This window comes from Podarcis liolepis (assembly GCF_965112155.1).
Source record: "Podarcis liolepis genome assembly, chromosome: 1".
Lineage (NCBI taxonomy): Eukaryota > Metazoa > Chordata > Lepidosauria > Squamata > Lacertidae > Podarcis > Podarcis liolepis.
This window is the reverse complement of record NC_139554.1, coordinates 120,152,372-120,224,460: the sequence shown is the minus strand read 5'-3', so window position 1 is coordinate 120,224,460 and position 72,089 is coordinate 120,152,372. Positions and strand designations below refer to the sequence as shown.

Sequence of the window (72,089 nt, the reverse complement as noted above, 5' to 3'; positions counted from 1 at the left end):
CAGGGATCCTGGGCACTTACCCAGGGTTTGTGTTTCCTTTTTGGAAATGAGGCACAGCAGAGACTGTGGTGTCTTTATGATGTATGGTTTATTTACACATATACACAACCTAAGCCTATGGCGGAGGGGTTCACAACGTTAACATCCCAAAAGGGTCTTGTTTCTCCCATAGCCGCAGCCTTGGATTCAGACAGAAATCAAACATTGTGCTCTTCCTCTCCAGCTTTCAGCCTGTAGCTCTTCCTCTAGGTCCCATTACAACCAACTCTCAATTTGGGCTTTGTCCTATCTAAGAGAGGAAGGAAGAGCCCCACCCATTCACTATCTGGTATAGAGTCCCCTTCCTCATAATGTTGTTTGAGGATTTGCAGTGAAATTTTCCACACCACTGGCAGATTTTAATTCCTTTGGCCTCATTTTGTTGTTTCTCTGTTCACACCAGTAGGCAGATTAAGATGGGGTGCAGCCATAGTTCAGTGAATCCGCCCCACACTACTGTGTTTTTTGCTCTATAAGACTCACTTTTTCCCTCATAAAAGGTAAGGGGAAATGTGTGTGTGTCTTATGGAGCGAATGCAGGCTGCGCAGCTATCCCAGAAGCCAGAACAGCAAGAGGGATCGCTGCTTTCACTGCGCAGCAATCCCTCTTGTTGTTCTGGCTTCTGAGATTCAGAATATTTTTTTTCTTGTTTTCCTCTTCCAAAAACTAGGTGCGTCTTGTGGTCTGGTGCATCTTATAGAGCGAAAAATATGGTAGTTCTGTTTGCTGAGCATGCACATTGCTGAGCGTTCCATTTACTTCCCCCCGCGTCTTCTGCTTTTCTTCCATTAAATAAAAAAATAAAAATAGCTGCCCACCTAGACCGCCGTAGCCAATTTCCCTTCCTGCTTTCCAACTGAACTCCCTTCCTAATCACATTTGGCCTTGCAAATTGTACAAGGAAGACGTCCTCTAACTTTGCCCCCGTAACGTAGGGTTGCCATATTTCAAAAAGTGAAAATCCAGACACAAAAGTTGTTGAGCTCTTTTTGCAAATACTCAAAAAAATTGGAAGTTTTTGACCTATTTTTAAGGAAATTCGCCAAAAAATCAACACTTCCAACGGGTTGCCATACGTCTTGAGTTTTCCTGGACATTTTTCATGATTTCCAGAAATTCCACCCGGATGAATCCCAGATATGTCCAGGAAAACTTGGATGTATAGCAGCCCTACCAGTGGCAACTGGTAGAGGGATTTATGGAAGGGCTACCTACAGGAGAAGTGAGAAGGTAGAGACGCTTTGTAATAAAGAATCAGTATTTGCCAGACTTCATTTCAGCATGTAAGGCTATGCTGTCTTTTCCATATAGAGCTTACCTGCAAAATTGTTCTGTGCAACATTAATTTGCTGTAACATGCAAGTGACTCTTAACGTAAAAGCCACGACAGTGAAATATTGCTGTTGTTCTATGCTGAGTCTATACCTAGGCAATAGATTTTACAGTGGTACCTTGGTACTCAAACAACTTGGAACCAGAAGTGTATGGTCCGGTTTGCGAACTTTATTTGGAAGCTGAACATGCTCCATTCTGAGTGTTACGCTTATGATTTGAGTGTTACGCTGACAATTTGAGTGTTACACTTACGTCTGTCTGTTTTTGCTATTTATTTTGCGTTTTTGTTTTTGTGGCTCTTTTTGTTTTTGTGATTGTGTGGAACCCAGTTCAGCTACTGCTTGATTGATTGTGTGACTGAAGTACATTGTTTATTGCTTTCATTTTATGGACCAATGGTCTCGTTAGATAGTAAAGTTCATATTAAATTGCTGTTAAATTGTTTTTAAAAGCCTGGAACGGATTAATCCATTTTGCATTACTTTCTATGGGAAAGTATGCCTTGGTTTTGGAACGCTTCGGTTTTGGAACGGACTTCCGGAACGGATTAAGTTTGAGAACCAAGGTACCTCTGTATTTTCGTTTGGGTTGCGCCCATTGATTTATAAAAGTAGCATTGCTTCCTGGAAATATCAGACATTTTCCTGCATGCCATGTGCTGAGAAGGTAACAAACCCTGCTCTGTGCACTGCATATTATTACTAACTTCTGCCCTTAGAGAGTGCATCCATATTCTACTTTAACTAAAAGGGCATAGGGTGGAATTGCATCCTTTGTATTTCTACGGAGGATTTGCTCCACAGGCCTGCATAAGTCACCTGCCTCTGGGCTTTTGTTTTTGTCTGTGAAATGTGGATGGGAAAAGACTCATCACAATGTGGTCGACTGTACTGGAAGCCTAATCCATTATTGGCTTTAGCTACCGCTTGCATTGGAAAAACAAAAGGGAACCTCTCCTTAAATGGGGATGCAGATCAATTTACACATAGCCCGTTGATGCTAGAAATTATCATTAGGGACAGATGTTTATTTTGAACGCAGGAACGTATTGTAGGAGATCACAGTCAGTGTTACCTGTTAATTAATTACTTATCCTAGGCCAGGGATGCCCAAACTTTTTTCAAAGAGGACCAGATTTGATGAAGTGAACATATATGAGGGCCAACCAAAGTTATTGAGCTTTTTTTAGGATTGAAGTTGTTGAGCTTTGAAAATAAACTGCCATACAATTTTACCGCAAAGTTGTTAACCCAAAGTTGTTGAGGGTTGAAGTTTTACGCCAGGAAATAAACTGCCACAGGGGCCAGATTAAACTGACCAGCAAGACAGATTACGCCCCAGAAACAGACTTTAGACATGCCAATCCTAGGCCATGCTTCTGTACTTTTTAACCACAGCCTCGCATGGAGAAATGTAGCGGGTAAAGATTTTCCGGGCATGAAAATAAAATTTGGGGCATGGAATTAGAAGGCACCCTATGGAAATTGGTGACCGTGTTGAGTAATCAGCTTGCCTACAACGTCAGAGCATTTATTTAACAGATGATATATTTACAGGTAAGGGACAGTTTTATACCTGGAGATTCTAGAGTGGCCAGCTGCAAAGGAAAGCAGGCCTCCTGTACATGTAATCGTTATGTAACTAGAAGGTGGGATTTGTCAGTTTATTTGCAGCTTTTCATACTCCTACAATGGCTAAAATGTCGCTGACAATCTGTAAATCAGTGCCCAGTGCAGGCAGAGTGACCAGGGACAACAAAGAACACAATGTCTGTACTCTTCATAGCTATGGAAAAGGGGGGAATTTCATCAGATTATCAGCATTTTATGACAGGGTTACTGTTCCTCCCTCCATCAGTTCCTGCAGGTGTGCCTCATGCAGACATTAGCAAGGAGTGGGGAACCCGCCATCATCCAGTTTTTGTTGGACTACGACTCCCATCATCGCTGTCCATTGGCCACATAGTCCCAACAACGTCCAGTAGGAGGTCTCCATCCAAGCAGCAGAGGAAGAGTATTTATTTGTTGTATTATCTACCACATTTATGTTAAGCTTACCAGATTTTTTTTCAAAGAATCCAGGGACACTTTAAAAAAGAGAGAGAGAGAGAGAATATATTTTTTTAAAATTATTTTAAAAAATCAAGAAGTAATATCTTCTCTTCTGTGGTCTCCTCTGTCACATGGCCTTCCTCTGGACCCCGGCCTGCTTTCTTGGGGTGCTAGCCGCTATGGAGTATGCTGGGGTCGGGCCTGGGCTCAGCCATGTGTCCTTGCCCTCCTACCTCTCCTCCTGAGTGGCAGCAGCGGTGCTGCAAGGTCGGGGCTCTCCTCTTTTTTCTCCTTCCTCTTTCTCTCTCTTCCTTCTCCTTCTCCTCTCCTCCTTCTCCCTGCGTCGGCTACGGGGTTGTCCTGGCCCCTGAGAGCCGCTGGGCAGTTGGCCGGGAGCTCTTTCGCCTGGCTTGATTTGGGTCGCAGGGGGGTGTCAATGGTTCCCCCAGTTGACACGCCGGGCATCCCCGGTTCCCCCTTGGCAGTGGCAGCGGCAGCAGCAGTCTCAGCAGCCCGGAGCCAGCCTGGTAGCACAGTTAGCTCTGGCTGGCTTCAGGAGCTGCTCGCTGCTGTGGCACCCACAATTTTGCCTCACCAGAAGTCCCCATGTGATGTGTCTTGTGCCGTTGAACCAATCACGCAACATTCATTCCCTACTAATAAATCTACAACACTTAAAATATAAATCTGGGGACATTAAATGAAATCTGGGGACAGATTTTGTCCGGGGACAGATTTGTAAACCCGGGGACTGTCCCCAGGAAATGGGGACATCTGGTAACCATAATTTATGTGGCACTCCTTGTGGGATAGACCGTGCTTTTGCCTGCTATGCCTCAGCAATCTGGAAGAGTCGATCAAGAGCTGTCAGGACAATCTTATTCAAAACACACACACACAGATGGCAGGAGAACGTCCTGTGTGATTTATTTTATTTAGTAAATTTATATACCGCCCCTCCTCTGTAAATCTCAGGGCAGTTCACAACATAAAAACACAAAATATACAATAAAAACAGGAACAAAAGAAACCACAAACCAATAACACCCACAGCCTTCACACTTGCTTTCTGTAGCATGTATATGAGGCAATTATAAATGATTAGTACTAATTTTCCTATGAAATGTGTTTCTCAACAGTAAGGTGAATAAGGTTATTTTTTCCAAGGTGAAGTCTGTCTCCTAAGAGGCCATGGATTTGTTAATTCACTGTTTACCTAATGCAGACTAATACACAAAAGACAGGACATACTATTTGGCAGGCATATTATTGGACAGTAAAGCCATATTTACTGGCAACATGCAGGTTACCTGCAGATTAAAGGGCTCATTAATTAAAACTACAAATGGGATAAAAGGTTGTTGCTAAATAAATAAGGCAAAAGGTAAAGGACCCCTGAACAGTTAAGTCCAGTCAAAGGCGACTATGGGGTGCAGCGCTTATGTTACTTTTCAGGCTGAGGGAGCTGGCTTTTGTCCACAGACAGCTTTTCCGGACCATGTCGCCAGCATGACTAAACCGCTTCTGGCAGAAGGGGACACCGTGACGAGTGCCAAGCGCATGGAAACGCTGTTTACCTTCCCGCCACAATGGTACCTGTTTATCTACTTGCACTGGTGTGCTTTCGAACTGCTAGGTTGGCAGGAGCTGGGACAGAACAACAGGAGCTCACCCCATCACACAGATTCAAACTGCCCACCTTCGGATCGGCAAGCCCAAGAGGCTCAGTGGTTTAGACCACAGCGCCATCCATGTCCCTGCTAAGCAAATAAGTAGCTGGCTTGTTATGTGGCTTTTCAGTTAAAACCAATTTAGCCGGACAGGACTGAGAACATTTCTGATGGTAAAAGTAGAAAATTGCAAATATAAACCAGTAAGCTTTGAAAAGTTCCCTGTTGGGACTTAAGGCAGCTTACAAAGAAAACCAAGAACCGCTAAAAACATGGAAACATCAATCATTAAAATACAATACAGTGGTACCTCGGGCTACAGACGCTTCAGGTTACAGACACTTCAGGATACAGACGCTTAAGGATACAGACTCCGCTAACCCAGAAATAGTACCTCAGGTTAAGAACTTTGCTTCAGGATGAGAACAGAAATCGTGCAGCGGCGGTGTGGTACCTCAGGTTAAGAACAGTTTCAGGTTAAGAACGGACCTCTGGAACGAATTAAGTTCTTAACCTGAGGTACCACTGTAAACATAGATAAAATTAGAGCTATAAACATATATAATTTTTTTAAAAAAATATTCCAATAATTGCAAGAAACATAAGCCATGCTTAGAATAAGTTAATGCTGAAGGCAAGAGAACTTACTCTAAGCATGACCAAGTCTGGCTCCTCCAACTCACAACTTCTAAGTCTACACCTAGCACAAAGTAATGTTGTTAGACCTGGGCACTGCAGCAAATCTGTTCTGTTTTAAATCCTTACTTTTTAATACATACAAATTATGCAGGCACTTAGGATAATTATTGAATCTTTCTGTCCTCTGGCCAGTCCTGCTTTTCCTGCTCCCAAACACATGTCAGTCTCAATTAATCATTGTGGAAAATTACGCAGAACACATGCAGAGCTGAAATGTGAAAGGATACATCTCTCTCCATCCATGGCTCTCTAAAGCAATATAAAATAGCACTGGGTTTAATTTCTGCTTTCTGTGTCTTAAATTTCTCTCATCTGCACAAACTTTTTGAAATATGAAAGGACAGTCGCTAAAACGTGTTTTTCCCCAGTCTCAAAAAGAGAGGACTTTAAAAGCTGTGGGTCCTGCACCCACTTGCTTAAGAGCAAGCCCAATTGGGACTTATTCCTGAGGGGACATGCATTATACGTATCCCACCTCTATGCAAATCTGAAACTTTATGAGCAACTGGGATAATAATAATAATAATAATAAATTTTATTTATACCCCGCCCTACCCGGCCAAAGCCGGGCTCAGGGCGGCTAACACCAGTAAATTTACAATAAAAACATAATGGGGGGGACGACGACCTAAAACCCCAATTTAAAATACAGGTTAAAATGCAATTAAAATGCAGCCTCATTTTAAAAGTAGTGCATAGATCAAAACAGTAAGGGGAGGGAAAACATAAGGGTCAGACTGAGTCCAAACCAAAGGCCAGGCGGAACAGCTCTGTCTTGCAGGCCCTGCGGAAAGATGTCAAGTCCTGCAGGGCCCTAGTCTCTTGTGACAGAGTGTTCCACCAAGTCGGGGCCAGTACTGAAAAGGCCCTGGCCCTAGTTGAGACCAATCTAACCACCTTGTGACTTGGGACCTCCAAAATGTTGTCATTTGTGGACCTTAAGGTCCTCCGCGGGGCATACCAGGAGAGGCGGTCCTGTGGGTACAAGGGTCCTAGGCCATATAGAGCTTTAAATGTCAAAAGCAGCACCTTAAACCTGACCCTGTACTCCACCGGGAGCCAGTGCAGCTGGTAAAGCACTGGATGAATGTGATCCCATGGCAAGGACCCCATAAGGAGCATTCTGCAGCCGCTGGAGTTTCTGGGTCAGCTTCAAGGGCAGCCCCGCGTAAAGCTGCAATCCCGTCCCTGGTTGCCGGAGATAAAGTCTCATTCAAGTTATTGGATTTCATAGTATGTATAGGGCTTGCCTGCAACATTGCAACAAATGGCCCTCCGTAATAATAAAGCTCCATTGTTCCTGAAGCTCCAATCCTAGGCAAACATATCTGGGAGTAAGCCCCAGTTGAATGCAGCGGGACTCCTTTCTGAGTAAACATGCATAAGGTTGCGGTGTCAGGTGTTGTTATGTGTATTCACTTGGGAGTTGGCACCAGCGAGTTCAGCGGGACTTCTGTTGCGTCAATGTGCAGAGGATTTTACTGTAAGGAGAGTTCGTTTTCCAACTCGCCTTATGCCATTCTTTATAGCTCTTCCCACACACCCTTCAACAATCTGTGGCTTTGTTTACAGAGAAAAGGGAGTGTGAGCCACTTCCGATGGTGGCTTGCTTGCTTGGGGTTTGGTTTTGGGATTATTATTATTTGCTTGGCCCTGTTTTTGATTCGGAACACAGGGTCTCAGAATCCTTAGTCCAGACTCAAGCTCAGGCAAACACAGACCACTGAATACATAACAGGTGTGGTTCAGGGACACATTCCAGCCAGGCAAAATCACTTCAGGAGATGCCTAAGTTCAGGGCTGGTGGGGAGGGCAGCCCAGGGAAGAGTCCTAAAATCCAACTAGGGGCCAGGAGGGCTGTGAAATCCAAAACCTGCTCCTTTTCCCAGCTCTCCTCGCTCGTGCTAAGCAAACCTGGTTTCGGACTCTTCTAACTCCGCAGGGTTGTGGTGACCCAGGGTACATTTCCAAAAGAGCTTCAGACAAAAAGCATCCTAATTGTTCATCAGTGTGCATTTATGCCTATCAGTGACCAGCTAATGTCAAGCAAGCCGAGAGAGAGAGAGAGAGAGAGAGAGAGAGAGAGAGAGACGCTTTGCAGCCTAGAACCATATCAGTCAGAATACAGCGGCTGCTGTTCCGAAATGCTACCAGGCTAAAGTTGGGCAAAGATCCAAGAACAGGATGCTGCAAGGCAGGGTGTGACAGAAATTCTGCCACTCAAAATTAGCAAAAATAAATCAATGTCTGCGTACATTCCTTCCCTTATTCAAAAGAATCATGGTTGGGTTTGTTCGTGATTACATTTAGATCCCTCTTTTCCTCCAAGGAGCTCAAAGCTGCTGAGTTCTCCCTGTCGCCATTTTATCTTCAGAACAACCCTGTGAGATCGATGAGGCAAAGAGAATGTGACTTGCCCAAGGTCACCCAGGCTGGGTGGGGATTTGAAGTCTGGTCGCCCAAGTCCGAGTCCAGTGCTCTAACCACTGCACCACACTGGTCTTCCTCACTTGTTCCTTTCTCTCCTCCCAATTCCTGTTTCTGTTGGGTAAAGGGAAAAGAAAAATAAATAAATATTTTGTTAAAAATAGTGTTAAAAAGGAAGGATGGCTGTTTATTGCACTGTTCACAAATGTGTAACTATTGCGTAACTATGTGTAGCTCTGAGCTATGTGTAGTTATGAGTGGGTAGAGTGTCGGACTCCAACCAGGGAGAGCAGGGTTCAGTTCCCCACTCGGCCATGCATCTCACCGGGTAACCTCGGGCCAGTCACTCATTTTTAGCGTAACCTACCTCACATTTTTGTTGTGGAGATTAAATGAGAAGGGGGAGAACCATGTAACCCACCTTGAGATCCAAGGAGAAGAAAGGAGGGATATACAGTGGTACCTCAGGTTACATACGCTTCAGGTTACATACGCTTCAGGTTACAGACTCCACTAACCCAGAAATAGTGCTTCAGGTTAAGAACTTTGCTTCAGGATGAGAACAGAAATCGTGCTCCGGCGGCACAGCAGCAGCAGGAGGCCCCATTAGCTAAAGTGGTGCTTCAGGTTAAGAACAGTTTCAGGTTAAGTATGGACCTCCGGAACGAATTACCGTAATTACTTAACCTGAGGTACCACTGTAAATGCAATAAATTAATTAATATGACTTCAAAGATGACCATCCCTTAAATATAAATGTGGATTACTTATAACAGGTAGGGAATCTGTGGCCCTCCACTTTTAACATTTGGGGTGGGGGTGGGGGAGGTACCGGTACTGTGTACCCTTGAGAACCAGGGGACGCAGGTGGTGCTGTGGTCTAAATCCCTGAGCCTCTTGGGCTTGCCGATCAGAGGGTCGTTGGTTCGAATCCCCGCAACGGGGTAAGCTCCCGTTGCTCTGTCCCAGATTCTGCCAACCTAGCAGTTCGAAAGCACGCCAGTGCAAGTAGATAAATAGGTACCGCTGCGGCAGGAAGGTAAACGGCATTTCCGTGCACTCTGGTTTCTGTCACGGTGTCCCGTTGCGCCAGAAGCAGTTTAGTCATGCTGGCCACATTGACCAGGAAAGCTGTCTGCGGACAAACGCAGGCTCCCTCAGCCTGAAAGCGAGATGAGGTTGCGGTACAGGGGTCCTTTAACTTTTTTTACCCATGAGTACCCCCAGAAAAAAAATTCACTGCTGACAATAAAGGCCAGATCAAGGCTGGGGAGGGAAGTTGTTTCCCCTTTATCAATACAGTGGTACCTCAGGTTACGAACTTAATTTGTTCCGGAGGTCCGTTCTTAACCTGAAACCGCTCTTAACCTGAGGCGTGCTTTTGCTAATGGGGCCTCCTGTTGCCGGCGTGCCACTGGTGCGCGATTTCTGTTCTCATCCTGGGGCAAAGTTCTCAACCTGAGGTGCTACTTCCAGGTTAGCGGAGTTTGTAACCCGAAGTGTTTGTAACCCGAGGTACCACTGTACATTGTCTAGCCTCAGGGTCTTTATACCAGCTCCCATGGGAGGCTCATTAACAATAGAATCCTTTTCTGACACGAGTTTTGCTTCAGCTGTACAACTGATAATCTGAGAATGATAAAAGAAAGCTAGCAGTGGCTGTGTTGAATTCTACCAAAGGGATTCTAAATGAGCCAGATGGAGGAGCTCTGTTTTTAAGGGAAGAACAAGGTTGCCATCTGGGGTCTGCCGTGAGCATTTCCGAGACATAACAGCTGCTCGAGGTTTTAATCGAGCAGAAGTTTAGGATGTAGGTTCTTATTCTGATTCTTCTTCCCGGCATGTAGATACTATTTGGAAGGTGCAATTTTCATAGCTGTCAAACGTCCCTTATTTGGAGGGACAATCCCTTATCCCAGTGCCATGTCCCGCTGCTGTCCCTTATTGATGGATGTCCCTTAAATTTCCCAGGTTTCAAAGGAAGCAGCTCCTCTCCCTCCCTGCCGGCCAGGGAGGAGGGAGGCTCCAACTGTGTTGCTTGGCTGCCCGGCCCTCCGCCCTCCTCTCACCAGCCTCGGCCCCCGGGAACCCCTCCCCACCAGGACTGGTGGGAGCCTCGGGCCCTTCCCCCACCATCCTCCTTGCAGCCGCCGAACTGATCGTCTCTGCCTGGGGCCTCCCCTCTGCCCGCTCCCGCCGCTTCCGCTCCCGCTAGGCTGTACTGCAGCTGTGCCACCGAAGGACCCGGATGAGATGGGCAGCCTGGCATGGTCTATGAATTAATGAGGAGCCTTGAGAGGAGAACGAGGGCAACCATAGAGAAAGCAGTTCAGAGAGAGGAGGAAGAGGAGGAGGCGGAGGCGCGGGCAGGTGTTCCAAGGTCTACAAGGGAAGGACCACAAGCGCTTCTCCCATAGATTTGTAGTGGTAGACTAGCATAGATGGTCTGATCTGCGGATTTACATCGGGCACTATTCCCCCCCCCCTTCCTCCCACCCCACCTGATGGAATTGAGAGCTGCAGATGGAGCTCGAGAGAAAAGATACAGAACTGCAGCAGCATCTTCGTAGTTTGGACTTCGTTTTGCGCGAAAAGTGGTTGCTGCTTGTAGTTATTGAATTGCAGTGTTTCATTGGCTGGTGTCTTGAGCAGCAACCTCTGGAAATGAAGGGCTAAAAACCGGCGCTGCTCTCCAAAATTATCTGGTCCCTTATTTTCAAATCTGTAAGTTGACAGCTATGGCAATTTTGTGCCCCGGATGGGTAAAATAAATATCAGAACAACATAGCTACCAAAATTTTATGGGAATAGGACCAGCTGTGTAGAAGTGAGGCTATAATGCGGGATGTTGCCTTGCAGTGTTTTGGTCCTTCGATTTCACAGCCTGTTCCACAAAGGGAGTCATTAGGACTTCGCAGGTCCAGGCCCAGGAACTATTTAGTAGGGTGTTGCAGGGTTCAATCTCTCTTATGCTAACTAACATTTAGATGAAGTCGCTGGGCTAGATTCTCCAGACGATTGAAGTGTGTCATCATGAACGTTCCAGTATAGCATGCCCAACCCTATTAAAAATAAAATAAAATTTCTCTTTCCTATTTTTCTTTTTACAATGTTTCTACAACAAAAATTAAATCTAAACAAAAACCAACTTTCTCTTCGACTTCTCTCCCCTCCCCTCTTTCTTATTTACTGCACAACCAATTCCAACCTATTTGTGAATTTAATCTTTTTACTCTCTGTAGGTTTTTGTTTTTTTACTGCTTGTGTTTATGTCAATCCTGCCAACGTTTTTGATTGTTTACAATTTGTCTACATATATTAAACAATTTCCCCGCTGTCTGTTAAAAAAGGTCTCTCACCTTGATTTCTTATTCTTTTGTTAAGTTTCAACATCACTGCATGTTCCATCAGTTTTAATTGCCAAACTTCTTTTGTTGGGACTGTTTCTTATTTCCATCTTTGGCATAGAATTCAAATGAGACATTTGATGGTACTTCTCTTGGTAAGGCAATATGGGAGTCATCTATTCTGAATGGATTATTATGCAGCACTTGAAAGCTTTTCAGTTTAGCTTTTTTCACATATAGGTTTTCAGGGGATGTGTGATTTAGGAGAGCTGCTGTATTCTGATGATGTGCTGTGGACAGGAGTGCTTTTTTCCAGATCAGGCTAACTACACTCTTTGCTTTGATAAGAGATCGGCACATCCAATTTTGCCGCCTGAGTTGAAACGGGAATGTGCCCCTCCTGCCACCGCCACCCCACCACTTACTGGGGTTGTGTGAGAGAGGTCTGCAAGATCTCACTCATCGGGGAGCTGCTTCCTCTGGTGCTCTGCCTCATCCCCACCATATATAGGTTAATAGCTGAAAATCCCCTTAAAACCCTATTCATGCGTATCATACAACCTATGTCAGCCATTAGCAAGAGTTATTAATAGTACACAGATGTACTGTATGGTTTTTAATCTCTGTGTAGAAGCCAGCAGCATTGGACGCACTTCATAAAAATATATATTAATACAATAAAAGCATTTATGTTCTCCGGTGTATTAAGGTAAAGGTAAAGGTACCCCTGCCCGTACGAGCCAGTCGTGTCCGACTCTGGGGTTGCGCACCCATCTCGCTTAAGAGGCCGGGGGCCAGCGCTGTCCGGAGACACTTCCGGGTCACGTGGCCAGCGTGACGAAGCTGCTCTGGCGAGCCAGCACCAGCGCAGCACACGGAAACGCCGTTTACCTTCCCGCTATAAAGCGGCACCTATTTATCTACTTGCACTTAAGGGTGCTTTCGAACTGCTAGGTGGGCAGGAGCTGGGACCGAACGGCGGGAGCTCACCCCGCCGTGGGGATTCGAACCGCCGACCGTGCGATCGGCAAGTCCTAGGCACTGAGGTTTTACCCACAGCGCCACCCGCGTCCACCCTCCGGTGTATTAGTGTCTATCTAATCCACAGAAATTCCAGCACTGCGTACACACACACATAACTTGTAGGATACCATTTGCATTTAACAGCTGTGTTGCAAGCAGAAATACAGTAGGTGCAACTTTCTCCATCATTGCAAGATGGGAAAGACTTGCTGTTGAATTTCTGATGCTATGCTACAGTTAAAAAATATAGCTTTCGGAGGGGGGGGGGAGAGACGACAGCCCTTTCAGTCGGTCGGCACGACTCTGTGATGCAAGTGTTGCACACACCATCCGTGGGCCCTGCCAACGGGGCAACAGCTGAGTGGTGCAGCGATAAAACCGCTAGCACATTTGCTTGTTGTATTTTGTTGGTGATAAGAGAAGTTGCTGGTGGCTTCGGGTGTGGTTGGTTGTCTTTGGTTAGCTGTGGTGAGAATTGGGGTTTTTTTTTTTTTTTTTTTTGTGTGTGTGTGTGTGTATTTTTGAATCACCCATACAAGCAACACTGACAGGGAACCCCACACATTCACTAAGTAGAATAATGGAAGCATAACCACCCGACCCCACCCAACTTATCACCCCCCCCCCGTCTTCCCCCTCTTTTCTTCCTAATGGTTTAAACCAATTCATGAACCAATAACCTCCTTTTGTAGTTGACCTCCTTTGTAATGTTTTATTCTGAAATCTTTTAAGATAATATTTTCGTTTTCTATTAATTGTATACTCTGTATTTGACTTTCTTCAGATTGAGTTACTGATGTTTTAATATTCTGTAAGCCGCTTTGAGATTTTTCTTAAAAATGTAAAGCGGTATAGAAATGAAATTACAGTGGTACCTTGGGTTACAGACGCTTCAGGTTACAGACTCCGCTAACCCAGAAATAGTACCTTGGGTTAAGAACTTTGCTTCAGGTTGAGAACAGAAATCGCACGGTGGCGGTGCGGGAGACCCCATTAGCTAAAATGGAACCTCAGGTTAAGAACAGTTTCAGGTTAAGAACGGACCTCCAGAACAAATTAAGTTCTTAACCCGAGGTACCACTGTAATAATAACAACTTATACATTGACCACTAATAATGAACCATATGTTGTAGATATTACTCCACATTCATTATGCTATTTTTGTGATATACAAATGACACGAGAAAACTTGGTATACTTATTTGTGTAACATTATTCTAGTTTATAAACCCCCACTCCCACCCCCAAAGAAAACCACTAGCACATTTGCAAAGCTAAGCAGGGTCTGGTCTGGTTTTAAACTGTATGGGGGACTGCATTGTTGAGAAGGCTGGACTTAGATGACCCTTGGCATCCCTTCCAACTCTATAATTCTGGAGGCTGGTGGGGGGCAGAAAGGTAGAGAGTCCTAGGAGGTGGAGATGGGAATGGGGGGGTGGGGAGAAGGGAGACAGTCGTTTATCTGAGAGGCCTCCAGGTGGCGTTAATGCCAAGAAACAAGGAGGCCTCCCACGTCATAGAGAAAGAGAAAGCAGGTGATGAAGAAAAATGTTTCTACTCGCTTCCCCAACAAGTAAGGCATTGTTCCACTTTCCGGTTTCAGGGATAATACTGAACTCCTCTGGATTAGGGCGGGGAATAATCATGGTGTCGGAAGGGATTCCCAAGGGCAGGGGTCAGCAACCTTTTTCAGCCTTTTTCGCCTTACCTCAGACCATGTGGGGGGCTGGACTACATTTTGGAAAAAAATATGAATGAATTCCTATGCCCCACAAATAACTCAGAGATGCATCTTAAATAAAAGCACACATTCTACTCATGTAAAAACACCAGGCAGGCCCCACAAATAATCCAGAGGTGGATTTTAAATCAAAAGACACATTCTACTCATGTAAAAACACGCTGATTCCCGGACCGTCCGCGGGCCGGACTGAGAAGGCGATTGGGCCTGACCCGGCCCGCGGGCCTTAGTTTGCCTACCCCTGCCCAAGGGCCATCTAGTCCAACCCCCTGCAATGCGGGAATGGCAACTAAAGAGAGGGCAATAGATCAACCTTTGCTGCAATCTAATGAGAGTGGGGTGGGGTTTTTTTTGGGGGGGGGGTGTTGGCTGGAAACGCAAACAAAGCTCTGTATCCCACCTGCAGTGTGAGCAGTGGGCTCCATTGCAGGGCGGCCGTGAGCCTCTGCCTGGCCTCAGCAACGTGGAGGCAACAGCATGGGCTACACTGAAGGGTTGTGTGCAGCTTCCCGTGCAATCTTCTTAAGCGCATCTGGGTTCAATGGGACTTGGTTGTAGTGTATTAAGAATGGACTACATGGCAGGGTTGTCGTAAACCGTTCCTGCGGTCACGGCCATAACTCCCTTGCAAAAATATTTAAAGGCTTAAAAAAAAATTTAAATCGCGCAAAATAAGACCCATTGCCGCTGTCCAGCCGCAGCTACGTCATAAGGTTCCCCCCATTGATACTTATGGGCAGCTCTCACGGTCAGGATTGTGTTGCCAAAGGGAACTCGGAAACGCCGCATCCGGGCTATGCGACGCGGCTCTTTCCTTTTACTTGATCTCTTGCTTCCTTTCCACTCCCCGGCCTCTCTAGGCCGCGCGAACTCTGTGCTCTGAAAAGTTTCCCAAACCGTTTACGAGCTAAGAGTCAGCTGTGCGCGCGCGTAGCGGCGCAGCCACGTGATGTCATCACCTCGCGCCCTGCCGGCCTCCTCTCCTCATACCCGTAGAAGCCGTGCGTTAGTGGGCGAGAGAGAGCGCCGGTGGCAGGATGGGGCTGCCGGCTGTGGCTCCGGTGTTGAGGCGGAGGCTTCCCAGGTTAGACGAGGCCGGCGGCCCTGCGAGTGGGACGAGGGCCGAGAGCGGCGTCGAGAAGCGCAGCCCCGCCTACCTTTCCTCAGGAGTAGCCTTGAACGCAGTGGGAGCTTACTCCCGAGTAGCGGGGCCTGCGCTGCGTAGCTTTCGCTGAACACTTTCATTATTACCGTCCTGGTTGATGTTACAAACTTCAACCAGGCCGTTGGCTTACTAACAGTCCTGTTAAATGTGTTTGAGGGAAGGGTGTGTGTGTGTGTGTGTATTCTTTTGTTTTTGTACTTTGTTTTTAGCATTTTTGTGGTTTTATTCCATGAACCGCCCTGACATCTTAGGATGAAGGGAAGTATACAGATTGAATTAATAATAATAATAATAATAATATAAAAGGTAAAGGACCCCTGGACGGTTAAGTCCAGTCCAAGGCGACTATGGGGTGCGGCACTGATCTCTGCTTTCAGGCCGAGGGAGCTGGTGTTTGTCCACAGACAGCTGTCCGGGTCATGTGGCCAGCATGACTAAACCGCTTCTGGCGCAACGGAACACTGTGACGGAAACCAGAGCGCACGGAAACACCGTTTACCTTCCCGCTGCAGCAGTACTGGTGTGCTTTCGAACTGCTAGGTTGGCAGGAGCTGGGACAGAGCTACAGGAGCTCACTCCATAATGGGGATTCGAACCGCTGACCTTCTGATCGGCAAACCCAAGAGGTTCAGTAGGTTTACAATTGGCCTTTCAGCCATAAGGAGTGCCTCCCAACAGTGCCTCTGACCATGAATGCCCCAGAGGGGAATGGACAGTGTTAAGATCAGGAACTCTTTTCTAGGTCACGAAAACGGAGAAGGAAACTTATGGAAGACGGGAACAGGCGCTTTGGGCTGCCAAGATTCAGGAACAAAATCTCTTTTCAAATGAAAGCAGCTCTTTGTGGTTCATGCCCTTTGTTTTTGAACAGATGTGTTTGCGGCGATGTCAGCTCAGCTCATTGGCTGAATTTAAAGTTGGGGCTTTAAAGAGGGACCAAGTAGTTAAATGAGCCCTATGAGAAGAAAAAAGTTTGGAGTGTGGGAAGGCTTATCCTGCTATGTGGAATGCTTCCTTCTTGGCTGAAAATCATTTCAAATTTAATTTTTGCACATTTGTCTTTATGTTAAGGTGTACCAAAAGCACAACATAGGAAAGGTAACGTAGGGAAGATGTATTATTTTTTTAGAAAGCTGGTCCATTTGTCCTAAAGTTTGCACATGAATGATGCTTATTTGTTCGTTCATTCAGTATACCACCCTTCATCCGAAGATCACAGGGCGGTTCTCAACATCAAAATACAACATACATAATAAAACAAAAACAAACCAATAGCCCCTCTCCCACAAACATTTTAAAAGCTATATAATGTTAATCAGCCAACACCTGGTTGAAGAGAAAAGCTTCTGTCTGGCACCTAGAACACAATATAAAATGGATGTGTGGGGGGGAAACCCATGTTAATAAATATGGAGTACTCCCCGCACAAGCCTACAATTCTCAGAGTTCCCTGGGTTGATTAATAAACTACTCTAGAAAGTCCCCCCCTGCTGTTTCTGCTTTAAATTTATAGTGTAGGTGAGGCTGACAAAAGCATGTGCTTGATTTGCTTGACATTTTTACATAGGCTGTGGCAGAAGATATGGCTGAACTTGATTTTCTTGTTTCAGATTGAAGCCATTCAACAGGTTACAGGTCATTGTAGAACATTTGGTAAGTGTGGAGGTCTCCTTCAGGTTGGGGAGGCTAATGTGGGTTTGGTAATGTTCAATATGTAAACTGTTTTCAGCAAGCCCATGGGGGCTTTTGAATTGCGCTCCTCCAACAACCTCTCCAGAAGACAAAAACACAAGTTTCAAAGGCAATTTATGATACAACAAGCCCACAACTTATGTTCCGGGGATCTCACCTAAAGCCAAAGTCGCATTGGGTGTAATGGCTGGTGGGATTGCCAAAGTCTTTTCCTGAACGCCCACCAACTTTTTAATTTTTAAAAAATTATTTCGCCAAGCGCATAAAGCTGAATGCACACAAGTCAAATGTTCATAAGTTGTGGGCTTCCTGTATACTGTTCACATAGGGGAAAGGCAGGAGAAAGCACTTGTGGGCATGCATAAGCTCATACATGAGCCTAAAGTAGTTAGATAGGAACATAGGGAGCTGCCTTATACCAAGCCAAACTATTGGTCCACCAAGCTCCGCATTATCTGGCAGTAGCTCTCCGGGGTTTCAGACAGGGAGTCTATCCCAGCTAGTGGTGCCCGCGATTGAACCTTGGACCTTCTGCATGAAAACTAGACGCTTTTGGATTCCAGCTCCCATCAGTTCCAGCCAGAATGGCCATATAGAATGGGAGTAGTAGTAACATCTGGAGAGCCAGTTTTCCCTCCCCTGCTCTAAATAATTTGCATGCTGGAACCAACTTGCAAATTAGCAGCTTGGGTCTACACACAGGAACACCACCCCCAAGTCAGAAATAAAATCGTTGTAACAAAAGAAAAAAAACCCCGCTATGTAAAAATCATATTGATTGTTTTTTGCTCTCTGGTGCCATCTGGTGTTGCGTGTTTATAACACATTCAGAATGTTGTTTTTGACGAATGTGGCTGAGTCCCTTGATTTATTTCTTTACTTATTGTTCTTCTTTCAAATATGCAGAGTATGTCCAAGACGACAGCTTCTTCCTCTGAGGTTCTCTTGGAAAAACAGGGGTGTGCTGGTGTTATAACCATGAACAGACCCAAGGCTCTGAATGCATTGAATATATCCATGATTCGACAGATGTATCCACAACTGAAGGTTGGTGCTTTTCTTTTAAATCAGTGCTGTGGGCACAGTGTGTGGATTGACAGAGGAGGCCATTCAAGGGCAACGGCTATAGCCCATCACTTTTTTTCTACACTTGCAGCTGAATGTGTGAACTGCCTCTGTTGAAAACCAATGGGTTTGAGGTGGTGCGAAAGTTCTGTATGCAGCGTATGATCTGTGATGGCTCATTCACTAACAAAAGCCATGTCTTGACCTCACATTCATTCATAATAATAATAATAATAATTTATTATTTGTACCCCGCCCATCTGGCTGGGTTTCCCAGCCACTCTGGGCGGCTTCCACAGAAACCAAAAAACACTAAAATATCATACATTAAAAGCTTCCCTGAATAGGGCTGCCTTAAGATGTCTTCTGAATGTCAGGTAGTTGTCCATCACCTTGACATCCGATGGGAGGGCATTCCACAGGGCGGGCGCCACCACCGAAAAGGCCCTCTGCCTGGTTCTCTGTAGCTTCGCTTCTCGCAATGAGGGAACCGCCAGAAGGCCCTCGGCGCTGGACCTCAGTGTCCGGGCAGAACGATGGGGGTGGAGACGCTCCTTCAGGTATACTGGGCCGAAGCCGTTTAGGGCTTTAAAGGTCAACACCAGCACTTTGAATTGTGCTCGGAAACGTACTGGGAGCCAATGTAGGTCTTTCAAGACCGGTGTTATGTGGTCTCGGCGGCCGCCCCCAGTCACCAGTCTAGCTGCCGCATTCTGGATTAGCTGTAGTTTCCGAGTCACCTTCAAAGGTAGCCCCACGTAGAGCGCATTGCAGTAGTCCAAGCGGGAGATAACTAGAGCATGCACCACTCTGGCCAGACAGTCCGCGGGCAGGTAGGGTCTCAGCCTGCGTACCAGGTGGAGTTGGTAGACAGCTGCCCTGGATTCAGTGATGAGCATGCATGTGCAAACCAAGCCAAGGACTCTGGATGAACCAGCAATCAGATTAATTTTATGGCCATCCTTCTGATTTAATTGGGGGTGTACTGGAGATTGGGGAAGGACCTGAAAATGAGAACAGCGGAAATGCTGTTACTGGTAGTGGATTTTATCTACGCTCACTGAATAAGTAACAGGCAGTACTGAGATACACACACCATGTTCATCTTCACCATATTTACAGAATTATACTGGTGGTCTTAGTGGCAGCAACCGTACCCTGTGGTGTCCCACAGCCAAACTTGTAGCAGCAGAAATCCCTATTTAAATGGCAGAGTAGTAGGAAGGGGAGGGGGAAGCCTGGAAGCAGGGCCAAGAAAGGCAGTATTGAAAGCAAGTGAATATTGCTTCAAGGGAGGGAGAAGAATGAGTGTGACCGCTCCCTCTGGAAAAAGGAAATGTCTCAAGGGGGATTCCTGTGCAAGGTGGGAAGTGGTGGGGATGGATATTTCCCCTTGCCATCTGCAGAGTCAACATTATAGGAAAGGGCTCAGGCTGGCTGGGGGTTTGTTTGGCTTTGCAGCTTTCCTTAAGTTAGGCAGGGGAGAAGGGCAGAGGGAAGTGAGATGTGGCTTCCCTGGACTTCCTCTGGAGGAAGGGCAGGCTATAAATCAAATAAACAAACTTCACTGGGATCCTAAGAAGCCAGGGCCTTTTGTCGCTTTCCTGGACTTCTAGTCTATCATCTGCTTCAGCCATGGCTCAGTAGGGGGAAGTGCAGTGCGTGTGGATTCAGGGTTTCAACAGGTTGCTGAGATTCATCCTGAAGGTGTGTCATTTCTGCAATCTGTATCGAAAGGAGGAAGAGGCAAAGCATATGCTAGAGAGCTTTTGGGGTTCTCCCCACACCCCTTTTAGTGCTGACACTGCTCTGAACAAGGGAATGGGTCAAAGGTGGTTGTTCTGTGTTCAAGAAGAGAGAGGTGGTATGGAGTCTCATAGAGCATGTGGCTTTGGCCCAAGGAAATTAGGGTGAAACTATATGATGCCTTGTGTTTCCCCAAAAAATATGTATTTCTACCATACAGATATAACGAGAGTGGAAGCAGCTTCCAGTGTAGAAGCAGCCAATGAGACAGAAATGCTGAACTGTTCCCTGCTGTTTTTCCTTAGCCTGCTTTATTTCTGTTATCAGGGCCCACATTCAACATGTTTTATCTTTTGTAGAAATGGGAGAAGGACCCTGACACCTTTTTAATAATAATAAAGGGAGCTGGAGACAAAGCTTTCTGTGCAGGAGGTGATATCAAAGGTAAGGTTTTGAGTATTCAAAAAGTTGAGAGTTCAGAAGTTTCAGTTGTCATTTAGTACTTAAACTTTCAAAAGCTTTTTGATGATGTCCCTCAGCAAAGACACCTGGGTAAGCTTAGCTGTCACGCGATAAGGGGAAGGTTCTGTTATGAACCAGGAACTGGTTCATAATGGGAAGAAGAGAATAGGAATAAATGGATTGTCCTCCCATTGGAGGGATGGAGTCTTCCGAGGATCAGTGCTGGACCTGTGCTTTTTAACAGGTTCATAAATTAGAGTTGGGATGAGCATGAAGTTAATCAAGTTTGCTGCTGATACCAAAATGTTCAAGGTACTTAAAATAAATTGGGAGAAGCTCCCAAAGGATCTTTCTAAACTAGGTTAATGGGCAGTAAAATGCATTTAATTGTCAGCAAGTGTAAAGTGAGGCACATTGTGGCAATGAATTCTAATTTCACGTATATGCTTTCGGAGTCTGAACTGGCAGTGACTGACCAGGAACAACTGGCCTTGTAGTTGATAGGTCAGTGAAGTTGTCTCAGTTTACAGCGGCTGGGAAAAGATGAATTCCATATTGGCGATCATTAGAAAAGGTACTGAAAATGAAACTGCCCATGCAGTAATACAGACTTGTGGGGCAACTGCGCTTGGAATACTCTGTACAGTTCTGGTTGCCTCACCTCAAAAAGGATATTGTAGCGCTGGAATAGTTTCAGGAAAGGGCAACCAGGATGATCAAGGGGTGGAGACTCCCTTGTAGGGAAAGGTTTTTTTGTAGGGAAAGGGCGTTTGTGGTGTAGTGGTTAAGAGTGGTAGTCTCGTAATCTGGGGAATCAGGTTCGCGTCTCCGCTCCTCCACATGCAGCTGCTGGGTGACCTTGGGCCAGTCACACTTCTTTGAAGTCTCTCAGCCCCACTCACCTCACAGAGTGTTTGTTGTGGGGGAGGAAGGGAAAGGAGATTGTTAGCCGCTTTGAGACTCCTGAAGGGGAGTGAAAGGCGGGATATCAAATCCAAACTCCTCCTCTTCTTCTTCTTCTTCTTCTTCTTCTTCTTCTTCTTCTTGTGGGTTTTTAGTTAACAGAAAAGGAGAGCAGAGGGAGACATGACAGAGGTGTATAAGATTATCTGTGGTGTGGAGAAAGTGAACAGAGGGTTGTTGTTTTTTTATTCCCCTATCCTAATTCTAGAATCTGGTGCCATCCGATGAAGCTGAATGTTGGGAAATTCAGGACAGACAAAAGAAAGTGCTTCTTTACATCGCACCTAGTTAAATTACAGAATTTGGGTGTCCACCAACTTGGATTGCATATATTGTGATCATGAAAGTTTGCTGCAGTCACATTTCTTGGTATTCCAGACAGTTAAGTGTTTTGGTAGCTAAATTTGACACTTGTTTTGTTTGCTAGCTATCGTTGAAGCAGGAAGAGCGGGAGAAGGGATGCCACAATATTTCTTCAGAGAAGAGTACGCCTTGAACAATGCTATCGGTGTGTATACCAGTCATTTAAAAGTACTTTAGTAATTTTAAAGGAAGAGGTTAATTTGAGTAGGCATAGAATCATAGAGTTGGAAGGGAGCCTGAAGATTCTCTTGTCCAACCCCCCGCTATGCAGGAATATGCAGCTGCCCCATATGGAGTTCGAACCTGCAACCTTGGCATCATCAACACCACACACTAACCAACTGAGCTAGACGTAACCCTTCTTAAACCCCTTCCCTACCCTGCATTTTCACACTAGTACCTATGTGGTTGGTAACACGTCACCATTCATTTTAAAAATTGTTCTAAGAATAGTATTGCCAGTTTCCACAGTTTACGCCAATACTCCACGGTATTTCTTTCATACACTGGAAGGAACCTTTTTCAGTCTGAGGGCCGCATTCCTTTCTTAACAACCTTCCAAGGGCCATGTGCCAGGGGTAGGTGAGGCTAGGAGCAAAAGTAGGTGGAGCAACACACTTACATTTTCCTCTTGTGCGGTAAGGTGGTTTCTGCACATGCTCACACGCTCCCCACTAGCCTTTATCCTGAGAAACAAGAGGTGGTGTTGTTTGAGAACAATAGCACTCTGGGGGTGAAGCACAGCGGTTGAGGAAGTGTGGCCTGGTGAGAGATGCAAGAAGCCTGGGCTCTCCTTGGACCCTTGGCCCTGAGCTTCCCCACACCTGATCTATTATGCTGCTATATTCTGTGGAATGCTTTGTATAGGTAGACCTGCCTGGCGTCTAGTTTCAGATACTCTTTGTGCCAGGCAAATAACTTTTTATTACCCAAGCTCAACACTAAGCTCTTCTTTAAACAACATGGCATCAGCAACCTAGTTGAAAGAAATATGAGAATAAGTGATGTTTAAGAACAAAGATGAAATTTGGACTAACATTATGTCTAAATTAAATATCTAAGTATTTGATAAAATTATCTAAAGTTGGAGACATAATAGTTGAAAATCACAAAATAAGAGCTGAAACAAGGTGATAAATTGCTGCTTATAATTTTATAATTGGGAATGCAGGAAAGGGAGATGCGAGGAAGTCCGAAAGGCTATGGAAATATGGTTTTTGGACACTTGACTCTGTTGTATTTTTTTTTCTACTCTGTGTTAATCTTTTTGCTTTTTTCTTTCTTTTTTTGTTTGTTCTATCTTGGTGATGGTATTTTATGTGTTTGGTGATTTACTGTTTAAAACATTCAATAAATATCTTTTTTAAAAAAACAAAACACTAAGCTCTTCTTTAATCACTTGATTCCCACCCCCGCCACATCCCATCCCTGGTATCGCTAGGTTTTTTGTGTGTTTTTTGCTTTGGTTTGGTTTTACTGTTCATTCCTTATTTTATCACTGTTGTGAGCTGCCCTGTGTGGAGTTTTTTTAACGGAATGGTGGCATAAGAACGTTTTAAATATCCAAATCTTATATTCAGAAAAAGAGGCGGCACCACAGCACTTTAAAGCATGGATGGGGAATCTCAGGCTAAATGCGGCCCTCCACATCTCTCTGTGTGGCCCTCTGAAGTCTCCCCAGGCCACCCCATTCACTGGTCCTGCTTCTCACCCTAAATACCCGAGTGCAGTGTGTGTCCCAACTTTGACAATGCTTCTTGCTACTTGGATGGGTGATAGAGAGGGGCCTGTGTAGAAATAATCATAGTATGCTAGGGTAAAATTAGCATTTGTTGCTCCATTCACTTGCCTAGCCATACCCACCAATGACTTGTTGCACCTGGAAAGGGTGCTGTGAAGGGAATGCCGTGCTCAGACTGAAAAAGGGTCCCTGTGCCTACTTTAAAGGTTAACAGGTTTATTACGGCATATGCTTTTGTCTGCTGATGTTTAAGGTGCTGTAAAATTTGGTCAACAATTTGAATATTCAAGTTATATTATCAGGCTTCACAAGGTCTTTCCTTGCAGAAGTGTTCTTTGTGTAGTTTTAAACACATATATGTCTTTTCATTTCACTTTTAATTTGTATACCACCTTCCTTTATTACCCACATAGGTTTACAAGCTGAAGAAACAACAAAATAGACAGCAAAGATCACACACCTAATAACAATCTGATCCAATACCAAAAAAGCCATAATAAAAACATAACTTTAAAATAAGAAACTTGCATCAAATGAAGCAATATTCAATAATCCATTAGAATATAATGGTAAACAGTAAAATTAAATATCAGAAAATAGTAATGAAACAATTTATACTTAACTGTTATAGTCTCAGTCAGTCAGTTTTATTGCACATAGCCAAAGGCTGCCGCAATGTACACAGAATTATTTGACAATTAAATAAAATATACTGAATTGGTAAAAAAAGACTTAAAACATTTATATTATTAAAACATTACATACTCTAAACAAAGCTATAAAAGTAGCCCAATGTACAAATAAAAACATTAAATGATAAAATTCATAAGCTAAAATCATCACATGGTCACTAATGTTAAAAACAATATCAATTAATACAGTGTGCAATTTATACTCAGAGTTTGGTGACAAAGATAGAGCATAGCCTGAGGTAGATAGATAGGATCAAATAAATTCATCTCCTTTACAGTTAATGGCTACCTTGGCTATATAATTTGCTCTAATTTTCCTAGCAGCAGTTGCAAAAAGTGCTACCCGCCAGGTCACATACTTATCTGTGTCTGCAAGGAGATATAACATCATATAAAGGGGGTTCTGGCCAGGGGACCCTGTCATTATAGGTACCAAAAATCTTTTTCTTGCATCATTATATAACGGACAGTGCAAGATATAATGCATAAGGTCCTCTACTTCAGAACATCTCCTAATGCAAACACGTTCGTTTTTTGGTATGCCTCTATGTCTCCCATCTCTATAAGCAGAGCTTATTGTATTTAGTCGTAGCTCTGTAAAAGCTTTTCGAAGCTGTGCAAAAGTCAATTCATTAAAATAAGATATGTGTTCATTGACCTCTCTAAGTTTAAAATACAACGGGGCGCATGTAGATGTGCACATAGAGTTTAGATCGTTTTTAGTTGCCACTGCCCTTATGGTTCGTTTAAAAATATTTTTCTGTGAATATAAGGGGTGTTCTTTAATCTCAGTCACTGAGAGGTCATATTTGCCCATCAGTTGGGCAGCATGATGTACCCAGTTTTTAAAGGGTAAATAATTACTAAACTATAATCAGTAAAAATAACAGCAAGTCACAATGCATAAAATACCACAAAACATACAAAAACACATGAAAAGATCAAATGGAGAACAAGGACACACAACATAATTTTTTAAAAAATAAATAAATCCCTGAACTCTCTTCACAGCTGTTTCTGCTATTCTTAAAGTCATGGTCTGGGAAAGGCTCCTAGGCGGGTGGGGCCAAGGCAGGTGGAAAGACTATTGCCTGATGGCCAACACAGAGTCTCTTCCCTCACAGTTCTTCACCTGGAAACAACTCTCTTATGAAGACTCCACCTGGGGCAAGGCAGGTGGAAAAAGCCATGGCCTGGTGGCCAGCACAAAGTCTCTCTCTCCTCACGAAATGTGTTGTTTCTGTCCTGACAGGCACCTGCCAGAAGCCATACGTGGCGCTTATTGATGGAATTACAATGGGAGGTGTAAGTAGAAATATTTTCTAAGGCAATTGGCTTGGCTTGTGCTTTCATTCTGTTTTAAAGTCGCCAGTGAAGTGACTGCAAGGGGTATCAAAGAGAGATGTGTGAGAATAACATTGACCAGGGATAGCTCAGTCGGTAGAGCACCAGACTTTTAATCTTAGGGTTGTGGGTTTGAGCCCCACATTGGGCCAAAGATTCCTGCATTGCAGGGAGTTGGACTGGAGACCCTTGGCATCCCTTCCAACTCTAAAATTCTATGATTCTATATTTTTAGCATTTGTGAAATGTTCTTGAGCACCTTATTTTCTGAGAGCAGTTTTCAGTCTCAGAACGTTTACAACATCCCGCTGCCTATGAGCTGAAAGAAAAGCACTTTTTCGCTGAGAACAGTGGCAGCACCAGAAAAAGGGGGCACAGAAGGGGAAAAGTATAATTCTTAGTGGTTGAGTTGTGTCACACACAGTAAAAACTCAAAGCAAAATAGCAGCAAATGTTAATGGCAGGAGTCCAGCAATTGGGGGTGGGGAGCAAGTTCCTTATTTTTTGGGGGGGGGTGCATGTTCACCCCCTTTGGCGCTGTGCATGACTGAGAAGGCTCTCCATGCAGACTTGGGGATGGGTGTGTGGGCTTGAGGGTAAGGGAAGATGAAGATATTTGACTAAGTCTGATGGGAGTTGGAGTTGGTTCACATGTAGCTTCTAGCCATCAAGTGTTAAGTAATGTGTGAACTCACCCTTGGTTTCAAGGATGTTTGTGTGCCCAAGAAATAGTAAGTTTTGTATACTGTTGAATAATTCAGCACATTTGTGGAAGTTATGCTTTGTATTTATTTCAGAATCCACCTCATAGTTTGTGTGATGTTGATGTTTTTCCTTCTTTGTTGGTGTTCCTTGACTCATAATTGGATGGGACCTTGAAATGTAGTTGTTGACAGTAACTGCTGAATTAAAGCCAAAGCTGCTTATCAAACACAGACAGAGTGTGTTTGTTTATTCTTTAAAAATAATTCAGAATATTTATGATGTGATTCTCATTGTGAAGATATGTATAGTTAGCGTATCCATTACAAAATTTGGTACGTTAAATATTTTGGTTATCTGCGAATGCCAGACAACACCAAAAAGTTATAAAGTACTCATTGCAAATGCACAATCGACTGGGTTTGATCCAATTGTGATTTTTTTTAATCCATTCTTGCTTTTGATTCTGTGGATATTTCTGCTATTGGAGGAAGTGGGGATATGGTTTTTAATGATTTAGTCTTTCTCCCTGTAGTTCCCATCAGCCCTCCTTATCTTCAGGGGATTGTGGGGACAGAACAGCATGGAAAGTAGTGCAGAGGGAAGGATGGAAACTGGCAAAATGTTGTCCTCTCCCCTTCAGTTAGTGAAGACGTCTGCCGGATCAAAGACACTGTTATGCAAATAAAAGGAGTCCTTCCATTTGTCAAAGTGCACCACTGAATACAGCCCAGTATATCTGAACTTAAAAACAAATATGTCACATTTTTAACTGCTAATGCTTAAGGGTCTCGCATATCTAAAGTGCATCATGGAATATTAGATGATTTAATCGTCCTTTTCCTCAGTTATTGAATCAGCCCTGCAGATGTTTCCTTGTTTAAACCATCTGTCTTTGGATGACATATGCCAGAATGGAAGTGAGGCAGAAAAAGGCAAACATCTGTCAAGATAAAATATTGTGAGGTACGAAAGGATGGAAAACAGACTGCTTCCACTTGTCAGGCGTCAGGGTGCTTTTAAGAACATTGCATTAGCTTAGAGGCCATGGTTTCATCAGAATTCACGTACATGAAATTAATGGCAGTTTGAATATCTGATGGCCTAATGTGACCTCCTGCAAATATTTATGAAGTTGGTTTTTAGAGTGTTTTTTTAAAGCTGGTGTGCCATAAAGTCATTAGTGACTTGGTTTATGCTAGCATTTTGTAAGCAAAGTGCAGGGAAGTGAGTGTAGCTTGGGTATATTTATCCTTTTGTATAGTTTGTACAGTTTGGGAATTTCTGAGAATATTTTTTCTTCTTCAAATATTCCAGTGTCTGCTTTTCGACAGTGATAATGTTCTGTTATTACTGCTGAATATAATAAGGGGTTAACTGCATCCTTCTGAGATCCAGAGCAAACATGTGTGAAGTGTTTGAGACTTTAAAAATCCTTTCTAGAAGGTGTGTATTCCTAATTTTACAGTGGGTTATATTAAATGTTACTGTATTATGCCCCCCTTCTAAATCGATCTAAAAAGCAACATAAATCTGTTAACAACAAGCTTAGTACTTTTCATGCTATGCCGTAAAAACTATATTAAAGAGGGTTATTTAAGGAACATTTCAGAGCATTGATTTTTGAGCAAAAGTATAACAGGTTTGTGGTTTCTACATGTGGTTTCTTCTATTGGTGGAAAGAGTGGATTGTCCTACGAACCAGTAATTGGACTTGGCTCTTCTTGAGAATAATAAAAGGAGCATATCATTCATTTGTAAAAAGTATGAAGTCATTTCAGAGGCTGCTTGACATGTGCACCCATTTTGCTGCATTTCAAAATGCCTTCATAAAAGATGTAGGTGGTATTCAGCTAAACAGGTGCACTAGTGCAAGGATGTTCTATGCATAGGGTTAGGGGAACCCATGGACTATATTTAGGGTAACACAGTGAGAGGAGAGGCTGGGAAAGTTCCATTACATAGCTATACATCCTAGCAGTAGTGGAACTGTTTAACTAGATACCATCCTTTGGTCATATCTACACCATATATTTGAAGCTCATTACTTCCCCCAGAGAATTCTGGGAAATTAAGGGTGCTGGGAAGTCTAGCCCTGTAAGGCATAAACTACAGTTCCCAGGATTCTTTGGGGGGGGTAAGGTCACATGCTTTAAATGCATGATATGAATGTGACCATAGACCCAAATTGCCCTTCTCCTGTAGGCCTCATTACTTCTACCATGTGAATGTCTCTCTTTTTCCTGGCTCCACAAAAATAGCAACCTCAACTTCTGAATTAAAATTGGAGGGTTTCTGGGATGGCTGCACCTAAGGAATCCCAAGCTGTGAACAAAGGCTTCCACTCGTACAGCAGGGCTTTCTCATTGCACCCCCAAAATGGGTTTGGTTGGGGGGTGGGGAGATGAGGTTGGATCATTCCATCTGGCATTTGGGACGCTTTTGCTCGCCAGATAGTGCAACCCTCTATTATAGAATTGTAGAGTTGGAAGGGATCATGAGGGTCATCTAGTCCAGTGTTTCCCAACCTTGGGCCTCCAGCTGTTTTCGAACTACAATTCCTATCACCCCTGACCACTGGTCTTGCTAGCTGAGGATTATGGGAGTTGTAGTCCCAAAACAGCTGGAGGCCCAAGGTTGGGAAATGCTGATCTAGTCCAACCCTCTAGGAATCTTTTGCCCAACACCGGGCTCAAACTTGCGACCCTGACATTCAGAGTCTCATTCTCTACTGACTTAGCTACACCTTCGTCTGTGCACTGGTCTGCCTCCAGAGTCTTTAGCATGTGAGTCAGAATCACCCACTTTGGTGTATTTCTGTGCGTGCCTCTGGCTGCAAAGAGGTCAATATCAGAACAAACTCATTGGGAGATGTAATGTGATTCTTCTGTCTGTTTCTGTTGGATTTGAATACTCCAGTTTATTCCAGTGCGGAGACTCAACTAAACTGCCTGTGTCTGAGGAGGCTGATTGAAAAGAACGAAGGTCAGAGAACCACGTGAAGATGCAGCAGAGAGCTGCCTCCATGGGTGGGTTCTTTGAGTTCATGGGAGCCTTTAATTCAGGCATAGGCAAACCTGGCCCTCCAGATATTTTGGGACTACAACTCCCATCATCCCTGACCACTGGTCCTGTTAGCTAGGGATGATGGGAGTTGTAGGCCAAAAACATCTGGAAGGCCGAGTTTGCCTATGCCTGCTTTAACGTGAACAGTTCTCCCTTACTGCAGTTCACATACCCTGGTTTGCAGTTTGGGGGAGACAGCTTTACAGGTTATGCATCTAAATCAGGTGGGGAACCTTTTGGGCTTTCACATGTTCTTAGACTCCAACTCTCATCAACCCTAGTCAACATGACTAGGGTTCTGGGATGATGGTAGTTGTAATCAGACAACATCTGTAGGGCAACAGGTTTCCCACCCCTAACCTAAGTAGGGGAGAGTGAAAGCAGCTGTGTACCATTGAATCATAAGCAAAGTGAACCAAAAAGCTAGATTGTGTAGGTTTATTTTTGCAGCTTTGTAGGTCATTGACAGTCAATATGATTGAACTTGGATTGGGTATTGACGTCCTGGCTTTAGCCATGTATCCCTTTTCTCCGTCTCTGTCCAGCAGTGGTCTTGGGCAGAATGCTGTTCCCTCAGTCCTGTTTCCTCCACCTTCAAATTGTGGTGGGGAAAGAAGGACGTTGAAAGTAGGAATGAAAGGATGTTTGTAGTTGTTCTGCAGAGAGGATTTTGCACACTTAAATGTAACAGTGAATATAGGTATTAATGCATTCAGAGCTGAGTAATGTACAATTAGGCAAGTTCTCCTTTGTTGTGCTAAGTGAATTCATTTCACACTTTTCTAGTTCTATGAATGTAATTGTGCAGTTGTTGTGATCATGACATACAGGTAAATGCAGTTTAGCATCTTTTGATAAGCACTTAGCTGAATGTTCCTGCTGGCATTATCTGTCAGCAGGTAGGAGCTGCAATGCTAATGATTCAGTTGTTGCCTGCACATTTCAGTAAACAGCTACTAACACAAATTATACCATTTCAACTGGGTCTTTCTAGACACTTAGCCTGTGTGCAGTTGATCTTTTACTGATGCATTTGGCAATGGTAAGAAATTAGGGTCAATATGGAGCAGACATTTTAACTTGTTGGAATTTTCTGCAGATCCTCAATTACCGTATTTTTTGCACCATAACACTCACTTTTTTCCTCCTAAAAAGTAAGGGGAAATGTCTGTGCGTGTTATGGAGGGAATGCCTACGGGTGGCATGCCTACGGATTTTCCTCCTCTAAAAACTATGTGCGTGTTATGGTCGGGCGCGTGTTATAGAGCGAAAAATACGGTATATGCACGTTGTGGAACTCTGGATATCCTTAGTAGCATTCGACACTCTGGTTCCACAGCATGAGCCAGAATCCAGTATGCTACTAGGAAGATGTTCATAGGAGGACCTTGCTTGGCCTGCTTTTTACAGGGAGCTGACTTGATCTGATGCTCCCAAGAATTTGTACAGATCAGAATGCAACTCCTTGATAGATCACACATTTCTCAGGATTCTGCGACGTTGTTTTGATGTGCAAAAAGCAAATACAAAAAATACGTGGTTTACAGGAAAGTGCATTGAAAAGCATTGAGAAGTGCATATTTTATGTAAAAAGTGCAAATAAAATATGTACAGTTTAAGGGGGGGACTTCATTATGCTTAAAAAGAAAAGGCACCAAATTGGCTGGAGCAGACATACAGCTGAGGGCGAATGAAGCCAAAACTGAATTAGGCAGCTCAGTTTCAGCCCTACTCCAAAGTAAGAACATAGGATCATAGAATGCTTCCTATGCCAAGTCCAGTCATGGGTCAGTATTGTCTGCTCAGCCTTCTCAACCTGATGCCCTTCAGACATTTATGGGAGGATAGCTCGTTTGGTTTGAGTGTGGTGCGGATGACGCCAAGGTTGCAGGTGCAATTCCTGTATGGGACAGCTGCATAGTCCTGGATTGCAAGGGGGGCGGACTAGATGATCCTCAGGGTTCCTTCCAACTCTATGATTTTGCACTACAGCTGCCATCATTCCATGCTGGCTAGGGATGACGGGACTTGTAGTTCAAAACAGTTGAAGGGAGCCAGGTTGAAGAAGGCTTCCATTGAATGGCCGTGGGAACTGCAGTTCACTTTTGCACATAAATCTTGAATATTGTAGAGATATCATACCATCATTGGTGGTACTTAAAATGCATAGAAAAGGGTGAATGCATAATTCATTGTTTATCAGTCCTCCAGCAGGTATTATGTATGGTGCTGGTTTGCTCTTCAATAAGTTCTAAGCTAAGCATCCAATAGATGGGGGTGTAGAGCTTCTCTTTTACGCCCTTCGTTCTTTCAGTAGCATGCAGTTTCTCATTTGAATACCATTTTGTTTGTGTAATGGCTTCAGAACAAGTTGTTCAGTTCATAAGGAGAAGGGGGGAAATGAGTTCACACAATACACTTGAACTTTAAAGGACTGGCACAGATTATGGCGACCTGTCTTCAGTACCACTAGGCGTAATGGTGTATTGGCGCTGATAACAAGGCAATTTGAGGGTTGAAAGTCCCTAATGCAGACATGTCTGGAGCACAAGTTCATTTTCTACAGGCTGAACTGATTTGTTTAAGCTTTTCTCTTTGGAAAACCATTCTGTCTCTAATCCAATCCCGCAGTGGCTTGTTTAATAGAAAACGGGGGGGGGGGGGGCATTGCAGCTTGGGTTTCCCCCAGTGCTCCCTTTAGCCATGAGAAAAAAGTGTCTGGAAAAAAGTGTCACATAATTCTAGAGCTGCAGACTTCGTTCTTGATTTTGATGGCTTGAAAGACAGACTCCAAATTAAAGCTGTATTTTAAAGCAGGTTTGGAGAATGATTCCTTTGGCAGGCTGTAGGGCAGGCTGCTGCAGCTTAAGTAACGAAGATTAGTTTATAAGAATATTTACATTTGCATTTTCCTGGAAAAGTGGCACAGACCCTTTGAAAACGCTGAACGTTTACCGATTGCAGAGGTCCAGTTTTATGCTGCTTTGAAGTCCTACATTAAGTTCACGCAAGTTGCAATTGCCCCAGTCGTTCAGAAGTTGGCAAGAAAGCAAATTTGAAGCCGAGGTTGCCTACGCCCCTTTTGGAAGGGGAAAGCCTTTCACTGTGTTTAACAGGTCAAAGTTCTGTTTGTCATCCCAGCTAGGTGTGATGTAAAGTGGAAAAGTTTTTAAGCTGAACTGAAGGGATCAGGAACTACACTATCTGTGGAACAATGTGAGTTATCTCCACAGGTTTATGGCTTAGTATAAACATAGCATACATTCTATCGTCAGGCCAACAGCGAGTGAGTCAAAAACAGAAAGACCTTTCCACACGACTGTGCAAAGCACTCTAATGTGGGAGTCAATAGTTTTGCTAGGAAACATGGAGGCAGTTCTTTGAAATTAAAAGTAAGAAGTGAAACCATCAAAGAATGATAGGCAAAAGGGTAGCCTTTCCACTGTGCCATTTATTTTTCTTAATCGGAGGTGTGTTCCAGTGCTGGAGACATAAAATTTGCATGAAACAGTTAAAAGATGGTTGGGATGAGTGTTTGTGTGTGTTTTCTGCTACTTCTCATGTTTCTTGCCATGTGTCAAATCCATTCCGTGCCTGTAATACTTAGTGCAGCTACAATCTGCACAGCAGCTGTAGTAGAAACAAGTTTCATTGCCTGCAGGGGAAATGGAAATTTCCCCAGTATAGAATGTTCCTGGGGAAATGTGACATCCCTCACTCAGAAGGGAAGACGGCTGCATTTTGTCCAACAGATGAGTAGCATCTTGTGTCCTTAGAAGAAGATGGAGCCAGAGGGCTTTGCAGATATTGGAGGTGGGTTGCTCCTCTGGAGTTGGAGATACGAAGTCTAGGTGTCTCTTCCCAATCCAGGAAGAGTTGAAAACTCAGCCTCTAAAGCCTGGGAACTTTATGACAGCATGTTACTGTTTGCTAGGAGGAGGGAGTATCTCTGCTAGTCTCCGTCCCATTGATAATGTCATAGTTAATGCTGCAGCGAAATCTTAAGTTACGTCTACTTTTGCTTTGAATGTGTAATGTTGCCCCAAAATGAATAGATTACAGCCAGTGCTGGGTGTTTCCTTGGAAACTCAATGTAATTTGTGCATCTAAATCATAGGGAAAGACAAAAATGCATTTTTGTCTTACAGGAAGCACCTTACTGCTCTCTGACTGCAGAAGGCAAATCTGTTGGCCTACAAAGCTTGGCGTAACACCTGCTGCGTATTATTAGTTGTAGATAATAGAAGACGGGAAGATTTCAGAGAAGCAAACAACAAAACCTAACCCCGACTGTGGTTCTTTGACTTTTGGCAAATGTACTGCTGGGAGACCTTGGATGTTGCAAAATCTTTTTAAAAAATATTTCAACGTCTTTGTCAAGTATATAATGAAACATCACTCCCAAAAGATTTATTTCTGGAAAGTATTTAGTTACCAAATGGTGGAGTATTTTTAAATGGGGGGGGATTATTGGGAAAATGCAGTTATAGGGACTGTCTGAACGTGTTATACATGTAAGATGCACCAGTTTGATGCCCAGCATCATCTGCCAGTAAGGGAACATGGATGACTTTCGATGAGATAGAATGGTTGGCATTTCTCCCCCTGCTCCAATAAGAAAGGCACAATTACGTAAATGGCCAATGTATTTAAGGTAAAGGGACTCCTGACCATTAGGTCCAGTCGTGACCAACTCTGGGGTTGCGGCGCTCATCTCGCTTTATTGGCTGAGGGAGCCGTCGTACAGCTTCCGGGTCATGTGGCCAGCATGACTAAGTCACTTCTGGCGAACCAGAGCAGCGCATGGAAACGCCGTTTACCTTCCCACCAGAGTGGTACCTATTTATCTACTTGCACTTTGACGTGCTTTCGAACTGCTAGGTTGGCAGGAGCAGGGACCGCGCAATGGGAGCTCACCCCGTCACGGGGATTCGAACTGCCTGCATTAAAAAACATTCTGCCTCAGACTGTTGATGTGTCTTGGAGGATTTTACTATTTACTTCAAGACTCCAGTACTGATGTTTAGGATTTATTTGATGAACTGTTCCTTTCTGGTATACTCTCCCCTTGCATATTGCTCTATAAATGACTTCCTACTTGGAAAAATGCTACTGAGCTGCTGCTGGGTTTCTACAATATCTGTTCTTGAGTTTCTGGTATTGATTGTGGTTTCTTACTTCACAGAGGCAACAAGCAGAATTTTAATCACCTGCAGTTTTGTTTTGTTTTTTGGCAGGGGTATTTTCATTCGCTTACTAGAATTTCTGGAGTTTTCTTAGGATCAGTGAGACTTCCTCAGCAAAGCTGAAGGTACGAGGAGGCCCATGTAGGAGTACTTTAAGGGGTGTGGGTTATAGGTATAAGAAGTAATCTTTCATCACCCCCTTTGTCTAGATCCTTCCTGTTGCTATTTGCCAATATTGAGCTTTTCCATGCATTTCAGAACAAATTCTCTGCGCCTGATTTAGGGCAGTGGCAAATGATTTTTTTCCACCTTCTGTTCCAAATAAGATGATGTATGAATGCCCAGTTTATCAAGACAGATACTAGCCAGGATGCCAGTTCTCAAGTCTCGTTTTGCGTAGGAATGACCTCATTCTGGGATCATATGAAGTCCTTTATGAATGATAAAATATTTAGCATGGGTTGGCTAAGTTTGCAGAGTAATAACCTGTCATTCTGCTGATTTCTGCTCCTGTAAACAATAACTGTTTCACAAGTTATTGATAATATATTGCTAGGAAAACACATTCCTGGACACTGAGGTCTCATTTGCTCCTATTCTATCATTTCTAAGGGTTTATAATGTGATTTTGAAATAATTCTGAATAAAACAGTGTTCAGATGTATGGTCCATAAATTTCTGTTTCTGAGAAACGGTTGGCAGACATGCTATCAAAATGTGAAACTTACTGAACCTTTATGTTTACCAATAATTCTTAAGCTTTTGGGAGGCTTCAGAAAAATGTCAGAATTTCTTGGTAAGTCTAGTCATGTACCTTGAATAAAGAAGCACATTCCTCCATAATTTCCCTCATTTACTGGTCATCAGCGCTCAGTCTCTTGCTAGCTCAGTTTTTCCTTTGCTTGGTGTTTTTTAAATTGGTGAATGTCAAAAATGAAGCTTGTTTTTGACATTTACCCACCAAGTCATTATAAATGACGGAATTAAGGGTAAGCTTTGAGGTTTTATAAAAAAGTGTCGGGATTTCCTGCTGGTCTCAAAATCTTAATTATATGTCAACATTTATTATTCATTGACACTGACATGATACACGCATACTAAAAATCAATAATTGCATGGCTTTAGGGGTGGGTAATGGTTGGAAATGTAAATATAGTATGGATTTGATCTAGAATTATTCATGCTGAAAGTGGACTCACTACAATCAGTGGGACTTGTTCCATTGATTTCAGTGGATCTACTCTCAGCATGATTCAGTCTGGCTCAAACTGTATGTAAACAGTTTTTAAGATGCTTCCCCTGAGCTACTGCTGTTTACTTTGTCATCTTTAAAGATGGAGAAGATCTACGATGCAGTAGGTAGCTTTCTGTTCATGCACAGGGACTTTACATTGCCTTGCTTCCAGTGGCATCTCCTCCCTTTCAAGTTTGGATAAGTAGCACCCTGGGGCGGTTTCTGGAAGAAATATTGGTCCTCTACCCATGTATTATTGTAGCACAGAAGCACTTCCTTGATGAGGATACCAACCAGAGAGGTGGGGGTGGGGGTTTGATTCATTGATGAAATGAGAGACTTTTAAGTCTTCAACAGTAGTTTTGCCAGGCTTTTGTCTTTTCCAGTACAAAAGAGGAACAAAAGATTGCAGTCATGAGATTTTACGTAACACTTTAAATGGAGGTATAATTTAACAATTTGTATTCATAATCCCAAAAAATTTTGCTTACAGAATAGAGGTGAGAGAGCGTTGACTTATCAAATTAGTTCAGAAACAAAGTGCTAATCTTGACGGTCTTATTAACTTGCTATTTTTTTAATGTGCTTGCCCAAATATCCAAATAAATCACTGGAATAATTTCCTCCATATCCATGTCTGAGATCTAAAATGTTGTATGCCCAAGGCGGAGGGACTATGTACCTTTGGTACTTAAGCAGTACAGTGGTACCTCGGGTTAAGTACTTAATTCGTTCCAGAGGTCTGTACTTAACCTGAAACTGTTCTTCACCTGAAGCACCACTTTAGCTAATGGGGCCTCCTGCTGCTGCCGCGCCGCTGGAGCCTGATTTCTGTTCTCATCCTGACGCAAAGTTCTTAACCTGAAGCACTATTTCTGGGTTAGCGGAGTCTGTAACCTGAAGCGTATGTAACCCAAGGTACCACTGTGTTCCCTCTGAATGCCAGAAGCCAAGTTGCTTCTGAAATTGAACAGATGCTTGCAAACAGTTTATGATACAGTGTGTGTCTCAAATAGTACTGAGAAATTATTGAATAGCTAGGGTGTGTGGGGGTCCAGTTCAAAGAACAAAAAAGTTTTAAGGAACCACTGATCTTGCCCAAACTCCTAGGTGCTCCTACAGTAGCTCTGCACATCCCAGCTAGTGTTGCTTCTCAGGAAACTTTTAAATATACAAGTGCCCCAGATTTAGTTGATCAGAAGTTGGATCCCAACAACCTTGTTTACCAAAATACATGTTTGTAAATCACGTCCAGTTTTCTTACCAGTCTTTTTTTGCAGTGAAAAGGTTCATAAAGAGCATCTACAGTATGTTTGGGATACACTTCAGGAAATGTGTGCTGCACGATTTCATTAATTACCTAGAGTTTTTTTGGAGGGGGGTGTCAAACGTAGAATCGGCCATTGAAGCCTACTTCAACTACCGTATTTTTCGCTCTATAACACGCACCCGACCATAACACGCACGTAGTTTTTAGAGGAGGAAAATCCGTAGGCATGCCACCCGTAGGCATTCCCTCCATAACACGCACAGACATTTCCCCTTACTTTTTAGGAGGAAAAAAGTGAGTGTTATGGTGCAAAAAATACGGTAAGTATTATTTCTGCTTTTTATTATGCAAGCAAAGGTGTGTCTATAACTCTGTGTCCTCTCCAAATTATACAGATTGCACATATTCAGTCAACCCATGTATAAAATGTTGACATTCCCCACCCCCCAATTTAGTGTTCTTATTTCATAGAATTGTAGAGCTGGAAGGGACCACGAGGGTCATCATCCTGTGGTGCAGGGATCTTTTGCCCAAAATGGGACTTGAGCCCATGTTATAAGAATTTTAAGGTCACACACACACACACACACACACACACACACACACAATGTTCATAACTGTATATATAAACCACATGTCTGAAACCCCACAGAAAAAGTCCTGAAACCATTTTGTCCCTCCCAAATTGACCTCAAATATTTCTCTGCAAGGTCGAAGGAAAATGGAAAAGCATCCCCATTGTCTTTTCGTTCACGAATCCTGTCTTAAGGGTATGTCTGTGTATGAATAAGGTGAGCCTGTGACCTGGCTCAGGAACTAAGTATTTATCATTACAAAAGACTGGCCAGGCTCCCCAGGTAATCCAATCAAGTGACCATTAATAGGTAACCTGCCAGACAGGAGATGAACAATGCACTCATGCTCTCATGTACAAGCAATCATTTTCCCACACTCAGATTCCTGTTGTAGACTGCCTTTTCTATGATGTAGGTATGATGTATATGGGGGGTGGGCTACACCCCTTCTGTGATGTATGTATGATGTTTCTGGGGGTGGTCTTGGACTCCAGGGCGGGCAATTTAAAATGTCTATATAAGGGCAGGCACACCTTTGTTCTGGGTCTTCCTCCTTGCTGCGTGTGAGGGGAGCACCCTGTTGCAACAGCTTTAATAAAGATCGGGCTTACTGGCTGCTTTGCTTCTCAATATTCTCTGGTTGGCCTCTGTTATTTTCTCCTACCAATAGGGAACCCACGTAAGGACTCTATACCGGCTCTTGGATACCCCATAAGGGAAAAAGGGCAGATTTTGTTTACATCACCCATAACGCTGAGATTAAGAGTCTCATGCTTTACCTACTGGCCTATTGAGGCATTCTTGCTGCAGTGCAGTTAATTTATCCATAAGAATCGGGGGCCATGCCTGTGAGAATTGCATATTCTTACGGAGCTTTTGCTAATTACTGGTGTATCATTTTGAACACCTAGTTCCATGCTAAATATAACCTTTAACTGCATCAGACTGTTTAGTGCCAGAATAATGGAATGTGACTGTGTAATTTTAGAAGCACATAGTGTGTGGGAGCTATCATCAGTTAATGGAATAAGAATGCTGGTTTAAAAGATAAGTAGGCTGACATGTAGGTGCTTGAATACTGAATTGCTTTGGACAAATGGATGATGGCCCAGGCTAACAAGAGGGGCAAGTTTTATCTAACAGAAATAACAAATTTAACTATTAGCAGAATCGCATCCTGCATTTCGTAAAATCCTTGTGGGCAAATGTCACACTGTGCTGATTTTAAGCCGTTTTCCATTTATCGCATAGGTTGCTAAAGCAGACTTTATCAAAAAGGAGCTGAATGACTTGTCACGAGGGCAATATTTAGAGCAGCTCAAACTCACAGATGTGACAAACGCTCAGTGGCGTAGCGTGGGGGGTGCAGGGGGGGCCGGGCGCAACATCTGGAGGGGCGCGCGCTCACACTCACAGCTCTCTGCCCCTACCTGGCTCACTCACTCTCTCTCACTGCAGTGCTGGCTGTGCGAATCCGATCCGAGCCACTGGGTCGCGGCCCACTGTGGAGGGGGTGGGTGCCAGGCGTGCGGTGCGGAGAGAGAGCGAGGGACTATCTGGGGGAGGGACAGTGCAGCGGCCGCCCAGCGCAGCGCTGAGCGCGGGAGAGAACCAGACCAGCCCAGGCAGCAGCAAGAAGAAGCTGGCAGCGGCGGCAGGTTAGGGGTTATGGGGCACAAATTACTTGCCTTGCCCCGGGTTAGGGGGCGCAAATTACTTGCCTTGCCCCGGGTGCTGACAACCCATGCTACGCCGCTGCAAACGCTCAGTTCTTCCTACACCTGCCTAGAAGTTGCTGCCATCCAAAAACTAGATTCAAGTAGCTGCTTGTTGATCTCTCTTCTTCCTTCCCTGTTCTGACAGATGTTCTGTGCATACAGATATATAAGCGTCCAGCTCTGTGTTCCTGAGGCTTTGTTTAGAGAACCCTAAAATACCCCGGATGTGCTGGAGATTCTAATCTCTATGATAGAATTTGTACAGGATTGACCTGCATACGATTTTGCGCTCACGACTGAAAATGTTGAAAGCAGCCTTGAATCAAGACTCAAAAGGATTGTATCTTTGCTGATGCTGCAGTATATTTCCCATCTGGCATATTGGCTCGACCGTTAAGTCCCTGAATATTATCCTGCAGACAAATGGTGCAGTTAGTTTCCTAGCTAATCTCTGGCTATTCGTAGTAATTCCTGGTAATGGATAAAAATGGTGTTAGCCCGTTGATTCACGGAATGCTTGTATTTGTGTGGTCAATCAAACGTACATTGTTCCTCAAGCGAAGAATTACCGTATTTTTTGCACCATAACACTCACTTTTTTCCTCCTAGAAAGTAAGGGGAAATGTCTGTGCGTGTTATGGAGCGAATGCCTGCGGGTGGCAGGGGGGATCTGCAGTCATGAGCAGAGGATCCATGGATCCCCTTCCTTCCCTCCTCCGTGGTTACAAAGCATGGATCCACATGGATCCTCAGGATTTTTGCATTGGGCTACTCCAAACTCACTGTCAGATCACGTCTGTGGCCACAGCATGAACCACAAAAATCATATATCCGCTATTTCATTTAGAATATTTTTTTCTTGTTTTCCTCCTCTAAAAACTAGGTGCGTGTTATGGTCTGGTGCGTGTTATAGAGCAAAAAATACGGTATGTAGATGTGGAAGTAGACTTCTGTGGAAGGTTTAAGGCACTGCCAAAAATTGGAATCGCTTGAACAGGGTTTTACATTACTGTAATGTGTCGAATACTTTAATTCTGTTCTTCTTGGGAGTTGGAATAGTTTTTAAAAAAATGATATGGAGTGGAATAAAATACATATTGAAAGCAAAGTTTTATAAGGTAAATTGCCACTCATAATTTGATAGAACCCACTCATAGTTGAGCAGAAGATGCCTACTTTAATCTTATATGTAGGCAATGTCAGATCAACGTAAGAACTTTAGAGCATAAAGTAGGCCTGGTATTCTTTGAGATCCTAAGCATGCAAATTTTTGTGCACTTGTGTTTCGGCAAGGTACTGTGGAGACGTGTGTGCATCTCTTGTTCTTGAAGAATTTTGAGAGCTCACCTGCTGCAGCACTTAGACCATGAGTAGACAAACTAGGGGCTGGATCAGGCCCAATCACCTTCTAAATCCAGCCTGAGGATAGTCCAGGAATCTGCGTGTTTTTACATGAGTAGAATGTGTCCTTTATTTAAAATGCATCTCTGGATTATTTGTGGGGCCTGCCTGGTGTTTTTACATGAGTAGAATGTGTGCTTTTATTTAAAATGCATCTCTGGTTTATTTGTGGGGCATAGGAATTCGTTCATTTTTTATTTTCCCCCCAAAATAGAGTCCGGCCCCCCACAAGGTCTGAGGGACAGTGGACCGGCCCCCTGCTGAAAAAGTTTGCTGACCCCTGGCTTAGACTGACTGGCTAGGCAGGACAGGGGAGATCAGGGGTCACATTCCCCACCCCAGCCATGAAGCTGGGCAAGAATTACTTTGGGCCACTCACTCCAGCCCAACTTACCTCACAGGGTTGCTGTTCTGGCTGCCCGAGCACGTGGGACAGCCAGGCTAAAAATAAATCATGTTCTGTGGCCCACGTAGATCTGTTTGCCAATCCTTGAAGTCTGGGCAGCTCAGCTGCATAGAGTGTGGTGCTGATAGCGCCAAGGTCGCAGGTTTGATCCCCATTTGGAACAACTGCATATTCCTTCATTGCAGAGAGTCGGACTAGATAATCCTCAGGGTCCCTTCCAACTCCACAATTCTATGAATCTATGTAATTGTGGTTTCTGCCACTCGCTGTTACCGCTCCTCCCCTTTTGAACCTATGAAGCTGCATTATGCCGTTTTAGATAATCTAGCCCAATACAGTTTATGGGAACCCAAGATAATTTTTCAAACATTTCTTAATCACAGCTATTCCTGATAAGAGGCTCCCTCGCACCCAAGGGGCTAATGAGAAGTCCTCATATGTTTAGTTTCATCAATACTGCGCAGCGTCAGGTGATCCCAGGCCATTCACTAGGGGAATTGAACTTTTGACACTCGGCTTATAAGGCATGTGTTGCTCCCTGTTATGCATCAGATTGGAAAAGCAGTTGTGTAGCAAGTCATTGACTTTTGGGGGGATTAGAGCATGGAGCAATAGCCACAGCTCCCTCCCTGTTCCGTTACACTGCATTAATCTAAACCCATAAACCCGTCGCTTCTTGGCACATTCCCATTTTCGCCTGATTCATTGTGTCCTGCATGTTACCCCTGACATTTACAAAAGTCCTAGCAAATGACAGTTCCCAGCGCAGCCCGAATGGAACGATTTGAGATTTTTCTCAGTTTGTGTTGCAGTCTGCTTCCCACCAGATGTCAATAAGAGAGATATTTGTTGGCATCTTTCACAAGTAGGAATCTAGCACAAAGTACAAACGTCTTTTTGCCCGAATGCCGAGTCTGGCAGGTGCTTGAACTGACTTGCAGACAAAACAATACATCAGTCATTGAACCTATATTGTAATTCTAGGGGGTGTGCCCCTGCTCTCATTGCTCCACCACCACTAACCCAGGAGTGGGGAACTGTTAGCTCCTACCCCACAGGCCACCACAGACTGGTGGGCAAGGCAAGTCACTCATCCATCACATGTAATCTTTATGATATCACATAATTGATAGGTGTGCTTTTCCACCAACCTGTCAAAATCCCTTGTGGGGTTCTGAAGCTTCTGCTGAGGGATGCCAGAAAGAAGGCTGTATTTTGAAATGTGGGCTTCTTTCTTGCTTTTTGTGATGACAATGGCGGCAGCAGCCTTGTTCCCTGTGCAACACTGGAGGTTGAAATGGGGCGTGCAGGCCTCCTGCTGCATATAAAGGGCTTTTGCAATCATCCATGCTTTTCAGATGCAAAGAGCATTAAATGGAATTCTCCCTCCTTGAGTAGGCGTGTTCCTAAGACCTGCCCCTTTCCACCTCATGCTGCTGCTACAGCCAAATGGGATGAAGAAGTGGCCCAGCGGTGGGAAGAGAGGAGCATGGGGAAGAGGCCAGGTGGCCTCTGAAGGCTGCCTCTTCATTGTGTTCAGTGGCTTCAGTTGCAGATTACTAGGCAGCCCGGCAACTGCTTCCAGTCCCCTTCCTGCACTCCTAATATGCAGCAGTAGCAGAAGCAGCAGATCCCAAGCTCATTGGAGAGGAGGAAGGTGGCCAGTAACAATGCTGGCCAGGCTTGGGCTCTGGATCCCGGAGGCAGGGGCCCTGTTTTTGGCAGATGTTAGCATATATCATATTGAAACTCTTTGATTCTGTGGATAACATTATCAGGTCCTCCTGAAATGGTATTGCCAGAATACTATGGCGACAGAGTTTGCATCTGGGTCTGAGGCAGGAGCTGGTCCCTGTGTTGATATTATGTGATATGGTGATGCTGGCAAGTAAAAAAATCACAATCGAACCTTGTTCAGACCTTTGTTGTCAAGACAGAGGTACTTCTTCATGTGTCTTTACATTAAGTCGGACTCCAGTTATGAATGCTTAATTGCTCTTAACCTCACAGCAGACACTCTTTTTTCTTTAAATTCGCCATATATTTAGCTTTCATCAAATAGTTGGTTTGATCATGCATTTGTGGTTCATTTCTTGTTCCTGGCTATATATAGATAGAAATATGCACGTACAGTGGTACCTCGGGTTAAGCACTTAATTTGTTCCGGAGGTCTGTACTTAACCTGAAACTGTTCTTAACCCGAAGCACCACTTTAGCTAATGGGGCCTCCTGCTGCTTCTGTGCCGCCGGAGCACGATTTCTGTTCTAACCTGAAGCAAAGTTCTTAACCTGAAGCACTATTTCTGGGTGAGCGGAGTATGTAACCTGAAGCGTGTATAACCTGAAGCGTATGTAACCTGAGGTACCACTGTATTTAAGACTGCTTATCCTTACCAGAATTGCCTTCTATTTAGCCACAGTAAACCTCACCATTCTTCTGCTGTTCACATGATGCGCATCTGGAGACTTGATTGCCTGCTAAAGGGGTTCATTTATGTAGGAGCCTTGAAGTAAGGGAACCCTTATCTTCAAATAATCTGGTTTTCCCACAGAGATGCACTGCAAGAGAACAGCGTAAGTGAATTAATTAGCCTTTTATTGTATTTTGAAGGTCATAATCACCATGGGCTCTGGCAGCCCAGTGGAGGTGGTGTGTGCTGGTGCCAGGGGAAGCGAATGTCTCTGCAGATACTTCGCTCTTGAGGCTGTTCCTCTAGAGCCACTTTAACTTGCTGACAGACGTCAGGAAATAGATAGAAAAGGCTGGTGCAGCCTATGTGTTGGCTTCCCTAGATAAAAACTTCAAGCAGCGTTGATTGGTTTAATTATTACTGTTTTATGTAGATTGATTTGAAACCCAGTGTTTCCAAAGCACAACTCTCCTTTTTAAATGATGCTCTCATGGGCAGTAGTAACAGGCTCTGTCCCAGCTTCTGCCAACCTAGCAGTTCAAAAGCATAGCAGTGCAAGTAGATAAATAAGTATTGCTGCGGCAGGAAGGTAAACGGCATTTCCATGTGCTCTGGTTTCTGTCACGGTGTTCCGTTGTGCCAGAAGTGGTTTAGTCCTGCTGGCCACATGACCCGGAAAGCTGTCTGTGGACAAACGCCGGCTCCCTCTGCCTGAAAAGTGAGATGAACGCCGTACCCCATAGTTGCCTTGGACTGGACTTAACCATCCAGGGGACCTTTACCTTACCTTTTAGTAACAGGCACCATGTTAGCAGAAGCATTTCTCCTGCATGCGTGAAAGAAGTGAGATCTTAAAATGTTGCATACCGTTGGCTGTTCTTTTATAAGCACTTGTAGTTAAAAGGCATATATTTGTTATCTGCTACCTGAGGAAGATGCTGCTGCTGCTGATATTTTATTATTTGTGCCCCGCCCATGTGACTGAGATGCCCCAGCCACACTGGGTGGCTTCCATCATGTACAGAAACATAATAAAACATCAAACATTAAAAACTTCACTATGCAGGGCTGTCTTCAGATGGCTTCTAAAGATTGTACAGTCGTACCTTGGTTTTCAAACAGCTTAGTTCTCGAATGTTTTGGCTCCCGAACGCCGCAAACCCGGAAGTGACTGTTCTGGTTTGCAAACTATTTTTGGAAGCCAAACGTCCGACGGGGCTTCCATGGCTTCGGATTGGCTGCAGGAGCTTCCTGCAGCCAATCAGAAGCCGCACTTTGGCTTCCGAACATTTTAGAAGTCAAACAGACTTAGAATCATAGAATCATAGAGTTGGAAGAGACCACAAGGGCTATCGAGTCCAACCCCCTGCCAAGCAGGAAACAGAACGGATTCTGTTTGACTTCCAAGGTACGACTGCATCTCCTTGATATCTGACCTAAGGAGGAGCACCTTCTTAGTTGATTTTTAAAAGCATACAATGAAACAATTTAAAGCTTGCAGCCCTCATAAAACGGAGCTATCATGCACTCTCTCAGAGGTGAAGAAAGAGAGTTGATGTTGACTCAGCTGCTGGCAGCCATATTTGTTTTGGGTGGGGGCAGCCATTTGGCTCCAATGCAAAGGGGAGGACATAGGGTTAGGCGGGCCTGTGCGTCGTTCAGAAGGCTCACCGAGGAGAGGGAATAGCGCATGTTGGCTCCCATCGCTGCCAGTTAACAGTCTCGTAGCTCACTGTGTTGCTCTGTTGAGTGTGTGGGGGTGAGGTCAGGGTTTTCTGTGGAGTCCTGGCTCAGCCAGGAGTTACACAGGAACTGAGTGGTGGCGGAGTTGAGGCCGCTGCTGGGAACATCTCCCAGCTTCTCAGGAAGCCCTGCCCGTTCTTGGAGAAGAATAGCTTTTAAATGTGTATTTGAAGGTAGCTCCATATTAGAGGTAGCCTCTTGCTACGCCAGGAAGAAAAACGGTTTGAACTTCCACTAGCAGAGAGAAAGGCGTATTAAGTGGACAGGCTTAATATGGTCCCAGGTTGCTTGACAGGAGTGTGGTGCCATCAAGTGAAGTTACGTTACCAAGGAAAAGGAGAAGAGCAAACAAAAATACGTAAAATGCTTGTAATTGTTCTGTTGGCGGTAGTTCTTGTAATTGAAATTAAATTATTGGGGGGGGGTATTCTTTGATCACAACTTGGCTGTTGCATCTTAATTCCACATGGGTTCCAATCTCTCCACTTGGCGACATAGCTAACTCTCAGCCTGGCCTAACCAACTCACAGGATTGCTGAAGATAACAGTTCAGTGAATGCTGTTGGCTGGAAGCAAAGGGGAATTGTTTCCATCATGCGCTGAGCCAAATTCTAGCCGCTCCTTTGCCTCAGGGAATTTTGGAGGAAGTTGTTAACTAGAAATAACAAGGAAGGGGGCAGAAGATGCTACCTGGCTAATTCTGATTCTGTATCAATAATGTGTGGTATTTGTCCTTGTACTAGTTTGGGGTATAATGTTAAGTTTAGATTATTATTTTAAGCTTCAGTGAACACCTCTCGGGGCTGTAAAATGGGGTATATAAGGATTTTAAACAATAGCTAAAAAATACAGGGGTTGGGGAGAGCCAAGTATGCCATTTTGAAGAAAAGGAGGGATATGTATTAATAAATTTTGATAAGCAGTTGATTTGTGTTTGTAAATGCGTGTGCATACCGGTATGTTGCAGATTTTTAGTATAACTTCTGCCTTTCCGTTTTTCTTTTTCTTTTTGGTAGGGTGTCGGTGTGTCTGTTCATGGGCACTTCAGAGTCGCTACAGAGAAGACGGTTTTTGCAATGCCAGAGACAGCCATAGGTAAAGACTGCATGTTAACGTTTTCCATTGTGCTACCTTAAGACTTTTGATAGAGAAGCAGTGGGGTGTAGCAGTTAAGATTGTTGACTTTAGCGGGGAATGGGTTCAAATCCCTGCCTTTGCATGAAGTTTGCTGGAGACCTTGCTTACACTCTTTCAGACTGACCTGCCTCCATGTATGCTGTTCTAAGGTCAACGGAGGAAGAAAAGTGGAATATAATGTGTTTATTGTAATATCGCTACACCCCCACCCTGCTGCAGGATTTCCAAAGACCTAACATACAGGAAACAGAGACACCAAATAAACAAATTATGTATACCACCTCATGCTTTCTGTATTTCTGAGGCAGCTGTCAATAGATGTCCTTGCATATCATCATCATCATTATCTGAAATTAATAATAATAATGGTCTGATCTCTATCTTTCCATTAATGGAACACTGTTTTTTTGGGTTTTTTAATGAATGAAAAGGACTTTGATTCAGTGAGGCTCCTGGTGGAAAGGAGAGGCAATTTTTGATCATTCATGGGGAGTAATTCAGGGTCTGAACCAAGATATTTGCAAGAAGAAAGGGCAGTGTGAGGAATATATAAAAGAAGAAAACATAAAGTCCAGGGTCAGCATCATTCATAAAAAGTAGTTTTGCCAATTAAAACACAGGTCTATGAAGCATAGTGGCCATGGAAATCAGGCAGTAGCAGAATGCCTGAGCATTAATGTGTTTTTTTGGTAGTGGGTGAAAAAAAAGGAGGCAGAGATCTTAATTTCAGATGAAAGGGACCAGCTACAAGGCCTGGGGAAGGTTTGGAAAAGACAAAAGAGCAGCAGTATGTTTTAATGAGAGGAATAGTTTCCCACCTTCATAATTTTAATTTTAATTTTGCTTTCTTCAATTGCAGGTCTTTTTCCTGACGTAGGTGGAGGCTACTTCTTGCCAAGGCTTTCAGGGAAGCTGGGATATTTTCTTGCCATGACTGGATTCCGGTTGAAAGGAAAAGATGTTCACAAAGCGGGAATTGCTACTCACTTCATAGAAGCAGAGAAGGTAAATCTACCTGAGCAGGTACCTGGCCATGCTGTAATCCCAGGTGAACACTGGGGCCTAGCTTGGGTCTGCTGGATTGGGGGGGGGTTCTTCTCAGGCATCTTTTTGCTTCCTGAGAAGGAGAACAAGTCCTCCTTTCCTCTGCTAATGCTTCTAGAGGTATCCTGGCTCTCAAAACAAATTTCCAGGACACATTGCAACACTGAATTAGGCACACTAAAGCCTATTTATTTCAGTGGACTTTAGCACAGCCTACTGTTAAGCTACACTGAGACTTCAGAGTTATGTGGCCTTGTATAGAGTTCTTCCTTTTTAAAAATACCCTGGCTCATTCGGAAGCTGTTAATTGCAGTTTCCTGGTTCAAACAGGAGATGATAGTTAATGGAAACTGGACTGCACTCACTCATGTTGGCCTGTTGATTAGAGACATGGTAATCTGAACATGGCTACTATATTTAAGTCTTTTGATCTCCTTGTTGTGTATTTGTGAAGAAGGCCACCTTCACTTTTGCTGAGAGAAGTGGGAAAAAGAATATGCTTGCTAGTGGGGATTGCCCTACCCCATTTGATTGCCACGAGTTCTTTGCAAGGGAATATATTGAAATTATATCAGCATCTCGTGACATAATGCATTTGGCAATTGTATTTTCGTTTGCAGATGTCTGCCCTAGAAAAGGATTTGACGGAATTAAAGTCCCCATCGAAGGAAAATGTTGCTGATATATTGGATTCGTATCACAAGAAGGTAAATGGATAGCTAACAATAATAGAAGACTGCGAAAAGGAGAACCTTCATACAGGACACTGAGTCTCTGTAAGTGTTGCTAATTGATCCCCCCCCCCAGCACCTCAGTGGCATGTTATAAAATCAAGTTTGACAATCGATCATAAACTGCACCCACTTACGGCCTATTCTCTTTGCAGTTCTCCACCTCCCTGATTGTTGCTGTTCACAAGGTCACTTTTTGTTTGAAATGTTGTCAGCTAAAGCAGCTGTTAGTGTCAGAGCACTGAACATAATTTCTGCTTTGTTTTGATAGTGTTCCAAAAATACTAGTGCCAAAAATTACTTGCTGTAATTGCTAGAATAACATCTTTGGTGTTATTCCTATATGGGACACTTTATGGATTTGCTTTAGTTTTTCTTGCTTTGCCTATTTTTTAAAAATGTTTGTGGCTGCAATCCTATACACACTTACCTGGGAGAAAGTCCTATTGAAGTAATAGATAGCTCAGTTGGTAGTGCATGAGACCCTTAATCTCAAGGCCGTGGGTTTGAGCATCACACTGGGCATTACAGGGAGTTGGACTAGAAGACCCTTGTGATCCCTTCCAATTTTACGATTCTATGATAATTGGGGCTTACTTCTGAGTAGACATGGCTAGGATTGTGTTGTAAGACGCTAATCTTCTGTTTAACAGATGTAATGTATGCAACCTAATGGGTTTCACAGAGTACTTCCTTAGCTGGAAAGGAATGAAGTCTAACTCTTGCCTCTGTATGCTTGAAATTTTGCTGTCTTCGAAGAAGTTGGACACATGAAAGGTTGATTCTCTTTCTCCAATATGGCTGCTTCTTTCTGTACCAAGCTTCTCTGATCAACAGACAATGGGGATATTAATGGAATGAGTAAATTTTCAGCAAATTGGGAGAGAGAATAGTGATGTGCAAGCTGAGCGCTAATGGAGTGGAAGCTGTGCACAGGGAGCCACCAGAATACAAATGACAGGCGTTAGTTTTTGATCCACAGCTGATGCCGTTGTAACTGAAACACATGTTTGTGGCTTAACCTTGGCCCCTGCAGCGCCAGCAGGTTCAAGGCATTTGTCACGAGCCACAATTTGAACGCTTCATGTCGTGCAGGGACCCTCTGTTTGGCCGGGAATAGTCAATACCAGTCACCTAATTGACGTTCCTTTCAATCGAAATGTGTATAAATACAGTTCTAGTAGCACTGTGTGTTGCTGGAGATAGAGAAGGGAAGGTTAATTTGCAGGATGGCAAGGAGCGCCTTTCATACATTGAAATAATGTCACAAGGAGCAGCTTTTACCACAAACAGAGGGGAGCCATTCTTTAGTTTGTAGGTTTGCTGACCCTGGCGACGTGCCATGCTGCATTTGACAAAATTCCCCCTCCTACAGAACATAGAATCGTAAGGATCCATAAGGATAATCTATTCCAACCTCCTGCAATGCAGGAATCTTTCTGCCTGACGTGGAACATGAACCCAGAACCCTGAGATTATGTCTCATGTTCTACCAACTGAGCTATCTGGGCATACAGTTGTACCTTGGAAGTCGAACGCAATCCGTTCCGGAAGTCCGTTCGACTTCCAAAACGTTTGGAAAACAAAGGGCGGCTTCTGATTGGCTGCCGGAAGCTCACGCAGCAGTCACTTTCAGGTTTGCGGTGTTTGGGAGTCAAAATGTTCGAGAACTAAGCTGTTTGAAAACCAAGGTACGGCTGTATACTGTAATGACATGGGCTCCTAACAGTCTCCCATCCAAAGGGCTGATCACGTCCATGCCTACTTAAGTGTCAGTACCATTGCAGCACCAGAGTTTCTGAGGCCTGTTGTTCTTTATATCAGGCCGTCCTGTTCTTTTGTGCACTGTTCTTATACTCCACACTGTGTAAAAGTAGATAAGCTTTTAAAACGGTAGATAAACTTTTATCTTCAAAGCGTAGCTAGAACGTGTAAGGCACTTTGTTTTCAGAAGCACAAAAGAGACAGCTTTGTGTTCCATCAGCCATTTAAAAAGGATTCTTGAATCATGGACATTGTTTTAGTCTGAGCCCACCTGAGAATGCAGCACTGAATGGTAAAGTAGTTCAGGGCTTGGTTGTAAATTTGAATGGGAGACCATGCAAAATCAAAATAGAAGTGTAATAAGCAAACCAAGAAACAAAAACAGGTTAGCTATAATTTCAGAAACGTCGCTTGAACTCAAAACGATATTTCATTTATTGCATTTCTTTTTGAAAAGAGAAAAGAGCAAATAGCTGCTTTGTTGCATTTTAGTGTTTGGGATACGGATATGAAAGGTGTTGGTGTGTTCTGCTTTTTGTAACAGTGCAAAATTGATCAAGAAAAAGAATTCGTGCTTGGCGAGCACATGGACAAGATTAACAGGTACTTACCATTCATTCATGTTTAGTGGGAGCTATGGATTGGGTTCAGTAAACCTTTCGGTTACTTTTTCTTGAGATTCTTGCAAAAATATTTATCCAATAGACCTCTTTTGCAAAAATATTTATGTGGTGGACCTCCTTTGATTCAGTAGCTCTTAAATAATTGTGGTTCCTCACTGAGGGCCAAACTGCACATAGCAAAAAGAAACTAGATTTCTTTCTATACAGGCCCATTGCTATTATGTATAGAGCTGTCCCAAAAGCAGGAGGAGCACAGGGGTGGGATATGTGTGTGTGCCGAATTCTCCCTCTCCATCCTCCTCCTTTGCAGTTTGTTGTTCTTCCTCTAATACTGGAAGTGAGCTTGGCTAGAGAGGAAGGACCCTCCCTTGGGTGGAAAGCTCAGGGAAGGAGAGAGGATTCAACATCACTGTGCAAACATGAGTTAAATTGTGTGACACCCCTTCCTTCCCCAGTGGAAGGGTGACAGGGGTTTGTTAGGCCGGATTCAGTTACTTGAATTTCCAGAAAAACGCTGGAATAAGTCAGGTGCTACCAAAATCTTTTTAACTGATTAGTGGACAGAAAGGAATGATAACCATGGCTGTGTAAGTAATAATTTCCATATATAAAACCAGAAATGCCTATGAGGATTTTTCTAAAAAAGGTGTTATCTGAATACCACTTTGACCATGTTAATCATTGCTGCCCAGGTAGTTCTTGCTAAAACATGGTGTGCCAACAATTCTTTAGGATTGAGGTACATTGTTTTATATGTTATTGTGGCCTCTTTGGCACAAACATTAAGGATTGTGATTTAATCTCTTTTAAAATCTCTTTTCAAATGGGAAAAATCTTGCCAAGGACATTTTCTTGAAAGGGTCAAAAGCTTCACAGTGTGGCTATTTTAGTATATCTCTAGCTGATGGTACATGTATTCTACAACTTTCAGGTATACATATACCAGGCATACCACCAAGTATTATAAATATGTAAATAAGGTATATAGCTTGGGAATATTATAATTGCTTACAAAAATCCCTGTAATTTTGCTGACTCTTGACAAAATATTTCTCCTCTTGACTGAAGTGTGATATATTTTCTGTTTCAGCTTATTTTCAGCAAACAGCGTGGAAGAAATTGTTCAGAACCTGAAGAAGGATGGCTCCCCTTTTGCACTTAAGCAGCTAGAGGTGAGGTATTAGATTTTTATTTTATTTTAGGGTTGTGTATGTAAGCTACCATTTTTAAGTCTGCCATGCTGCCGTGAGTGTAGCACAGGGCAAACCACAATGGGATGTATCTAGCTCTGGCAACAGACTTCCATTTATGCAGTTAAACTTAATATTATTATTATTATTTATTAAATGTACATACTGCCTTTCAAAAGAGAATCACAGGGTGGTTTGCAATATAAAAGCACAAAAATCCATACCATAGCAACAAACAACCCACACACAGTTTAAAAGGCCGTAGATTGTTTAATTAGCCAAAGGCCTGAGAGAAGAGGAATGTTTTTGCCTGGCACCTAAAGATATGTAATAGGAGCCAGGCGAGCCTCTCTGGGGAGAGAGTTTTACAGCTTCCATCTCCTCTCCTTGGCAACCCCCCCCCCGCACCCTCAGAATCTGTTCCAGAGAGTTGGGGGACACTCTGGAGCAGACTGTGGGAAGAGGAGAGGAAAGGAAAATTTCCACTCACTGTGTGAGTAGAAAGCTGCTTGCACAACATAGATACAACCTTAACTCTCAGGTTAGAAAAATGGCAGCTTACCTGACAGATCCATTAAATAACATCGTCGTCGTCATCAACAACAATAACCATTTGTTGACTAATGTAAATAGGGAGAACCAAAATTCCTTGTCACAACAGCTCCACTGGTGAGTGGTCCACACAATTCAAAGTTATTGTCTATAGAACCTTATATGGCTTGGGTTTAGGCTTACATTCGCTAACATTTTAATGTTTAGATTTTGTATTATATTAATTTTGACCCACAGAAACTATAAGTATAAACAAATTGAAGTATGCATTTTAACTTAAAATAAGTGTTTTGAGTGTTTAGGTTTATTTAGTCAGGTGCATTTGCAGAGAGGAATCTGTTTCAATCTGGATCAAGGACTTTTGAATGTAATTGTTGAAAATGAGTATGGACCTGTTCAGAGGTATCAAGGGCGTCCTTAATTGAAAAGAGCAGCATGAAATTTTAAATCTCTTCCATAATCAAATGGTGTTTATTCAAACAATTGAGAAATTTGGGGCTGTTTTTAAAAGTAGCTGTAGCACCAGATTTTTGCTTGGCTTAGGTGGCAGAATCTATTAACATGTGTAAACACCTGCTGATGGCACAGGTGTGAAATTGCTGTTTGTCTTGAATCATGCAGCCAAAGGCAGCAGGTGTAAAAACACTGCTGGATATAGACTTGGTATGTTAGAGGGGGAAACATTCATTGCTGTGTTTTAAAACTATCAGCACAGTTGATTTGGTTTTCAGCGTTTGCTCAGTGTTGCACTGCTGGATGGTGTTTCTGAAGCTGAAATAATGGAGATCAAGCAGGTGAATACTTGTCTGGCAACCTGCTCCAAGAATCCACATTCTGTGTGTCCAAAAAGTTATATCACGGTATATAGATTAGGTAATGATTAACTTAGAGCTACTGCTGTTTATTCTTGTTCTCAAGCCCTTCTGTTCTGCAATTGCTGATAAGAAAATTCCTAGACTTCACTAATATTTTGATGGCCTTGATTTTCTGTTAACCTTTTTTGAAGATTTATACCCTGCCTTTTGATCCTCAGTGCAGCTCACAACAAAACAAGGCAGCACACAGTGGAACGAACAAAGTGTGTATGCACACAACAGCCAGCAGCCATTATTCTGCTGGCTGTAGGAAGGGCTTCAGCAGGCATAGGCAAACTCGGCCCTCCAGATGTTTTGGGACTACAGCTCCCATCATGCCTAGCTAACAGGGCCAGTGGTCAGGGATGATCGGAGTTGTAGTCCCAAAACATCTGGAGGGCAAGTTTGTCTATGCCTGTGCTTGAGGGCCCTTTCCTGTACTTCCGCAGTCCCTGGGCAAGGGAGAAACAAACAAGCTTACTGCAACTGCTTGGATAGATGCTGGATGGGACTAGGCTTGTCTCCTCCTTGCCACATTGCTCTTCCCAGTGCTCCAACTTCCCAGTGACCCTGTAGTCCTTTGGCTAACAAATGGGGCCCATGTGCATTTCCTGGGATGTATGTGTGTGCTGTATTCGGCCAATATATTATTTATTTATACCACGCCCATCTGGCTGGGTCTCCCCAGACACCCTGGGCAGCTCCCAACAGAATATTAAAAACACAATCAAACATTAAAAACTTCCCTAAACAGGGCTGCTTTCAGATGTCTTCTAAAAGTCAGATAGTTGTTTATTTCCTTGACATCTGATGGGAGGGCGAGCGCCATTACCGAGAAGGCCCTCTGCCTGGTTCCCTGTAACCTCACTTCTCGCAGTGAGAGAACTGCCAGAAGGCCCTCGGCGCTGGACCTCAGTGTCTGGGCTGAATGATGGAGGTGGAGACGCTCCTTGAGGTATAGTAGGCCGAGGCAGTTTAGGGCTTTAAAGGTCAGCACCTTTAAAGCACCTTTAAACTCTACCATTGGAAAAAAAAAAGATAAATGAATGAATGTTAGCCTCCCTGTAGCTCATAGAGGTTCACTCCAACTTAGTTTTCGATTAATTTACACATGTCAATAATGAATCAATCTTTGGTTCTAAAATAACCCTTTCTTTACCGTAGAGATTGGATCAGGTGGGTAGAGTCAGTTCAAGTTCAAAATAAAAGTTGTCTTTTAGCAGATGCTAATTAACTTAGATGATGATACCTTTAAATCCACGTCTAGACAAAGCCATGCAATTTGTAAGCCTAAGTCCTATTTACTGTCCATTTAATTGAACCAGTAACATGCTGGCTCTCACCCTCTGTTTTTAGGAAAATGAGGTGATAAATAGCTCAGTTGGTAGAGCATGAGACCCTTAATCTCAGGCTTGTGGGTTTGAGCCCCACATTGGGTGAAACATTCCTGCACTGCAGGGGGTTGGACTAGATGGCCCTTGTGACCCCCTCTAACTCTACAATTCTATGATTCTATGTAGCTTTGCTAAAACAAAGGTGCTGAAACTGGAGGTCATTCCTGCTGCCCCCCAGTGAAAAGTCTAAAAGCCTGCAAAGTTTGTTCTCTTTCTCTTTGTGTACACACACCGAGTTGTTAATCAAAACAGCTGTAGTTTTATGCAAACAGAGCAGAAGTTAATAATTGGAGCTTGACGTAATAATGCTATTCCTCCCCAGTATAGTTGTCACTGATAAATATAACAGGTAACGGAATATATGCATTGCTTTCTGCCTTTGCAATAAAATCCAGTTAAAAACTAAAGTGTGGGGGAAAAGGTACATATTTTGTATGAATGCACGGTATTGTTTGTAAGTAGTAGCCACTGGCCTTGATTTATTTAAGGACATTCACGCATGGATCAGTGGCTGGATCAGGAACCATGTGTGCAAATCTGATTTGTGCAGAAATAGGCCATCTGTGTGGCATCCCCATTTCAGAACTTGTCGCATCTAAATACCTTCAAAAATGGCGACTAGACTTGGGTTGGAGTGGCTAGTTTAAAAGCAGTGTTGAACTTCCTTGGAATTATTATAAAATAAGCTTGTTCGGTGTATATTGAAATATGGTTTATTCTGGTGACACATATGAAGAAGTGTTGAAAGCCATCACATACATTTTTGACACCTGAGCTAATTTTAACCATGCACCTTAGTAGAAAAACAGTGGCTCTGATGTTTTTGCCCTTGGCTGTCCAGAACATAACAAAACTATCTATCTGAGTCTGTACTTAACTTGAATCAAATTTTGTTTGGAAGCAGTTTAAAGACAATTAATTTATGTCTTTTACAATATGTGCTACTGGTATTGAAAGCTCACCCAGTACTGCTGATACAATTAGCAATAGGCTAAAACAAACCAATCCAAATAAAGTAATTTAAAGTAAAATAAACAGACCAACAAACTAGGGGGTAACAAGGAGAAGTAGCCGTCAAGAGGTCTCTCTCAGAATTTCCAAAATTCTCTCTGGATAAAAAAATGGCTGTAGAAAGCAGGCAGGAGGCTGTCAGGGTCCCCATAAGAAGAGAATTGTAGAAAATCCAGTCTGTTAAAGAGAAGGCCGTGATTCTGTTAGTGGAGACTTGTCTAGCCTCAACATAGGATGGAATTTGGAGCAGTTAGTAAAAATCCACGGTGCCTTTATAGACTCATAGAAATTATTACAATGATTTTGTAGATATGTAAAACACAGCGGGTGGGATTGAACTAATGAATCCCATCAGTGGGAGCCCTAGGCAAGGACTTTTACATGCTGAAGGGGGCTCCCCCACTCTGTATTATTTGGGGCTTTCATTTCAGTAGGTCAAGTGGTATAATTCTTTATCTTGTGTACAGCTGAAATATAATTGAAGGCACTGGTTGTAGACAGGCTCATGCAAAGGTTAATGCCATTAGTGGAGTAGCAATATTGGGATTTGTTTTGTATGTATGGTGTTTTTGAGAAGTTACAACCACTGTGAAAGGTATTAGTTCGTACAATGCTTGGATATGTGTGTGCTCACTACAGGACCTAGCAGTTACAGCTCTGGCATTGTTATTAAAAAACGATTTTATATACGTGAGCAAGCAGAGTTGGGATTGTTCTCTTGTTCCTGTTATACCCACTTAGAGACTTAGTTTTGAGTAGACATGTTGTGGTTTCTGTAAAATGTCACCTTAAAGTTGGATGCTGGTGCTTATTCCATTTTTTAAACTCACTGTGGTGCAGAGCTGGCATCCATTTATTCCCAACATCTAGCCAGATGAGGATTTTACTATATACCCCACAAGAGATTTGATAAAATTCGTCCCGCTGCTTAATGTAGATGAAGTTGTTGTTCTGTGAGTTTATAAGTGGCCACCATGAGGTAAGTGAATAAATTTCGTATTACCAATTCAAAGTGTTGGTGCTGACCTTTAAAGCCCTAAACGGCCTTGGTCCAGTATATCTGAAGGAGCGTCTCCACCCCCATCGTTCAGCCCAGACACTGAGGTCCAGCACCGAGGGCCTTTTGGCGGTTCCCTCACTGCGAGAAGCCAAGTTACAGGGAACCAGGCAGAGGGCCTTCTCGGTAGTGGCGCCTTCCCTGTGGATCACCCTCCCACCAGATGTCAAAGAGAACAACACCTACCAGGCTTTTAGAAGACATCTGAAGGCAGCCCTGTTTCGGGAAGCTTTTAATGTTTGATGTATTCTAGTATTTTAATATTCTTTTGGAAGCCACCCAGAGTGGCTGGGGAAGCCCAGCCAGATGGGCGGGGTATAAATATTATTATTATTATTATTATTATTATTATTATTATTATTATTAATTATTATTATTTTATTTATTACCATTGCCCAGGCTTTTTTTTAAATTTATGCTTCCTTGGTCGCCCATAACACATTATGTATTGTCACTCCAGACTTGAATTCAGTTGCTTGCTAAAAAGAAATGAACGTCATTGTAAATATTTTGGACTAGAAAATGTAAAGCTGAGTTTTTGGCTTGACAAAAGTTGGTGGATGACAGCCAGCATGATGTCATTACTGAGTAAGCTTGCAGGGATTTGCCAGTTTGGAGGCTTTCCAGTCATATTCCCCCACGGAGGCATTTTTCTGAACCATGGGTATGTTGATAGTATTGTTTGCTTCAAGCTAGTCCTCTCACGTATTGTAGCTTTGTCCTAGGAGTTTAGTAGCTTTCATCTTTCAGTTAATAAACACTGTAAACAGAAGAAACCATTGATTAGTAAAGCTGCTGTTTTCCAGGAGGATCCCTTAATCTGGGGCAACTTCAGTTCCACCCCTCCCTTGAAACCACAGCTGTTCATCTGTCATTAATCCGGATACTTCTTTCCTCAATGAGAGGGGAAGCGGGAATTGGGATATGCAGTTTGAGAGTATTGTGATTGGATTGTTCCTGTGTGCCTGGATAATGCTTTGTGCATGCTGAATTTTCAGAGTCCCCCACTTGGTGTGTGCTGGGGTTTTTTAACTTGGTATGCTGTTTCTCGCCAGAATTCAAACTTGCCCAGCAGAAAGCATTTATCAGCACAGTGCTGTAGGAGGCAGACTAATCTCACTTGAGAGATGCATTCTCTCTGGGTAGCTTCCAGTCTTCCTTATGTTCCACTGAACTGACCAGTTTTTTCCTCCATACTGCATTCATCTGCTAGGCCCGATCATTTCCTCTTGGCACAATATCTCTGTTACGTTGCTGCCGTGATCATGTCCAGCTTGCAGGCTTTCCACAGGTATCTGGTCTGCTGCCACTATGAGGTGGGTCACTTTCCTGATCCAGCAATCTTGTCATATGTTCTTAAGGCTCAGTGACTCACTTTTCTACAGCATACCTACCACTGATGCTCTTTTCGCTTTCAGCATTTTTCTCCTTCCTGTCTACTACATACTGGAAGTTTTCAAACTTGTTAACTCATCAGGGATCCCTTGCCCTGGAAAGTAGTGTGGATGTTACATCATTAAGATCACAGATGGGCCAACGTCCCCTGACTTAACGTCACGTGGGCTCGGAAATGAGGCAAACTATTTCCCCTCCAAATATGGAGAAAAGGCTAGGCTGATTTCTGAACCAATCCAAGTTTGCTGACCGTTTTCCTGGTTGCAGCTGTTCAGAGTAACCCCTTTGCAAAATTGCGGAGTGCAGGAGTGGCTAAACTTTGGTCCACCCTATGTTGTTGGACTACAGCTCCCATCATCCCTGTCTGTTGGCCATGCTGGCTAGGGAGTCTGAGTCTAGAAACATTGGGGGCCACAGTTTTCCCACCCCTCGCATGGGGTGCTTTGGAAGACTGCACCTAGGAAAACTGTGGCTGGGTGCAGGGAGGTAGAAAGTCCTGCCTGGGTGCTTTTATTTTAAGGATAATCAGTGAAACGATGTTTCCAATTATTTCAATAGGGAGAGTTAAAGAGGCTATTTCCCTGCAAACAGCTTGGGTGGGTGGGTGGGGAATAGTAGCTGACTTCAGAAGATTCTCTCCTCCATCAACCTTCAGTGGTGGGTTAGTTTGCCCTCCAATGGGTGTTTTTGACTTCCAGGGTGGTGGTAAACTCGGAAGTCTTCTTTGACCTGGAGAATTTGAGAGCTCTTCTGATGCAAACACCACAGAGCCCTTAAAGCTCATTCCCCAGCCCTGAGCTTGGTGAACTTTGTGAGTGCATCTCTTAAGACTCATGGCTTTTTGTATGTACTGCAATTTTCTGGGAGGTAGGGCAGCATTCTCAGGTTGCGGCCAACTTCCTCCATCCCACATTATATAATCATCATCATCATAATTTTTATTTATACCCTGCCTTCCCCAGCAAAGGCCGGGCTCAGGGCGGCTAACAAGCAATAATAAAAACAAGTTGAATGAATACAACTTAAAAACAAGATTAAAATACAACATTAAAATATTGAAACATTAAAATATTAAAATGCAGCCTCATCACAGGAGGAGAAAGAAAAAAGAAAGAGGGGGAGGGAATCAAATTGGCTCCAAGCCAAAGGCCAGGCGGAACAACTCTGTCTTACAGGCCCTGCAGAAGGAAATCAAATCCTGCAGGCCTCTAGGGGTTTAACTCTGGACAATGCGTAGGACAGGCTTGCAGCTACCTCAAGTTACCACTTGGCACAGCTTTGTAATACTTTCCCGATTTGAGACATGAAGAAATAGCACATACATGCTCCTCTTCAATGACTTTTGAAAATTCCTGGTTAGGAAGCAACTGGAACGTTAAAGAGAGGTTGGAAGCAGATGCTGTTAACTGGGGTTTGTTTCCCCCCCAGTGCTTGTTCTTTCCTTGTCTCTGCTATCAAGCCAGCTGGTGGTGATTCATGTATACAAAACCAGAGGCACAGAACTGTGCTGCTAGTGCTTGCGGGAGTTAGCAGATGTAAGGACGCGGGCAAAATGGGTCACTGCTTTTATCCGCTGGCGTCTGGAGGGAGGGAGAGCCCTGCGCGATCAGGAGCCAGAAACACACTTGATGCTGAGGCTGGTTGGAAATCTGCCATTTGCCCCTGTGGGTTAAGTATTTGATATCCCCATTGAAAACAGCAGCAGTAGGTGAAACTCACCATCTGCCAGTTCCCCTTTTGTGTATCTTTCAATGTTGAATGCTGTTCGCTTGGATCTTTCCAGTTTCTCTGTTTCTTACATTCCTGTCATTAGCAGAGGGGCAAGTCACCTTCCTTAGGATCAGGAGGCAGTGAAGTTTTTAATTTGTCTTACCCAAGAGAGGAGATTCATTCCCTGATCTCTGTTCCTGGCTCAGCTAGGAAACAGGCTTAAGGCAGTACTTCATTCCTCTGCTCCGACTATCCTCTTAATTAGTCTCTTTTCTCCCTAGCTAGGAGAGTTGGGGAGGAAGTGCCAGTTGAGACAAAGGCTGAAAGGAAGAAGCCCAGTTTGGTCTCCAAGGCTCATCTCTGACTCCTCTCCTCCAGGAGAGGAATGCTAAATGGAGCGCATTCCTTGTTGTATGCTGAAAGTCCATTTTGTTTCTCATAGGCCAGGGTCCCTGGAGGGCTAAGGTTTCGAACAGTGCTAGCCGGCTGAATTAAGAGGTATGAAGACACTGCTAGCAGAAGTCTTGCCCTTTCGTATGGAAGTTCTAGTCCTGCAGTAGTATCATGGTGTCATTTTCCTATGGAAGAAGATGTGTTGCCTGAGAGAAGTTTCATTCATTTGCTGAGTATTCAGGATTCAACCTTCGTCAGTAGCCAATCTTGCGGCCTCTGGTTGTAGAGTTTCTCCAGAGGATTTGGGGGGCATCAACTCTGAATCAGTTTATCCCTCTTGGGGGCTCTTTTGTATATGGCATACCCCAGAATTTCCCTCTAACCATACCTTGAGAGAAGATGTTTCTTTAAGTGGTGACTCTTCTTTTCTGAATATTAGCGGAGAAACATTCTTTTCCCACTCGTTTTGAAAATTCTTAGGTGTGTAGTTTCCTGCATAGGTATCTTGTTCTACCGTATTTTTCTCTCCATAAGACGCACCTGACCATAAGATGCACCTAGTTTTTAGAGGAAAACAAGAATAAAAAATATTCTGAACAAAACGGTGGACGTATGATTTTTGTGGTTCATGCTGTGACCACAGACATGATATGTGATTTGACGGTGAGTTTGGGGTAGCCCAGTGCAAAAATCCTGAGGATCCAATGTGGATCCGTGCTTTGCGCCATTGCGGCCCCACACAACAGTGGGTGCGTGATTTTTTTGATGCAGGCTGTAGTCATGGACATGCTATGTGATCTGATGGTGAATTTGGGGTGGCCCAATGCAAAAATCCTGAGGCTCCATGGGCTTTTACCTCCCCCCTCCCAGGCAGCCTCATTTATCTCTAGTGTCCCTTATCTCCCTCCCCTATCGCTCGCCGATCAGCTGCTTCCTTTCAACACTCCTTCCCTCTTGTTTGCCTTAGTGTCTTTTCCTTAACTGGAGCAGTTTTTTGCTCCTCCTTTTCTTCTAATTTCTTTCCTCATTCCTTTAGTCTTCCTTTCTCCTCTCCTTACAAGTTCACTGTCTTTACCTCCCCCCTCCCAGGCAGCCTCCTTTATCGCTAGTGTCCCTTATCTCCCTCCGATCTCTTGCCAATCAGCTGCTTAGCGGCATTGTTTCAACACCCACTTCCCACTTTCTAAAAAAAAAAAAGAGAGCACGATCTGCTTTTCGCCCCTGGGCAATTCGGCTCCAGGGACCACGCATTTGCTCCATAAGACGCACAGACATTTCCCCTTACTTTTAGGAGGAAAAAAGTGCATCTTATGGAGCAAAAAAAGGTACTTCGCTGAAAGTTCCATGTTCTAATATTTTGCTGTTCCTGAGTGAGGGTAGGGAGTCCCCCAGTTGAGGCCTGTTTCAGCTTTTTTCATCCTGGTCCTGTGGATGGGAACTTTCCACTTCCAGAATGTCCCTCTGCTCATCCCCATAAAGGAGATTCACCAGATAAAGACAGTATCTCATTTTCTGAAAAAATCCAGCCACACCCACACACCCATGGCTTTTCTCCTCTCATAAATAAAATGTATGATTTTCCTTTAGCAGCTTTGATTAATGATGTACATGTTTTCACAGCAAATGGGGAAACAAACTTGATTTATTAGGCTATGTCACTAGTAGTCAGATGTGCTGGCTGTGTCACATGACTGAATAAAGCAGTAGTAAATTATAATTAATGATACATAGGCAGAAATCCAAAGAACTACTTAAGATGTGCTCAGGGGACACACACACCTCGCCTTGAGTGGCAGAACTAATTGTGCAGCATTCTGGATCTAGCCTTTAATACTTCTAGAAAGCTTTTCTTCCTAAGTGCTCACAGTGGTATACATCTTAGTAGTTCTTCCAACAACCTTTTGGCTCTTGATAACAAAAAAAAAAAAGTGTACAGCCCTTTGTAAGGCTATATCCTCAAGCTTTTTATTGGCTAGAGCTACAGGTAGGTAGCTGTGTTGGTCTGCCATAGTCAAAAGAAAATAAAAAAAATTCTTCCATTGGCACCTTTGTTGTTGTTTAGTCGTGTCCGACTCTTCGTGACCCCATGGGCCAGAGCACACCAGGCACTCCTGTCTTCCACTGCCTCCTGCAGTTTGGTCAGACTCATGGTGGCAGCTTCGAGAACACTGTCCCACCATCTCGTCCTCTGTTGCTCCCTTCTCCTTGTGCCCTCCCTCTTTCCCAACATCAGGGTCTTTTCCAAGGAGTCTCCTCATGAGGTGGCCAAAGTATTGGAGCCTCAGCTTCAGGATCTGTCCTTCCATTGAGCACTCAGGGCTGATTTCCTTAAGAATGGATACGTTTGATCTTCTTGCAGTCCATGGGACTCTCAAGAGTCTCCTCCAACACCATAATTCAAAAGCATCAATTCTTCGGCGATCAGCCTTCTTTATGGTCCAGCTCTCACTTCCATACATCACTACTGGGAAAACCATAGCTTTTACTATACGGACCTTTGTTGGCAAGGTGATCTCTCTACTTTTTAAGATGCTGTCTAGGTTTGTCATTGGTATGAGCTTTCGTGTTCATGCACACTTCTTCAGAGCGTCAGACTTGGACCAGAGACCAGGATCCAAATCCCCACTAAGCCATGGAGCTGATTGGATGACCTTGAGCCAGTCATTGTCACACAGCCTAACCCACCTCACAGGGCTGCTGTGAAGATAAAGGGTAGGAGGGATAGTCAAGTATGCCACTTTGAGCTGCTTTGAGGAAAGGTGTGATATAAATGTAATAAATGTATAATAATACATAGCCTGATATTAAGACACACTGTAGTCGTTTAGTTCAAAGAGCAAGCAGAGCCTCTAAAATGGGAACAGTGCATTATTGTGTATTATTCAGTTAATTGGAAATGCCCAGTCCTAGGTATGTAAGCCAACATGATCGCAGAAGTCTGTTAACTAGTAGTTCTAGCCTGCTGTATCTTGTTGCATTTCTTGTGAAATGGCCCTCTTGCCAGTTTTATACAGGACTGGATCCAAGACCTATCTAAAGGTGTGGGTATAGTTTCAGCAGTTGCAAAGCCCACCAGGAGGAGAAAAATAATAATGGAACAAAGAGCTTTAGAAGGGAGGGTAAGAGAACCTTGAGAAGTATTCAGTGTCACTCTTCAGAAGTGCCGTCTCTTAATTTGGGAGTGGGGTGTATGTGGAATGTCAAAGAACAATGATTACCTTTCATGAATGAAACATTGCTTGGATTTATTCCAGTCAAGTATTTTGAAAGGGAACAGTGCACCTAGTGAACTTATACGATCACATACCATGTGACCTTTACAATTACTTGTGTAGCGTTAACGCGGAAAGGCAGGCTTGTTTGTTTCCGGGTTCCTGCGACGTGCAGCTCCTCCTCCTCTGGAAACTGAAAATTTACCTTGGAAATGTTTTTTTATTTCCACAGACCATTACAAAAATGTCTCCAACGTCTTTAAAGATGACCTTGAGGCAGCTTAGAGAAGGAGCTTCCCTGAGCCTGCAGGATGTGTTCACCATGGAGTACAGACTGAGCCAAGCTTGCATGGTAAGGCAGTTTACAGGCCAGTGTCGTGCATTCATAATTCAGGTAAATAGGGTCAAGCACCCAGTTTCCTGGTTCAGAAGGGCGATTCCAGCTTATCTTGGTGCTCAGGGTTTGAGTAATAGCCAACCTTAGTCATACTTAGAGTAAACTCATTGAAATCAATGGCCTTAAGTCCGTGGATTTCAGTGAGTCTCCTCTGAGTATGACTAGCATGTACAGTGGTACCTCGGGTTACATACGCTTCAGGTTACATAAGCTTCAGGTTACAGACTCCGCTAACCCAGAAATAGTACCTCGGGTTAAGAACTTTGCTTCAGGATGAGAACAGAAATCGTGCTCCGGTGGCATGGCAGCAGCAGGAGTCCCCATTAGCTAAAGTGGTGCTTCAGGTTAGGAACAGTTTCAGGTTAATAACGGAGCTCCGGAACGAATTAAGTACTTAACCCGAGGTACCACTGTATAATCTTCTGACAAACTGCATAATGCCAAATGGTGTCTGTGCCACTTCAGTTCGTTTCTCTGTTTCCAGGGAAGGATGTGTATTCCAAATTTATTCCGCTTTCATGGCACAGAATGGTTGGAGGATTTTTTTAAAAAATTGCTGAAAATCAGCCGACTTATCTATAGAACACTCTTCGAGAAAAGGGGGGAAAGAGACTTGGGAATGCAGACAGTGGTACATTTCTCTCTCTGCCCCTTCTCCAAAGGAGAAGATCCAGAAAGAATTCAGTAGTGGTGGTAAATAATAATAATAATAATAATAATAATAATAATAATAATAATAATAATAATAATAATAATTTATTTATACTCCGCCCATCTGGCTGGGTTTTCCCAGCCACTCTGGGCAGATTCCAACAAAATATTAAAATACAGTGGTCTGTTAAACATTAAAAGTTTCCCTTCAGATGTCTTCTAAAAGTCTGGTAGTTGTTCTTCTCATTGACATCTGATGGGAGGGTGTTCCACAGGGCGGGTGCCACCACCGAGAAGGCCCTCTGCCTGGTTCCCTGTAGCTTTGCTTCTCGCAGTGAGGGAACTGCCAGAAGGCCCTCGGCGCTAGACCTCAGTGTCTGGGTAGAACAATGGGGGTGGAGATGCTCCTTCACTAGTTAGTTACCAAGGGCATGTTTGGGGTATAGGAAACATTTATTAAAATAGATTTGATGCTGCAAATAGTTATATTTAATATTAAAGAAGTGGTGAAACTTACATTCTGTTTGGATTACTGTAATGCACTATTTGTGGAAAGTGTTGGAAACGGCAGTGAGCCCCAAATGCTGCAGCCAGATTGCTGAGCAGTAGTTACACTGTTAGTTACAATAGCTTCACTGGCTATTGTCCATTTCCCAGCAAAATTCAAAGTGCTGGTTATGACCTATGAAGCTCTCTTAATCCCATCACCTTCACAGACATGTTTGGTGAGGACACGAGAGAGGGCCTTCTCAGTGACTGCTCCCAGATTGCGGAACTTCCTTCCACATAAGCCCAGGCTCTCCTCCTCTCTGCTTTTCTTTTTGCTAGCATGCCAATAATTTTTTGTTCAGTCAGACCTTGGGTGCTGTGAGCTGCTTTGGGCCCTGCACTGGGAGAAAGGTGGGATATAATTTAAATAAATGAACACCATGCTGAAATTTGGCTTACACGTACTATCTAGACTACATTTAATTTGAATTGCAATGGGAGCAAAATATAGGACTTTATATCTCAAAGTGTGCTAGGGAATTACTGTATTATGATGAGTTATTTTTTTCTTCCAGCGAGGCCATGACTTCTATGAAGGCGTCCGAGCAGGTAAAGCACAGGCTGGAGAGGCCATTTCAACTTCCTAGCTTTCATCCCCCCCCCACTTTTTTTTTTTGCTTTTGTATTGTTGGTAGACAAGTAGTAGCCCATTTGACATTGACTTCTTGTGCTGCAAACCTTTGTAGGAAGGTTTGCAAAATGTTTGCAAAACTTAGAAAACCTGCTTCCTGACACCTGCAATCCCCAGGCCTGGTTTGGTTTTTTTTAGATGCCAAGTCTATTGGGTATCTCTCTGAATCCTTGCTTTGTGGGTAGCAATTTGCCTAATTATAGTCTATATTTTGTGGTGAACTGCAGCCATCATACTCTCTCACTTAAAGTTCTCCTTTCATCATTAGCGACAGCTGTCGCACACAATGTTTTGTGAGTTAAGCATCCTGAAAGATTAACCCAAGGCATGAAGGCTTGGCGCAGATAATCTAGAACCCAGCATCACATAAGGCTGATGGCAGTTGGTTGGGTTAGGTGTCCGGCTCCTAGTAAACTTGTCAGAATGCCAGCACAACTCTCAAGACTGCAGCACGGGCCAGTGACAAGGGACTACTTGGAGGTCTTCATTCCCGATTGAACATACACTGGGGAAAAGCTAAAGGTGTAACAGTTATCAGACTCGATATTTGTAGCACTAAAATTGCATTTTGCTGTTCCTTAACTATTATATTTCAAGACACTTATGAGGGAGAAAGGGCACAGTGAAGCACTCTTGTTGCATAGCCTCTTTGCTCAGGCAAGGCAGACGAGAATGGGAAGCAGAAGCAGGCAGGCAACTGAGATTTGAATGCTAATACCAACCACTGTGTTGACTTGGATTGCTCTGTTTAGGAACATCAGTCAAATGCTTTTGGACCTTATTTTAAAAATGAGATCAAACTGCTAGTGCAGTTGTTTCAGAAATTGGACCAATATGAAGTCCCACAGCAAATGCAGTAAGCCGTCTTGAGTCGCCAATTTCTCTAGAATAGTTGTGAAATGTGAATACTCAGTGACCTTACCTACCTGACGTACGGTTTAACTTTTTAATGATGCCAATACTAATGATGTTAAAACAGTTACTGAGTGCTCCAGGCAGAATTGCTTACGCCATTGTTTTACACGGCCGGTCATTCTAAGAAATAAGCAGACGACCCAATTAATTTGTTTTAATTAATTCTTAACTCTTTCTGAAATAAGCCTCCCTTAACTCTTCTCAGCCTCAGATTTCCCCCAAGATGGATTGTGGATGTAGGGCTGGAGAACCTGCCAGCACAGTTAACGGGGGCTCTCCCCCACCCAAAATAGGCTTGAAAGAAGCATTACTTGTGCCGTGCAAGGTGTTTATAAGTTTCTCTGCTTTGCAAACATACATTGTTGATGAGATTGCCTAACACAAATGAGGAAATGGGACATAGTTACAGGATACGCTGTACTTTGAATTTTATTTTAATTTCCGTTTTGCTAAGTTTATCAATCTGCTTACCAACTGTGGATAAAGCAAAAAATGATGTGCAAGTATTGTGTTAAAGGATTAATAATGAAAGTGTTTCTAATGCAGTTGCTCTGCTTCTCAGGCTACTAGCATGTAACTTACTGCATTAGCCATTAAAGGGGGGGGGGGAATGCAAGCAGTGACAAGATGGAAGCTGGAGTCCTCATTCAAAGCAGACAGAAATACCAATAACTGTGATTCTTATTGCTAATGTGCCAGGTTATTAAAACCATCTAGGAGTCAGACAGAGGGCAGAACCAGATTATTTGTCGTGCTGATCTGCATAGCCCTGTGAAGTGCTGACTGAGAAATAAACATTCAGAGCAGCTGTAGATAATCCATTTTCTATTTGAATAGCTTGGCTCTTTTTGACCTGAAGGTTGACTGCTACCAAACCAGGGTTATAAGTGTCTGCTTTCATTCTCAAATCGTCACTAGGTCAATACAATTTCTAACCTTATTACACTGTGCTCATGCGAGGAAGATTGGCTAGTAACACCCCTCCCCTCACAATAAAGTTATTGGCACTTGATTTAACGTACATTGATACAGCAATGAGGAACCTTCAACCTGTGCGCCTAATTCGGCCAGCCAGGCTTCCCCATTTGGTCCGCAAGACTGTTTTGGACAATCCATACTTACCTGCCCTGCACCTGATGTTATATATGGCAGATGTGAGCAGGTATAGCTGCGGCTCACTCAGCCAAAAGCACAGTTAGCAGGCACTGCTGATCACTGGCACATGAAAAGCCTCGTGCCTTTGCAGTTTGATTTCAAATTCCTCGCCAAAGCAAAACGGGTCACTTGACATCATTGTGATATCAGGCAATTGGCAGGCAGGCAGTCTTATAATCTAATAATACAGCAGAGCTGGGAAGCCTTTGGGATGGGATTTGGAGAGCAGCAGCACCCAGAAGGTCACATTTCCCCCATTCTTTGGCAAGAGCAGTGCAGCCCCCTGTAATGAGTGCTGTGCACTTTAAAGAGGGTTTGGTCTCCTACTTGGTGTTGGGTAGACGAGTCTTCCTTGCTAGCTAAGCAAAATAAGCCTTCAGTGAGTGCGTTGTGACATTTTACATTTTGGGGGAAGCTTCTCCCCGCTTTTCCCGTGCCAGGTGTCATAACTAAGAGGCTTCTGTAAGTCCTGTTTGACTTTTTTGAAACATAAATCAGCAAGGATCCTTGGGCCCTTTGCACAGATACAGACTTGAAAGACGATTAATGCCCACAAAGCATAGCAGGTTTTTGAAAAGCAAACATAAAATGATCAAAACATGTGGATATTAGGAGTGAAAAGGGGAACCCATTATGATCACTTGGTCTGACACTTTGTATGGCAAAAGTTCAACGTTACAATGCATGCATCACAGGCTGCTGGGGTTTTTTGCTGACTGTTTCGTTCTCAGCCATTCTATTCTTGGAGATAGGAGTTAAAGCAATATTTACTTCTCCATTCTCCGTAGAGAATGCCCAGACCACCTGTTACATCCTGATGTACTATAACAGTTTGTTCTCGATATTCATTGGCACAAGGATAACACCTGTTTCAAATATTAAGGAAGGTATCTTAATGAGAACATTATTATTTTTGTTTTCTCTGGTAGTGATAATTGACAAAGATCAGTCTCCAAAGTGGAAGCCAGCCGTTTTGGAAGAAGTAACAGATGAATATTTGGACTCATGCTTTAAGTCTCTTGGAAGCGGTGATCTCAAATTATAAAAGATTTGGACTAATGCTGTGCCTCTTTTAGCTCTAGCTTTTACTTAAAGCAGCTAATGAATAATTTTGAATTTGACATATTTGGGATAACTGGCATTGAGTGAAATGCTCATTGCTGTTATATCAAGTACTGGAGTCAAATATTGGTCTAGAGGGAATTGTTGGGGCAGTGCTTTCCAGGGGTTAGCCAGATATCTATCTTAGAGCTTTATCACCTGTGTGTTTGCATTTTTACTTTTCCATGTGAAATGAACAAGATTATTTCATATAAAGACTCAGATATCCTTGAATCAACTAAATGTTGTCTGCAAACTGGGTTGTTTTTAAAATATATGCCATTCTTTAAAATACGTTTTATAGGTGGGTTATGAGATAAAACAAGAATTTAAAATAATCACAATTACCTTTATCATAATGTATGGAAACTTAATCAATCCAGGTGGATGAACTGTTGAGCTGTGATCCAAAAGACTTGAAGTGGACGAAAAGAGTGTTCTAACCAAGATATCTTAGCCACACCCAACTAGTTTGTCCTGATGAGTCAGGAGCCGACTTGTCGTTGGACAGTACATGTGAGATTCATGAAAACCTATGATTGTATTTTTGGAGGGTATTTTGGAGGGTATTTTTGGACTTAATTGATTGAAGCTGGTTGAATATTTACATAAAAATAAGATCTGATGGAAAACATGTACTTCCTGTGTTTTTGTTGCTAGGTGTATGGAGGCAAGTCTCCAACAGGTCTATCAACACCAACCAATCACCTCATTGAATGGCCTCTAATGTTGACTTAAAGGTCTCCATCTTGAATTCTTTTTAGGCCATTCTCCTGTTCAGCCACTTTAGGTCGAGGATTGCTCGAATCTCCCTCTTTGTTTTTAGCCAGGAAGAATAATAAGTACACCTTGTGCTTCCTGTCTCATTGCGGCACTGGATCCATTGCCAGAATAGCTAAAAGATGGTTAGTGGCTGTGCTTGTCTGGCTCCCTGGACTAATGAGTATTGATAAATTTAACTCTTGGCTGTCTGAAAAATCCAGCGAGTAGCAATCACTCACCTGTCAGATGTAGAGAAGTCTGCCTCCTGGAGACCTGGCATCACGCAAACTGCTTTTCGGTTACCTTCTGAAACTTCATGGGTGAGGAATACCCTGAGTTGGACTGTGGCCAAGCAGAAGCGGCGGCTGTGGCTCGCTGTGCGTGGTTCCAGCATTATTTGTAGATGCTTGAGGAATGTTGCTCATCGTATTGTGATCACCCTTCCACCCACCCAGGAGTGCCTTCTGTTTGTCATGTGTCTCCACTAGCCGCTCCAGCAGCTCCTCAAAGAGCTTCCACCTGCTGTGAGTTAGCAAGCCGGCTCTGTGGCATTGATGTCCCAGTTGCATAGCCAGATGTTACATCTTATGAAGCTGCACTGCATCCCGCGCAGCGCCTGCTTGGAAAGTGGCAGCAATGGAGAATTTCTTCACTTTTTAAAAGGTAAGAAAACCCCAGCTGTCCCAAACAAAAGGCGTCGGTGAGATGGTTCCACCCCCATGTAGGATCAGCCATTTGGTCCCCGCCTGTGCAGCTGGTGGGAGGAGACATCCCAGGCTCGTGACTGCCTACCAGGATCCCTTGGGGAAATCATAATTGAGTTTTACCACCTTACATGAGAATGGTATGTCATTTTCAGGTTTTGGACTATACACAGCTAGTTCAGTTCTCAGGAACTTCCACTGAGTTCGGTAGAGGAAAATAAGAGGCTAGAGATTGAGTGAGCCCTGAGTTCCTGGGGGCTGGGGAAGCTGCAATGTGCATATTTAAGTTTTGTGTGGACACAGACTTTTTCCTGTACTCTGTCTACACATTCCCTGCTCCGCCGTGATATAAATTTTGCTGGCATTTAAATAGTTCTTCTGTTTCTTGGGCTTCTGCAGATGTAGCAATGCCCTGCAACTAGATTCTATTGATTTTAGTTACTGTGGTGGTTAGTTAATGAACATTTACATGCCACAGCTGGCTGCCGATCTTCCTTCTATAGGCTTTTTATAGTAAGGCAGGTCAAGCCACTGTTCTACTTGTTTCCATGGTAACAGATGATAATGTCACAATTTCAGAATTTCTATTTCTCTGAAGAATCAAGATAGCTAAAAAATTGTTAGAAAATGAGAAAGCTCCTTTGAAAAGAAACATTTTTAGTAATAGTTAATGAGAAACTGGGTGGAATAACGAAAAGGAAATACAAAGCCACATTATTCATCAGCAGCCCCTTAAGAAATTTAGGAACTGTGATTTCCTGATTTCCATAAATTGGGAGCAAATATACATACAGACCAATCTACTGTTCTATAACCAAGATTTGGGGGGGGGGGGCAGGATTTCTCAACTTGTGTCCTTGCATCTCTACACAGCATGTAAGTGGAAGGGCCACGCCCTCCTTGTTCTCTTCTTAAACCATCTCCCATCTTGGTTCTTGTTTAAGGCCTTAAGTACAGTATTGGACCAGGGACATCAATTGGCCTTATATCTTAAACATCTAGTATTTGGATTCTGCTAAACCACCATTCTGTGCTAGAAAGCAAAATTCCATTGCAACACAATGGCAGCTACCCAGCTTTTAAGTTCAAATTTAAAGTTTTTCAACCAGATTTCAGGCTCGATATTTGTAATTAAGTCTTTGGAAAATGAGAGAAAACAACACAGGCAATGTAATCACGGTATATTTTCACCTTGATGTGTCATGCCAGTTCTTCCCTCATGCACCCATTCAAGCCGTTGTATGTGTTTTTAAAGCTCTTATTCAGTTTCCAAATAAATACACAAAAGTATGATTTTTTTTTATTCAAACACACTTGAAAGTGATTAATCATTTGGGTAGAAAGAAAACATAACATATACTGTAAAAAATATATTGTAATAAGCTATAGTTTAGGTTACCACTTCCTTGTGCTACAGAAGTACCAGATTTACAAAGTTGTGCTGTAGATAGTGCTTTAAAGCATGGCTTTTGCCATATTTACTTGGTCATTTTCCTGATTTTAAAATAAAAATATGCTCAAAATAAAGTGTATTGTTAATGTCCATATTACACAGTATCAAACAGAAGCTAAATCTTTTGTGATACATTGATAGAACACTGGCAGTAATATATCATTTATAAAGTATAATAGGGGTCGCATTCAGTTTTATTTTGGTTAGCGTCCACTTTAGTGATATTAATTTACGTAGAAATGAAATATTTTTAGAAATATTAAGAACTTCATCTGGTGTTGAAGATCTGGAGAAGTCAAGCTCTTCCCCTGCTATTACTCCAGGGCTCTTAAGATTGTGTCTTTGCAATATGCCCGCTACCAAAGAAAGGACTGCAGCATCTGGGACAGGTGGCTTCTCACACATTGCTGCTATTTCTACTACAA

At 43.4% G+C, this 72,089-nt stretch overlaps 1 protein-coding gene across 1 annotated transcript; it reads left to right on the top strand.

The window, feature by feature from the left end:
- Positions 1-15,213: 15,213 nt before the first annotated feature.
- Positions 15,214-69,377, top strand: HIBCH (3-hydroxyisobutyryl-CoA hydrolase). Its single transcript, XM_083470074.1, has 14 exons — positions 15,214-15,418; positions 17,110-17,152; positions 18,098-18,238; positions 20,362-20,446; positions 21,855-21,935; positions 25,476-25,528; positions 46,296-46,374; positions 47,276-47,421; positions 48,081-48,167; positions 50,500-50,558; positions 51,669-51,750; positions 63,579-63,698; positions 65,459-65,492; positions 68,574-69,377. Exons 1-14 carry the CDS (start codon positions 15,372-15,374, stop codon positions 68,687-68,689), a joined length of 1,173 nt encoding a protein of 390 aa, XP_083326200.1. The 5' UTR covers positions 15,214-15,371; the 3' UTR covers positions 68,690-69,377.
- The last annotated feature ends 2,712 nt before the right edge of the window (positions 69,378-72,089 follow it).

Excerpts from the sequence above, each read along its gene's own strand:
- HIBCH (XM_083470074.1), top strand. The coding sequence starts at position 15,372 with ATGGGGCTGCCGGCTGTGGCTCCGGTGTTGAGGCGGAGGCTTCCCAG. Across the intron at positions 47,422-48,080 it reads ACTTCATAGAAGCAGAGAAG|ATGTCTGCCCTAGAAAAGGA; the intron begins GTAAATCTACCT and ends TTTCGTTTGCAG. Across the intron at positions 50,559-51,668 it reads CACATGGACAAGATTAACAG|CTTATTTTCAGCAAACAGCG; the intron begins GTACTTACCATT and ends TTTCTGTTTCAG.